General features: G+C 48.9%; 1 protein-coding gene across 1 annotated transcript; it reads left to right on the top strand.

Annotated features, from left to right (window-relative positions):
- The first annotated feature begins 12,670 nt into the window (after window positions 1-12,670).
- Window positions 12,671-62,381, top strand: LOC144143110 (uncharacterized). The gene is made up of 11 exons (XM_077674916.1): window positions 12,671-12,819; window positions 12,884-13,069; window positions 13,135-13,314; window positions 20,804-20,933; window positions 24,123-24,193; window positions 26,705-26,813; window positions 31,620-31,974; window positions 38,730-39,028; window positions 54,268-54,492; window positions 57,377-57,705; window positions 62,196-62,381. Exons 1-11 carry the CDS (start codon window positions 12,671-12,673, stop codon window positions 62,326-62,328), a joined length of 2,166 nt encoding a protein of 721 aa, XP_077531042.1. The 3' UTR covers window positions 62,329-62,381.
- Window positions 62,382-72,089: the final 9,708 nt, after the last annotated feature.

Below are 72,089 nucleotides of genomic sequence, written 5' to 3'. Positions count from 1 at the left end.
AAACACCCACACTGTGCCACCGGGGTGCCAACAGTGCTTACGCAGCTCACTAGAAGGCGTGAAATGGTAAGCTTGATGCCCGATGTTTCGTCGATTTTGTGATCCGACGCCTGTGCCCAGCAATGGCGCCGACACAGCCGACATTCGACCCTTTTTTTCTGTGTGTATTAACATGACGCAACACCCGTACACGTTCTCTGAAGGCACTCGCAGAAAGAAAAGTTTTATTCATTGAAACGTTTTTAATGAGCTTACATTTTACGTTTACAAATAAACCTGATTTGCAAACCTTTCTGATTGCGTAGTTTTTGTTTTATTTTGGTTTTGTTTATTAGTGACGTCACCGGAACTTCCTGCCTTCCGTCCACAGCGAGACGGAATCACGCCGCTCTCAAGCTTGCGTCCAAACCGGCAGTGGCACGGCAAGAACGGTGACGTCACGAGCCCCGTCCTGTCCTGGCGGCTGCCTCTTTGATCGTTTGGCCGAAACCGAAACTGACAGAAATTAACGAGGCTGTAATTAATTATTTACGCTGCGACAGACTGCCTAATGTGCCACTCTATGATTAGTAGGCTGGTAGGCACCGATAAGAGCGAAAAAAAACGTAACAGGAAAATTTCGTGTCAGTAGTCCTGCAAACCGTAAGTACAAATCACTATAACTTTTTAGTACCTTGAGCGTATAATCACGGAAGCAGTGTCAAAGTAATCCTAAAGTATATAGTCATTTTCTGAAGTTACAGCCATTGTTGGCTGCTGAAAATCCTGTTAGCTAAACATTCAAGCGTGGTAAAGGTTAGCCATATGAGCTGTTGCTTCTGAAATTGGCATCACCACACGTTCTTCAGAGATACACCTGAATGTTTGGGCAAGAGGAGAAAACTTCAATAAAGAAACATGGTTTCTGCGCAACACACCGAGTAACCGTTATACCGGCAACTCGTACAACGAAGTTCTACGAATTACCAACATCTGAGGAATAAGTGCGGTACACACGCCTTTGTTCAGTTATCATGCAAGGCAAACTATCACAAAAAATTAAGTTTATGAGCGTGTTGTTCCTCATCTGGTCTGCTAAGTTCGAATGAATGACACCACAGAAGAATTTTAAATACTGCAATGATTCGTTCGGCTGAGGTACCTTTTTTTGCTACCGTTGAGGGCGTCGCGTGCTTTTTTTTCATTCCAGCTTGCGCCCGCCTCGCCTTCGCCGCTTCCTGTTTGCCACCCTTCAGTCAGGCAACAGACGGCATGAATGACCACCCGCATCACCTTCTTCATCACAAAGGAGAGAGGGCGAACGTCAAGAAACCCCGGTCGCCCCACCAGGAAGGTGCTGGAGATTGCAGAAAGGGAAGCGCTAGCTTGGGGCGTACACAGCGTCTGTCTGCAGTAGACCCCTGTGCCGCACAGCGGATGAAACCACGCTCCACGCTGTGAGAGACAAGTCGTAAAGATGCTTACTGTGAAAAGGAAGCCGCAGTGATGTCAGGGGGGTACCGGCGCCATCGAGTATGCCGCCCTGAAATTCCCCGGTGAAAGATCAGCCTGCTGTGAATGAATGTGTTTCCAGTTTTAATTCCTCAGGTGACTTAATTCTGCTTGCGCGCTTTAGAGGTGACAAAAGGCCGATGGCACAACAGCTTGCAGACCACTGGAGTGCTATTGTAGAGACCCGGGTTCAAGTGCCATCGTATCACACGTGTTTTTTTAACAGTCGAGCCATTGAGCAAATCGTTTGTATGTGTAGTGCCCGATTTACAAATAGCAAGAAAAGGCCGAGCGCTCGTGCACCCATGCCCCAAACGCACGTTCGTCACGTCAAGAATACGCACAGAGAGACTCTACGGCAACATTGCCCACAAAAACAAACTCCGGCGTTTCCGGTATCGCGGCAACACAATTGCTCGGAACGAGAAAGACACGTCGTAGCGTACGTGCCTCGTTCGTTCGTCCTCATGTCGTCGCGCGCATGCGCTCTGTGCCGTAGAAAAGCCGCGACTTGAATGTCGACGCTGCTGTAGGTGATTATTGACTCCACATGTCCCGGACGCGGATAGTTCGCACGGCCGCGGGAGACGCCGCGCTTCGAGAGGCTCCGCGTACAAAGCATCCGGTAGAGATGATAATTCTCGCTGTCAGGGGGCCTACAAAAACGTCGACCAAAATGACGAGCTCACTCTGGAGTTGCTCAACATAAGTTCATTGAAATGGCATGCCGCCGACGTCAACCAGGACACCATAACGATAATAAAACTCAGCTTTGTGTACGTCAGTGATCACCAACACCAGCTTCGCCAGTCAAGTCTTGCGGCCGAGTGCAAGCTTCTATGAATTTTTACTGTTTAGAACGGAGGCTTTTTTCTTTAGCGGACAACAAGGCCAAGAACAAGAACAACCAAACCAACTGCAACAACACTTTTTTGCAGAAATGGGAGCTTAAGGCTTTCACCTTAAAATGGTATAATGTTCTGCAGCTAACATTCGTAGCCCAGAAACATATCGATCGACTTGCGTCTGCCCTCTGCGAATAAATTCTCGGACACCCTTTTGCAACTCCCTTTTGCGAAATTGCTGCCTCAATGCACCGAGAACGGCGAAAGTGGCCGCCTGCTTTTATCGCATGGATAAACGTCGGCCTCCTATGCGCTTTCTGTGTGACGCTGCTTCCGGTCACCGTAAGCTTGGCGCCTGAGCAAGCTTGCACCTGATGTACCCACGTGTGGCCGATATCTCTGAAACCAATGGCTTCGCTTAGAGTTTCCAGTCATTGGTCATAGGCCGATACTGCTTGGGTATCTGCCTTCACTCGCCTGCGAACCAAAAAATGACATTTGTATTTCGGTTAGAATAGGAAGTAGGGACATCTTTTTACATTTGTTAAGGAAGATCAAGAACCTGGACCAATTCCCCAATCCAATACATAAAGGGGAAGGAAGAAAAGTGACCCTGTTTCTTACCCCGTGGCCCTTTTTGTACCCATAGGGGTGATAGACTTAAGCACCACGATCCTGTACGGAAGATACTGCTATAAAATAGAAGTAGCGCAGAGCAACTGCTTTTAGGGGCGAAGGATCTTAAGGCCGAGGCTTATCTGGTGTCCGGCGACCGTGCTCACGGCACAGCACAGTGTAAATTGAAACATGTGAGAACAAAAGGTTCACAAAAGGTTAACAAGAACGAAATAAAAGGTTAACAAAAAGATAGGGAGAGAGAGAGAGAGAGAGAGAGAGAGAGAGAGAGAGAGAGAGAGAGAGAGAGAGAGAGAGAGAGAGAGAGAGAGAGAGAGAGAGAGAGAGAGAGAGAGAGAGACGCACAGCACCGTGTAAATCGAAACATCTGTGAACAAAGGTTCACAAAAGGTTAACAAGAAGAAAATAAAAGGTTCAGAAAAGGTTAGAGAGAGAGTGTGTGCGCTCCTGGAGAGCCGTGCTGCGCATGCACGAGGAGCATTGGATTGGATTGGATTAAATTGTATCGCATTGTATCGAATCGGATTGGATTGAATTGAATTCAATTGTATTGAATTGGATTAGAAATCGTTTTAGCAGCAGTAAGCACTCGCACGGGTGATTCACGATAAGAACAATCCCTAGTGCTTCGCCCATTCGCCACGATTCACTTCGCGGAGATGCGTAAATTTTTCTTTCTATAATCTCCTTACGTTCTACCCTACCCTTTCTCCCGACTAATGTTTTGGGTGTGACTGAGCTGATAATACCGCTCTCCAGGGACATTGAGCTAGAAACAAAAAACCCGGCAACACGGTGCACAAAATCCAGAGCATGCCGATTTTAAACAGGTGAGGTAGATCGTGCAATTTCGCGAAAGGCTTTTTTAACCGATACACGTCGTCGCAAGGGCGCACGTCCTTGTCCAGCGAACTCATGAGCTCTTCTTCCAGGGCGAAGCACCCACGTCAGCACACGCGTACCGTGTGCCTGAACGCCAGTTGCATCGCAAACAGGAATGCAGAATTTACCCGGAGAGGCCAGGCACGAACGCGGCGTAGCGAGGCCAGCAGCTCGAGTGTGAGCTGTCCCCGGGTGGAGGGCTCGAAGACGTGCGCTCGTCCTCGGGGAGGCCTAGCTGGCCGCCCCTTAGCCGCCACTCAGGGAGCCATGGCCGCCAAGGCTCTTGTGAGCGTTTGCGTTCTGGAAATCCGTTCCGTGCGGTTCGCTTGCAAGGATCGTGGACTCCGGGACTGAGGCAAGTCCATTACTTCTTGTCACGGGAGGAGAAAACTTAAATCAGTCCCGGCACGTAGTGGTGGTCGTAGAGTTTCATACTAATATCTACTAGGAGGAAATCTGGCGCCACTGTCTAGGGGAGCCGCGCTTCGGCAATCGTTCCGTCATGTACCGGGCAGCCATATTGCACTTGTCATTGGCATCGCTTATGAATAGGCTTAAAAGTTGGCTCTGGTTGCAACAAAGTGACAATATTACTGCAGAAGGTTCATGAAATTTGTTTTGTTATTACATAATTCAACCTCCAAAAATATTAATTTCTCAGTGATTATGTAGAAGCTTCATGCACGATGAACAAGAACAATGTTACCCTTTTTGTTGAGTTTGGCTTCTAGACAAAAAAGAAGCCATATGGCTAGCTAAGCCAAGTAGGCGAGGTTCGTCGTTAGCGGAAATGGCGCCGCCCACGGTGGCCCGCGACTGCAGCAACAGATTTCCCTCTAGTATGTATTAGTATGAAACTCTATGGTAGGGGTGGTGGTACCAGAGAGATGGCTCATACCCAGTCAAAGGGATTGGCAAGGGAATGGGCGGATTACCGAAAGAAATTATTTAGTTTTTGTAGGGAAAGAAAAATAAATAAATATAAGAGTGGATTAGCAGTAGATGACTAGAGAAATAAAAGTAAGGATATTATAGAAAGAAAAAGGTAAAGGTAAAAAGAAATAAATTGAATGAAAATAGTGCGGCAAGAATCACGAGGAGAGAATGTGGTAAAGACGAAGCAGTGATTCAGGCGTGCATAGGCTCCACAAAACGTTTTACTCCTTCGTTCCCACGCATGTGCGGGCAATTAGGCTTGTCTGGCTGCCTGGCCACTGTGGATTAGCCCTTAATGAAGCCGCGGATACATTAACGAAAATGGCATTCTCGTTACCTATTGTGGAGGTGCTTCCCCCGTTTGCTTGCGTGTTGCTAGCCCGTTATCGACAATACCTGCTGGCCCAGGACGTGTCCGATCACGGGCTGCACACCTCTCCGGAACTCGAACACCTCAGGTTTCGGTGGAAAAGAAGCCTCTGCCAAACTCGCTCGTGCGAAGTTTCGCTGACTTCGTTTCGGTGTGGTGTTCCCCCACTCAACAGGTATCTATACCGGGCAGATCTAGCAACCTCACCCTTGTGCCACTTCTGCCATGAAATTGAATCGGATGAGCATTTCATCCTTTTTTGCCGCCGATTCTCGCATCACCGGAGAAGGCTGCTGGAGGCTCCCCTGCGGCGTCTTGGAATGCCACTAACCTTGCCAGTGCTTTTGTCGTTTGGAGGCACACAGCTAGGTCACTGCCATGGGGATGTCTGTCAAGCCATTCATTCCTTCATTTCAGAGACGGCTCGTCTGCCTTGTTGAAATGTTTCTGATCAGGCTCTCTCGCTCCTCTTTCTTGTTCTATTTCTGTCTTCAACCTATATTCTAAATTCTTTCTTCGACTGCACCTTTTTGCCAATCTGGTTTTTTAGTTAAAAAAAAAACACACACACTCTTCTTGGCCAATCCCCCTGAGTGGGTATGCGCCACTTTATGGGCCACCACCACCACCACACGCGACAGCGAAAGCTGGTGAGCATGACTTCGCAATCTCGCGAATGGATTATGCTGCACTTCCATGTGTGCCGAAGGAGCTTGAGCTCCCAGTCTTCGTAAGCAGAATCAGGTATACTTCGAAGCAAGCACAGCCTATGAAAGCGAGCCGATGTAGTGGGCATAATTGTTGTTGTTGTTGGTGTTGTTCCTTCACTATATTGGCGCATACCCAATCAGAGGATCGGCCAAACAATCGTCGCTAATTCGAATGAGATTGCTGCCTGGGTGGATGATTCAAGGAAAGTTAGAAAATTTTGGAAGCTTTTTTCTTCTTGTGTTTGAGGAATCGAGATTGGAAATTAGTCAATATTGAAACAAAATAAATAAATAAAGAAAGAAAGAAAGAAAGAAAGAAAGAAAGAAAGAAGAAGAAGAAGAAGAAGAAGAAGAAGGAGGAGGAGGAGGAGAGGGAGGAGGAGGAGGAGAATAATAATAATAATAATAATAATAATAATATTAAATAAAAAAACGGTGATGGATACGTTTGGAGGGCTCTGGTGAGGTTCCAGAATAAGATATGAATTAGGTTGTGAATCTTTTGGAATTTTCTATGAAGCGCAGAAGAGCAGAACAAACATCCCGGCGGCCATATCCAGTTTCTGAAGCCCCAAATGATAAAAGAGCCGGCACTGATAATGCCAACCCCAGGCGATGAAGCGGCACCTCAAGGAGCTGTCGTCTGAGGCTTGAAAATCGTCGACAGGACAAAAGGAAATGGTCGACAGACTCTTCTTCATTACAGTAACTGCACATGGCAGACTGCGCCAGACGAGACCTGTGGAGGTATCTATTCAACTGGGGCACACGACATCGAAGGCTCGTTACAATAACCTCCAGGTCGCGTGAGGGGCACCAATTCGGTTTCCAGGAGAATTTTTGATGACAAAAATCTTGCAACGAGAATAAGACTGATTCGTGCTGCCCTTGCAGCTTCAACAATCTACGGAATATTACGGCGGCTAATAAAGGCGTAGTCTGAATGACATCGACAACAGGCCCGGAGAGTGCTACCCTTGCCAGAGAATCTGCGGTTTCATTAAAGGTGGTGCCCGCATGCCCAGGGACCCAAAAAAGGTCAACTTCAGTAATATGAGGTGGCAGAAGTGATCGAAACGTCCGTAGAAGAGGTGAGTCTTTCGGAGAAGAAAGGGCTAAGCCTACGGATAGGGAATCTGTAATTATGAGTGGAGACGATACCGATATGTCAAGCTTTCGTAGTGCCAACACAATTGCCAAGAATTCCGCATAGAATATTGGGGTAAAATCCACCAGACGAACCGAAAAGTACCAATTTAGGGAAGGGGAAACTATACCTATTCCGGATTTTTCATCTCGTTGAGAAGCATCTGTGTAAATGATACAGTCAAACCTCGATATATGGAACACGGGTATATCGAATTAATGCCTATATCGAACACTTTCGATATCACGCGGATAATCACATGCATTTTTTAATTTTTATTTCGAACGGGGACGGACATGAAATGGGTATATCGAACTCCGCCACCCCAGACTGCCCAGACCGCTCGCGCTCTGTTGACAGGTGGCGAGCTATCCCGCAGTACCCTCGAGGATAGCGGTGGCGCGATGGGCGTTCCCCACTGCAGCGCATCGGTTGCGCCGAAGCAAAATTAGACGGTGGAAAAGAAGAATGCCAGCTTGAAGAAACCTGGGGCCAGCTGGAGCGCTTTTTTGGTGCTGAGCCACCAAGCATGTGCATTGATGACTTTGTTGGCGGTGACGACAGCACTGGAACGACGGCGGAGTTGACGGATGTGGAGATCCTAGCGGAGGTTACTACTGAGCGCACAAACGAAGGTGCTGCCGAGGTTGTACCCCCAAGCGGGGATAGTGCCCCGCTACCGACTTCGACCGAGGCTTCAGCGGTTTTGGCCCTACCGCACCGCTACTGAAGTGCTTTAGAAGGCACCGACCTGTAGCTTGTGGAACGTTTGGACTACGTTGAGGAAGTCGTGTATAACACGCCAGGCTACCCTGCTGCAGTACTTTAAGCCAAAAGAATAAATATTTTGAAGCACCAAGTGAGTATTTACTGCACAATTCGTTCATTTATTGATTTGTACAAGTTTTTGACGCGTTTTTTACGTGATTTTATATATCGAATTCTGGTTATATCGAACTATTTCGCGGGAACCGCGGTGTTCGATATATCGAGGTTTCACTGTAGTACCTTGCTGAATTGAGGCCAAATGATCTTCTAGGATACCATTGCGCAGTCTGGCAGATAGCATTTTAGCATTTTGGGGAAAGATGTTCCGGAAGTTGACCGTTATCGTATGACACCTATCTAGAGATGGAAGTATGTTATTGAGCGCAACCCCTAATGGAGACACCAAGCTTTGTGCTAAAGTAACTTGCGGTCGATAGGACCTGGGCCACTGGGCCGCCAGAAACACAGCTGGCTCAGCTACAAAGATAAATTGTGCCCTGCTAACCCCCGCGCCATAGGCTCTCAAGAAAGTCTCCACAGTAAGTATTCGAAATCGGTGTATCAGAGGGGGAACTCGGGCTTCCAAATAAAGTAACGCATTAGCTGCAAGTTTAGGTAGCCCTGAACAGCAGCGCAGAGCCTGGCGTTCAAGGAGAATGCTCCTCTTCTTCGTACGCGTGTTCAGGGAGGGGGGGGGGGGGGGGGGGGGAAGGCGAGCGTGCCAGGAGAGTGGCTCATAGCTACTCAAGACAATTGGACCGGAAAAGAACACTCATAGGGAGAAAGAACCTATGATCGAGAATGGAACAAATATATATAATGAATATTTATTTTTGGTGAGAGGTTAGGAAAAAAATATAAAATAAAAAAACTGCCACAATATGATATATGAAACAAGGAACAAGAAAGTGCTAAAATAACTATAAAATCGAAACTAATCAGAAAGGAAAGGACCGCAGAAACGAGAACCGAGAAACTTGTGTAACGAAATATGATACAAGAGAGGGTGGTGTTGCCGTGAAAAAGGGACGCGTCGTGATATCACCGTCTCTCCTCCTCCTCTGATGATGATGATAACCCCTGAATCGTACCTGGTCAAGTCTTTGTTCCAAGCGCAAACTTCCCGGAGTGTTTTTACTTGATTACTCATGGTTTTGAGACTTTTTTAAATGCGAATGCATTTATTAGCCGGGGGCTGTCTTGCTCCGTTGGCCGGCGTGCGCCTGCATTCCTCCAGCGCGAGCGCACTTGAGCGCGCGCCTCGTAGTTCTGCCTTCGTCGTCGTCGTCGTCGTAAATGCGAATGCATTTCTTAGTCGGGGGTTCACACAATGCAACGTGAGCATTAGGCCTCGCCCTGGCGGTGACGTCACTGCAGTTGCTTCCACGTCATCATCATCGGTTGGAGAAGAGAGAGAGAGAGAGAATAACTTTAATGAAAACCAGCGATGTTAGCCGAGCCGTCGGGCTGGCTTGCTACGCTAGATGAGAGAAGAAAAACAAAACGAAAAAAAAGAGAGAGAAAAAAATGTGAAAACGAAATGATGTCATTTGATGCGGCCAAAATTTTCAATCACAAAACTCTGTCCAGTTCTGTGCTCCGAAGAAACTCCAAAAGAGCTTTGATTGCGCGCGCAGCCTGACTGGGACCCGACCATGGACCCAAAACAGCCCTCAGCTCAAGTCCCGCACCAAGCTGCCTGCACAAAGATAATATGAGTTTCTGTCTGTGCACGGTGTACTTTGGACACACGCATATAACATGATGGATGTCTTCTCGTGAGTCACATTTGGAGCAAAGAGGTGAAGATGCCTGCTGGATTTTGTACAGGTAATGTCCCGTGTAGGCCACATTCAAGCGCAGCCTATGCAGAATGGCTTCCTCGTGCTTGCTAAGTCCAGGTGGCATTCTGAAGGTGCACTTGGGATCAATCTCATGAAGAGGTGCGTATTGCTGCCTTGCATCAGTCCAGATAGACATCTGCGCAGTCCATGCGGTTGAAGAAGAAGAAGAAGACAAGTCTGCGAAGCGAAGAACGCGTAATGCCGAACGCGTTACGCGCTCGGGAACATCAAGAAGGAGTCTAGTCGTTTGAAGGCGCTTCGGGTTCTTTGGAACGAGTTTCCCACTACCATTCACGGGAGTTGCATTGATCTGATCTTTACGCGAAACTGTGACGCGCGTATGCTTCTCAAAGACCCCTTGACCGTGCACTTTAGCGATCACAAGGCAGTGATTGTGGCCGTCAGGTACAACGATAACACAAACAGGTGCTGATGAATAAATGATTACGTTCATACTCTCGTCATTAATTACGCCATTACTCGCAACACACTCATCGGTGCACCCAATGCATTCGCATTTCTGCACGATTCCCTTCGGGGAGGCGCGGGGGAATTTTTTTTACGGTTCCGCTCGGCGCGGTATTGTTCGTTATGGTTTGCGCAACGTTTGGTTAGTCTGTATACCAATCTCTTTTCTTTACACAAGTTTCTTTTTTTTTGGCTTATTTGAGTGCACTTTCCTTGTTGGTATCCTTTATAAACTGAGGAACCTCAAATTAATATGCTTGTGTTATGCGTTGCTCAACCCTACTACACGTTTCACTTCCTTTGTATCCTTTATAAATATGTGCAATCTAAAAATATGACGCTTACACCAGAGTTACTTAACCCTTGTTCTTGTTTTAACATTTTGTTCTTATTACTGCTGTACTACCTACCGACTAAGTAATTTTGTATGTATATGAATACACCCTTGTATGCCCGCCTGCCTTGGTCGCAAAAAGAGACTGGCAGTATTTCAAATACCGTAATTACCCGATTCTAACGCGCCCCCGATTCTAACGCGCACCCTATTTTCCAGGAAAAAAAAACCGAAAAAAATTGCACCTCCGATTGTAACGCGCAAAGAACTTTGTGAGCATGAAGTACGAATGCGAGAGAAACGGTCGATTTATTGACCGAAGTAATCTCACTCATCTCACACCTCGTCACTCTCCGAGAGCTCCTTGTCGCCTTGTGCTGACCGCAACATCTCGTCATTGGTGCCGTCAAGCGCGTTCGCGATGCCACACTTCTGAACGAACGTTCAACCATGTTCCATGGGATCGTGGCCTACGCCTCGCACGCCAATCCCGCGAGCTTCTCCAGAGGCGTACGCTTCAGACAACCGCTCGTTGCGAACGCTTGGGAGCCGCTCGTAAGCCGTGGAAGCGGCGCAACTTCGTTGCCGCTGCTGCCATTGCTGTTATCAAGCGCGCAAGTGGAATAATTTTACGATTTGTGTGAACGCCGATAGAAAAGCTTAGGCGCCAAGATCCGAAAAATTGTTGCTAAAAGCTTTGGCGCCATCTTGAGATGGCGATGGCGATGGTGAAACAAAATTCCAGATGTTTCGCCAGCTTCGGTTTCGTATCCGATTCTAACGCGCATGCGATTTTTCGGCCTATTTTTCCGGAAAAAAGGTGTGCGTTAGAATCGGGTAATTACGGTAAATAAATAAATAAATAAATAAATAAATAAATAAATAAATAAATAAATATTCGGTCGTTTCGTGCGCTCGTTTCTGGGATATTCTGTTTTCTTAGAGGCAGAACGCCTGGCACATTGGGTGTGATGCGGTCGAATAATGAAACGCGTTGATACGGAGCGCGCTATCCACAACCGACCTCACGAATTACCCAAACCGGTGTAATTAAAACAATCCCAGAATTTAGCTCAGACCATATTTTGAAGTAAAGAAGTCGCGGGTATTTGCAAATCTCTACAGCAGGGGCTTTAACCCTGACTGTTCTACGGGAAACCGCAACTCTACCTTTATAATACTGAAACTGAAGGGCGTTCTTTTGTTAAAAACAAACAAACCGAAGGAGCATTGTAGTATCAGGGGTTTCGGTTCCGGTTTCTATGTCGGTGGTTCTAGCACCAGGGGGCTAACCCCAGGGTATATATGTGACGTCACTTATATACCCGAGGGTTAACCCCCTGGTGTTCGAACCACCGACATCCAAACCGAAACCGAAGCCCCGGATACTACAAGCATTCCAAGCAAACAGGTACGTACACAACGCTGAATGGCAAAAGGAAGTGGCTAGCCTGTACGTATCTGGGAACGGAATGTCACTTTGTTGCCCATGGAGGTTCATCCTCATCATCGTCCTAATCATCATCACAAATAAAAGTATGGGGAATGTACGTCTGAATATTGCAGGTTTTTTGTAACTGTACCTTAAATCAGGCGTGTGAGCTGTGTCTGTTCCATGAATATGCTCGTTGTCTATTTCCATAGCGGTATGTGTTATTTACCTCTAAAAAATTGCATATTTTCTTCCACAAATTGCTCGCTTCTATATTTACCTGGCTTTTAGTTCTTAACCTCCTGCCCAATGAGATCCCAGTCCGACTTTGTCAACTTCGCCCAGTTTGTAGGCGCTATTGTTATCTTGGCTCCAACCAACCAACCAATGAAGAGAAGGGAATAGACCTCTATGGACCACTCCCTGCGTCGGTATGCGCCGGTAGCATATAGTTACCTTCATTGCTCTTTATCTCTGTGAGGAGACCAGAGATTCCCTGTCCGGTTCATCATTGCTGCTTGTCTCTTTGAGAAGAATAAGAAACTCTATGGCAGAGATCCTGTTTGGTTCACTTGGAACAAACTGCACTGATTCCCGTCTCTCGCTTGTACAACTCAGTTGTGATTAAACCTGATTTCACGCTGATAAAAGAAAACGACGAGGCTCTCACGCCCCGCATGCCACTCACGCGCTCGCCATTCACGCGGTCACCCGGCATCGTCGTCGTCACGAACTGCTGCTCCCCCAAGAGCTATTGCCGCATCCTGCCCCAGCGGTCTCGATTTATCGCTCCAAGTAGCAGCGACTATGGACGCCAAGGACCAGGAGGCAGTCTTGTCTAAGTCAACAACCGACGTGACCGGGGCGCTGTCGTCTGTTACGGGCGAAAAGCGCCACAAGAAGCGCTCCAAGAAGCCTGCAAGAAATCCTGGCGACGCCGCCGGGAAGGAAGACAGGTAAGCTGATTCCTATCAAGCGCAGTGCACCTGCCAATGGCTGCTCTTGCTCCTTCCCCCCTAGCACCCCCCTTGAATTATCCGCGCATGCTGGGACGAAAATGAAGTCACCGGGCAAGGAAGCCGTCGTCTCTCCGTCTAAGACCGAGGTGACCGGCACAATCGTGACGACGGCTAGAGGCGGAAAGAGCCGGAAGAAGCACTCCAAGAAGCTGGCGGACGCTGGAGCTACGGCACCGAAGGATGAGAGGTTAGTTTATCCAAAGGAAGCGGAATACCACCACAAATGATTATCCTTATCCTATCCTTTTCCAGTGCCTTGGAAATGTCGGAAAAAGCTGGGGCGAGAACAAGGACTCCGGACGCGGGAGCAGTCGCCTCGTCGTCTAAGGCCGACGCGTCTTCGGCACTGTCGCCGGTGCCCGCAGAGGAAACGCGTCCCACCAAGACTTCGAAGCACAGCAGGGCGGCAAAAGATGACGCAACGAAGGACAAGTAAGCTAAAGGAAGTGCCTATTGTCGCGGCAACCGTGAGATTTAGAGTCAGGAATTTCTCAAGGCAGTCGCCTCTTTGGCACACCACGCTGCGCGCAGATTCTATGGGATAAATATTCCCTCTAAAGCCGTGTTTGTAGGTATACTTGTAGCGCTGTGGTATAGTACTTGGTGTTAAATGAGTAGGCTCAGTTTTGAATCCGAGAATGCGATGATTTTTTTTAGTTTACACAATTTTTAGATTAGCTTTTAGATTAAGTTTGTTGCAGCTGGACTGGATTTGGTAGGTTATGACGCGTTCGTTGAGGTTACGCTAGGTTCGGTGAGGTTATGTTATGCTAAGTTGCGTTAAGACGTAATGTTGTTCAGCATATTTTAGGCCGGCCAGCTTTTATGGAAACTGCCGGGAGTATTTCCCGGGGGTAATCCTCACAGCTGCCGTGAGGTTAGACGGAACCGCACAAATATGCACTGTGCGAAGTACCGGAACCGTGATTTACCCTCCCCTATTGCTGTCACAATTGTAACATAGAGAGCGGGATTTTTTGCCTTAACAGCGATAGAACTGCTGTGTTGTAGAACAGTTGAGCTTTCCGCGAACATGTTGCCGTGACCGTCATGACAAGGCGTTCGTAGAGGCGTTCGTTTATTCAAGAGAGGTTCACGTTGCTTCGGTGGATTAACCATGTCAAATCTTTCAATGTTTACACCGCTAAACAGTTCGAAAGCTTCGCATTATAAATCTGTCTTAAGTGCCCCTGAAGCTCTGGTAACGTATTGGTTAATGTAGGGGGAGATCTTTGCTGTTTTCATCCACCTTCCCGAGCTTTACGACCTGTCTTGAAGGGTGTTTGATTTTAGCCGCGTGTACATATAATGCTATTGTATCGATTGACTGACTGACTGACTGACTGACTGATTGATTGATTGATTGATTCATTGATTGATTGATTGATTGATTGATTGATTGATTGATTGATTGATTGATTGATTGATTGATTGATTGATTGATTGATTGATTGATTGATTGATTGTAGGGTTCAACGAGCCGACGCAACGCAGGCGATCAGGGGCGGCGTAGTGGAGGGCTAACGGATTAATTTTGACCACCTGGAGATCTTTAACGGGCGCCGAAATCTCGGGCACACGGGAGTTTTTGCTTTTCGCCTTCATCAGAAAAGCGGCCGCCGCGGCCGAGAATCGAACCCGTGACTTTGTGCTCAGCAGCACGACGCCTTAGCCACTGAGCCACGGCGGCAGGTTAAGCCCTATCGATGACACTGTTGCAAAAACAACTGCGGGCGTAGTAGCCGTACCATGCAATAATGCTGTTTGACTACGTTGAGATTACTAAAAAAAAATCCCGCAGTCTTCACCTGAAGTTCACGTTCTCTAATTTGCTCGAGGCATTTGTGGCCAAATCTGGTGTACGCACTCACTTGTCTAAAATACCTGCCGAGCGCCCACAGCTGATACGTATTTTCTGTTCAAGAAATTAGGTTTCACATCATGCTGGTAAACGGCTGCACTCCCACGAACTGCTGCCGCCCACTGGCGAAGTTCCCTCTGTTCTTCCCGTAGTCATTCTGCAAAAGTGTCATTCAGAGGCGGCGGGGCTGCAGGCAAACAATTTAAAATACATGCTAACGCAGAGACGCTAAAGAAGGCGGCCGGTTCATAGGACGTTTAGGGGCGAAACACCTTTGGACCTCGCTTTGTCCGTTGCTTGTCCCCTGGCGTCCGTGTGGACAGGGTTGCGCATGAGCGAGGAGGATTGGATTGGATTGGATTTGGATTGGATTGGATTGGATTAAACTAAATCGTATCGGCTTGGATTGGATTGGAATTGTACATACTGTACACACGCGTTGTCACTCATTTACATGCGCGAGTGGGCAATGCCACGGTTGATTTACAGAAAGAACGATCCCCAGTGCTTCGCCCACTCGTCATGATTCACTTCATGGAGATGCGTGAATTTTTACGCTTTTCCGAGAGCCTTTTTCGCCGGCTACGCAATAAAATGGTCACAGGGTAGATCTTTCGAATTTATATACAGACGCAAAGTGCTTGGTATAAAACTACTATACATAGCCGCGCAAAATCTGCACGCTGGCACTTCGGTATGTGGTTGCAGAAATATTGCCCGAAGAAATTGATTGAATAATTGTAGGGTTTAACGCGCCGACGGCACGCAGGCGATGAGGCGCGCCGTAGTGGAGGGCTCCGGTTTAATTTAGAGTATAGACCACCTGGGGATCTTTAACGTGCGCCGAAGTCTCGCACACAGGGTCGTTTTTACTTTTCGCCTCCATCAGAAAAGCGGCCGCCGCGGCCGGGAATCGAACCCGCGAACTCGTGCTCAGCAGCGCAACGCCTTAGCCTCTGAGGCCCGAAGAAATACCTCAATACTGTGTCTGGACTGTTTCATTGAATATGTGCCGTGGGAAGCTCATAGATTCCCAGGCATCAACGCACAATGTATATACACGACACGTTACATTGTTCGGTATGATTGAATTTTGAAAAGTACTTCGGGCACAACAGCTTTTGAGGAATTCAGTGTCGAAATTCTCATTTGAATGCGTCACGGCGTAACTTTAAGGAACCGCGTTTTAAGGTATAAAAAATAGGGAAGGAATCTGGGGAGCACCCGCTGGGAGAGCGTAAGAGGGTAACCGCAGGGACGGAGGAGGTCGGAGTGGGGCGGGGTCTAGGCAATAGCGAGCCCCAGGAAAGGCAAATACCAACGCCACAGGAGGGTTGGGCGCTGCCTCACGCGCAATATTACCCTCCTTAGGAGGGGAAGGTACAGAGCAGGCACGGACCCAGGATTTTTTTTTTTTTGGGGGGGGGAGGGGGGGCTGCAACCCAAGTTAATTTTTCTATGGAAACCAGGAGGGGGGGGGGGTGCGGCGGGGGTACCGACCGTCACAAGTGCAAACACGATAAACACCCAGCGTTCGCCATAAAGGCGCGTAAACATCCAAAGCGAAATTAAGTTAAGCGCACCCACCTTTCTCATGAAGGCGAGAGCGACAGCGCCCGTCTGTTCAAGATTTCGGGGCACGTTAAAGATCACCAGGTGATCAAATTGATCCAGAGCCCTCCACGACGGCGCGCCTCATCGCGTGAGTAGCGTCGACCCGTTAAACACCGCAATCAATCAATCAATCAATCAATCAATCAATCAATCAATCAATCAATCAATCAATCAATCAATCAATCAATCAATAAATCAATCAATCAATCAATCAATCAATCAAATCAATCAATCAATCAATCAAACCATGAATCAATCAATCTATGAATTGGTCAATCTATCAATCTCAATTGATCAATCGACCAATCTATCAAACAATCAATATATCAATCGGTAAATCAAATTAGGTGTGTATAATAGATACGCCTGTAAGATTCACAATCCCATACTTGGCATACAAGGAATCAGATCGAACAGACTCGCGCCTCAGGAAGAAACGTAGGAACGACCCTGACAAAAAAAAAGTTTACCACAAGCGAAAATGTAAAATAGATATCTATTACCGGTTTGTTGAGTTAATCTTGAAGAGTTAGAGTGAAAAATACATTGGCGAAGCGATCAAAGTTCTTTTGGATCCCTTGTTTACTGTTGTAGCTAGTTCAGTGACAAACCCGACTCATAAAATTATTAAAGAAATTTCTGGCGCCGCCGTTCAACAGCGGTGAGCGCTAGACGCTGCGGGCTTAGACGTACTGCGCCCATGGCGGAAAATTAGAAAAAAATCACATAAATAGAGCAGAAAAGTTGCTACGTCAGGCGACTCGACTAGTAACTTTTGAAGCGTAAGTTAAAAAGATGTAATCACGCTCAACCGGCGACGGCGTTTTCTCTACTATATTTTTAAATAAAAAGAATTCGATCCAATTAAGCCAACTGTACGTCCCTCTGTCGAAACGACAGCGATGGAGAAACGCGAAAGTGACCAAAACCAACAACGCGCTTCGTTGACGTGGCGTGCCTTGACGATCTCCTATTGGTCGAGTCGGGTTCCATTCCCGGCCGCGGCGACCGCTTTTCTGATGGAGGCGAAAAGCAAAAAACGCCCGTGTGCACGAGAATTCGGCGCTCGTTAAAGATCCCCTGGTGGTCAAAATTAATCATCAGCCCTCCTTTACGGCGCGCCTCACAGCCTGCGTTGCGTCGGCTCGTCAAACCAACGCCGCCTGTATAAACAGTGCCTAACGCGTGAGCGAAAACTGGCCAAACAGCCACTCTCCTGTTGCTCTCTCCTACCCTTCCCCGCTCCGTAGCCTTCCAGCGTGCTTTCGTGTCCGCCAGCCAGCGCCGCTTCTCGGAAACTATGCAAAATAGCGGAAAGTTTGTTTAGCGTTCCCGAGGCGGCGCTCCTACGCCTTCTTGTTTTTCACCATGCCTATCTGTCTTCGTCTGTCACTGATAAAACTTCCTTTGTCACGAAGCAAAATCCCTTGCGCTGCAGCAGGCTGATGCCGGCTTTGCGCGCTTATCTACTCGGATCACAGGCCCTAACATTTTTTGAGTGGGGCATCCCACCTCTATCCACTCCGCATTTAGGTATTGTTTTGACCCCACTGTTCGCACTCCGCATCGGTACGCACTTCTAAAATTGAGGACTGTACTGTAGAAGCGCCCGGACAGCGTGGCGGGATCCCAGCTGCTTATTCTTTTGTTTCCTATAATTTTCTGAAGTTTACAAGCACGTGATATTATTGGAAAGTAATCGTAGAAGAGAGCGCCTGAACAAAAAAGGCGCACGCAAGTTTTTCTTCTCTAAATACTCCAGAAAAAAAAATCAGTAAAATAATTGCTGCCCCAACAGAAAATATCGTTTTTCTGTTAGCTCGTACCAACGGATTACGATATTTATAACCCGACAATCAGTGTGTTCTTACTCTATTTCAGTTCGCCTCCGTCTTTATCTTTCGAAAAATGCAGCAAGTATGAAGCGAGCGACACGTTGAACGAGATCCCCAGTGCGCCACAGAACTAGCGCCCCGTCGCGGCTAAGATGTAAGCGAAACGGCCCTTGAAGCCCAACAGGAAAGCTGACAGACACACGTCGTAGAAGTGGGTGCAGCGTTTCGCGACTCGCGAGCAGTGACGTAAGGTGAGATGTCCGCCAGAACGCGCCATATCGTGGATAAGTGCTTGAACTAAGCGTCCCTACCCTTCCCATTGAAAAGCGCGCGACGCGTCAGGCAGTATTAATACAGGCGGCGTTGGTCAAACCCTACAATCAACCAATCCTATTGGTCGAGTGTATGATGTAAGACTGTGCGCTTTTTATGCAAACACCCTCATTTTTATCGGGGCGGTTCACTGCACGGCGACTGTGCTCTCTGGTGCGTTACTGATACCGCATTCCATGGCTTTCCCTAGCGTTTAAGCATCGCCGTCGTTAGACGAAGGCGTGCACTCTCTGTTTAATTTTGCACGTCCACGCCCCTCTCCAAATCCAGACTGCTTCGACCATGTCGGAATGACGGAATCAGATACAAGTCTGCTTCATGACGCGAGGGACCCAAGTTTAATTCCGACCATGGGGAGCGTTCTATAATTTCTTCGCTCGACCAAGCGCCATCATCATCGTCAGAAAAAAGTTGACTTTTTGGGTGGACTGCCAACGACATCAGCGAAATCCTGGAAGCTTGGCTTTCAAATATTTCCCATATAATGATTCAATTTATTTTCTATTTCATTGCCTTCCTGTTTAGCTTTTGCCTCGGTTAGCTCGCTGAGTAGGGTCGCCTACTTTCTCAGCTCTTTGTGACTCTTTATTTCTCGTCGTCTATTTTGCACGAAAAGTGTTGCACAGTTAGGAAAAAAAAAAAAACCTCGACTCCGTGCCCTTCCCCCCTCATGCCCGGTGTCCTCGAGGTCTGTTCATAGGAATGCAGCTCGGGGTCCGTAAATCTGCCGTTGTGCATAGCAGCCATTAACCACAATGGCTGTCAATCAACAATGCCGGTGTAACAGGCATTAGTTGTCCGAAGGAATGCCGCCGGTGTCTCTTGTCGCCATACAACTGCGATGCGCGCCTACACTTTGTCATCCTTCCGTCGTCGGGCTTTGTAACGTTCTTGCACTTCCTTTGTGAGCCATCCTTCGTGTCCGCCGGCTGTGCACAGGGCTTTCACACTCCCACGGTATTTTTTTTAATCGCGTGTAACAGTTGTCAGAGGCGCCGGGGGATGAGGTGAAGTATCCTCTCGCACCACCCCGCTCGTCGCCATCCGGCTCCAAGCATTTGGGTCGCCTTGGCTTGTTCAGCGGACGCTGCACACGTGCGCGAGCCAGATATCGGAAGCCATTCCGTGGGCTTATGGGGCTTTGAACACAACATCGGGTTTCTCAGCTGCAAGCAGACTTCCTACCGACAATTGCGCAAGCAGTATTTTCCACACACAAAAAAAAAACAGTAGAGAATGCTCTGTGAGTGCCGCGCAGGGAAGGAAACTTCCGAGCCACAAACACCGGGCATGGGCGACCCATCCCTCCGTCCTAACACCACGGCGTGTTAGGACGGAGGGATGGGTTCAATATTGAAAGCAAAAAACGTTTTCATCCTCATCAAAGCATACGCAACGCTAGCCTCTGAAACCGCCACCCTGCCGAAACAAACGATAAGTAGCTCCTGTCCGAGAGAACCCAAGCACCGATTTCAGACGAACAGGGTAAAGGGGTTGGAGAGAAAGAGAATGGCTAGTGGCAGGCGGGCAGCAGAGCACGAAGCTAGTGTACAGCGGTACTGGTTTGCGTGCAAACGGAGCAAATAAACTTAGCGTATTTCTTTTTAACCCATTGAATTTAGGTCTAGTGCCAAACTTTCCTTTTCATTTTAAAATTCGCGTAAGTTGGATTTGGCCCACTACGAAAAAAACGCCTCAAATAGCTATCAAGCCCAGGATTTATAGGGAGGCGCTTTAGAATGTGCACGAGGAGAGGAGAGGTGTGGCGCGAAGACAGGGGGAGGGGGGGGGGGGGGGGCTATGGCGCAAAAAATTGCGGGAAGGCTCCGCAACTTTTCCCACTTGACTTTTCAAACTTCGACTCGTCCACATGTCGGCCACCATACTGCGCTCTGCGTAGCCTGTGATGTTTAGTGTTCTTTCGGCTCTGAAAACGTGGTTACAACCAGAGGCTTTCTCGTAAGGGAAAACGTGGCGCCGAGACCATCTAAATCTCACTGTGTTGTGCCCGAGAGAGAGAGAGAACAAAACATTATTTAAAACCGGGATAGCGAGGGGGGGCGGCCGTGGACCAGAGGTCCGCCGTGCCCGAACCACGCGAAACCAGCGACATAACAGAGGGACGCAGACGCAACTCGTACCAACGGCAAATTAGAGCCTCAAATTATTCGATTACGATATTTATAACCGGGCTGTGGTTACTAATGATGATGGTGAAAGCTCAAGCCGAACACGAACTAAAAACACATCGAAACGCGCTGCTTACCCTGTGCTGCAGGCCGACATCGGGTGAGGTTGCGCAGTTGCCTGGCAAGCCCGAGGAAGCGAAGCCGCAAGACAGTGCTGGCCCTGGCGTCGCCAGTCTCCCCGTCCAGCCAGCTCCGACAGCGACAGCAGACCCCGGCCCGGTAAAGCGCCATCCCATTGTTTTAGCCTGTCCAGATAACGCAAGTGCAGTCGACAGGCCGTACCTATTGTCCCAAAACTCGTTTAGTATTGCTAAATGTTTAGACGTCTCATCGAATACAAAAAGGGTACGTGGCCGTCGTCACCTACGCAGGTGACAATACCAATTGTAGCAAAATGGGTTTCAGTGCAAAAAAAAAAAAAAAAACGACGCCCCACTTTCGCGTGAACTCCAAACAAAACCATTCATTAACGCCCTCATTTTATACATCTGTCCCACTTATTAGTTCTACAACCGGCCTTCTTGAAAGACTCCCTGTACCGCGTATTACCTGGCGTGGGAATGTTGTACCATTCAAAGTCCCTTACTTCCCCGTCCCCGGAAGTTCAACATTTGATCTCACACGCCGGAGCTGCCGTGACGGCTCGCGGCTTTCTTGACTGAGAAAAGGCCACGGGCGTTTGTGTTGTTCATTCATTTTAACCACGATGGTCTTTTTTGGGCTTCTTAAACGCAGAAAGTTTGGTCTGTATGTTTGTATGTCTGTGTGCGAATCGATTCAGCCACCCGGCCAAAGTAAGGCAGGACCTGCGCAAGAGTCTTAATTCCCGCAACGAAATATAAACATTTAACTCCGATGTCAATGTTCACACTTGTCAAAACTGTTTAACAAAAACAAGACATTACGCGAATTCAAGGGAGGAAATCAATACGTGGCAAATTTTCAGTGTTCTTTAATTTTAAAAAAATCATGGATGCTTGGCTGTCGCGATAGCAAGTGAAATACTATATCAGCTACAGAAAACTGTCGCCTGCGGTTGCCATCGCTATGATAGGTCCTGGCGGCATTTAAGAAATAAAACTCAAACGCAACGGAAGATTCCACTCGATAAGCCCACATTCCGCTTGGCACGCTAGTGCAGCAGGGCAACGTGGTTATATAAGCGTTGTAGTAGGGTGACTCGATTCACGCTGGCATCGAGGCGCCCGACTTGGAACGGTTGAACGCGGCAAATTTAAATTGGCTTGAGCCTACCTCTGGCGTGGTATGTTGGGTGCACCGAGACGGGAGGGGAACATGAGAAGTGAGCGGGAAAGAGAAGGGTAGCATTTACTTGGCAGCGGCGCCAGTCCACTATCGTCGTTTGTCGACATTTGCAACGAGGGGAGCAGATACGCGGGGAATTTTTTTTACTAGGCTCTAATAAACGTTTTACGCACTCGCTCACCATACAAAATTGGCTACAATACACGATGGGAAGGTGGTTGGAACGCAAAGCCTTAAACGGCACCCACAATTGCCCACGCGACGTCACTTGAATTCACACAGGTGGCTCTACAAAGAGTGAAACTGTTAACTGGAATTCGCCGGGGCGACATCCCGAACGCAGCAGCACCGTAGGCCACGGCCGGGCTAGAGCGACGGACGCCGCCGCTCTAGCCCGGCCATGAGTCGGGAGAAAGATAGCGGATGGCTGCATTCTGGTGGATGTCAAACTTTCCTTCACAAAACGAAGAGGAAAGTCTTTCGAAGGGTGAGACAGCGTAACCGAGGAATCCTGATGTGGTAGGTTGGGGCTACATCATCGTGCGACACAAGCGCTGACATAGAAACAATTCGGAATGTGAGCTTAGGGATTCCCATTTATACCGATTTAAGCTAGTTAGTTTGGTAAGTTTGATAACTGCGAGAATACTGAGACAACCTTTATAATCGCTATTTATGACAACCAGTTGCTACGTTCACTTTTTGTAATACGTGTTAAAACACAACCGAATAGGTATTCACCAATTGAGGAAACGATGTCCCATTCGGGGCAAGCAGTGCGCAAAACGTATAGTTTCTTTAGCGGCCAGATGTCTGTATGTTTTTTAACAGTTTGTTTTCCCGCCCGGCAAACCAATCCTTCACGTACGCTTGCCGCACGACCACTTGATTCTGTTGGGTATGGGTTACCCTGAAGGTGCTGTCGTTCGAACAAGTTAATTAAACCGTGCGAAGCCAGCGTGCAATGGACGCGAAGCTGCGCTAAAACAGGCCCAAAACAACCATCGCTAAAACTGACGAAAAGGCGTACCGCCGACGCCGCCGCCGGCGAGCAGGTACTTTCGCGGGGGGAACGCTGGGTAAATTCACCGCGCCATCTACCCCCCCCCCCCCCCCCGCCGCCTCCTCCGCCACGTTGGGAGTTTGCTGTCCCTCACGCCACGAAAGAACCGTTGGCTGGTAAAGCTAGAAAGCTTTGCTTTAAAACGCAAGGGGTTTCGTGCGAGATTTCAACACGCATCCTGAGAGCTGGACCAAGTGCGTTACCACTGCGTTAACAGGGACTCCCTGCCAGACGTGGAAAGAGAATTACCCCAGTGCGTGGCGCGTGACAGGTGCATATGACGGCACGTGAGCAGAAGATGTGCACGTGGAGGAGAGCTCCGTCTTCCGCCAGGTGACAGCACTGTATGGGAGGGGCCGCAAAATCCTCCTGGATTTTCAGTCCCGTATCGTCCTCGGATTACCGCAAACGCGATCGAGCCCTCGATTTTCCCATGTGTTCTTACACGGCTTCCATTCGGAATGTAGTCACCGGGCTGCCTGCACACTACCGAAGACTCGTAAATCGAAGAGGCCCCAATGTGCACCCGCTCAGTTAATTCCCAACCTTACCACGGGATTCCAATCTCCAGAACAGACTGTTCTTTCTTGGTCTTCAATGGCGTGCCTAAGACTCAAAGGCAATGAGGAAGGGTATTTTTTGGCGCCATCTTGGGATTTCGGTTCACCGGCAAAGTCTACAGTGGAGAATCGCTCACTCAGTGTACTTCTCTTAACGCCACAAAAAGGGAAAGGAACCTCGAATGATTTACTGCTAATCAAGCAAGGCATCGTTTGCAACGAAATAAATGCTTTTAGAGCTACGAAAGGCGTGAACTTGCTGTTAAAACGAAGCATCCACAGCTGCGAAGCCTTTCCATAACGGATCACATGGCGTGACGTCACAGCTTCCACAATTGCGCTCGGTGGCTCGAGGTCAATGCCACGTGATCAATGACCTTACGACACATAGTGTAGTATACAGCTTCCGCTCTGACAGACGCCATAACGGCCATGACACGTGTCCACGGCTAAACAAATAACGCAATAGAACTTCATGACATTTGAGGCTTAGCTTAAGGAGGCTATACCTTTTCCCAGGCACACGCGTATGCCAAGGAGGCCGACAACCTCGCCGATGTGCCCGCCTGTGAGGAGAAAGACTACATCACGTAAGCTGTGCATCTTACCTCACCTGTGCATATGCACTTTTCTCTGTGTGAAAGGCATTAGTAGCGAACCAAGACACCCGAACACACTCTCTTTATAGACAACCCACCAATCATTGTAATGTGGCGTAGCAAAATTATTGCCATTAATGCGGCATTCAGATAAACGACCTTTGCCATCATAAATTCGTTCGGAGCTGGTCACATTGTAGCTGCAGCTCTGCAAGTGCTGCTACTAAACATTTATGCGCAAGTGTACAAGTCCCGGAAAGCTGTAGCAAACATAAATCCTAAAAAAGAGTGCCACACAATACAGCCTTGCAAATAAATGCTCGCAAAACGACGGGCAGCGCCTGGTCGGCACTTTCCAGGCAAGCAGGTCTTTAAGGCGTGAGCCTAAAATATCTATTTCGTGCAACGCGTGAGGAGGAGATCATCGTTTTGCGGTACATCGAATCTTTGTAAAAATATTTCCCCGCATTTCCCCGAGGGGAAGAATGTGAAAGTGCGAATGCATGAGTTGAATTTGCGCGGTTCGGTAATGTTCGCGAAAGAGAGATCACACACACACACACACAACTACAAAGAAAGAAAGATGCATTTATTCACAGACACCTATTTGTGTTGTCGTTGTACTTGATTGCTAGAGCGGATCTCAGCTTTGAAATTTCGTGTCAGTACTCCTTTAAGCGGGTGCATTAGCCCTTCTCACGCCCGATTCCTGGCCAATCCCCCACGTGGGTATGTGCCATGCACAGACACCTATTTGTTTTGTCGTTGTACTTGATTGCTAGAGCGGATCTCAGCTTTCAAATTTCGTGTCAGTACTCGTTTAAGCGGGTGCATCATCCCTTCTCACGCACCGATTCCTGGCCAATCCCCCACGTGGGTATGTGCCATGTCAGAGGCCAGGCAGCGCGCGCCCATCTCCCCCCGTTGCCAAGGAAGACGAGGAGATTCCTGGCCAATCCCCCACGTGGGTATGTGCCATGTCAGAGGCCAGGCAGCGCGCGCCCATCTCCCCCCGTTGCCAAGGAAGACGAGGAGATTCCTGGCCAATCCCCCACGTGGGTATGTGCCATGTCAGAGGCCAGGCAGCGCGCGCCCATCTCCCCCCGTTGCCAAGGAAGACGAGGAGATTCCTGGCCAATCCCCCACGTGGGTATGTGCCATGTCAGAGGCCAGGCAGCGCGCGCCCATCTCCCCCCGTTGCCAAGGAAGACGAGGAGATTCCTGGCCAATCCCCCACGTGGGTATGTGCCATGTCAGCGGCCAGGCAGCGCGCGCCCATCTCCCCCCGTTGCCAAGGAAGACGTTGAGATTCCTGGCCAATCCCCCACGTGGGTATGTGCCATGTCAGAGGCCAGGCAGCGCGCGCCCATCTGCCCCCGTTGCCAAGGAAGACGAGGAGCGTGCGCACTCGCAGCTGTTGCTATGTGGACGGACGGCGGTCACCGGAATTCAGGGTCGCTTATAAAGTGCACTTAAAAGTTGTAGTTGCTTCATCCTGGCATCACGCGGTAGGGAAGGAAACAACAGCGATAAAGGGTAGGCCACTGCCAGAAGTGCACTGCCGCCTTCAGAGGTATACCGACAGGGGCAAATTCAATGCGCATGGCATTGGCGCGCATTTGGTGCGGCCATCGCAGTGTTCTCTCCAGAGGGTTGGTCAAATGGGGACGGGAGCGCCCTCAAAATCCAGTTGAACGCTCAAGCGCCGTTAAACGGTGGTGCAACTAGTCCTCAGCCTTTGCATTGTTGAAAAAGCATCCGTAATATTTTTGTTTCCCGGGGTAAATGTGAAACAGGAATTTATCCTCAAATTCTGTTGCCAATGCAAACTTCCAGCTTTACCGGAAGGTTTGTGTGTTATCCTTTAGCCACTCAGGATAGGTTGGGTCCAAACTCTCATGCGGACATGAATTTCATCATCATCATCATCATCATCACAATCATCATCGTCATCATCATCATCATAATCACCATCGTCATCATCATCATCACACCCACCCCACCATCATCATCATCAGGAGCAGCAGCAGCCCACTGCAGGGCAAAGGCCTCTCCCATAGATCTCCAATTATTCCTGTGGTGTGCTAACTGCCACGATTTTATTCCCGCACACTTCTCGATCCCATCTGCCAATCTAAATTTCTGCCGCCCCTGCCACGCTTGCCTTCTCTGGGGATCCACTCTCTTACCCTTAATGACAGACGTCATATTGACACGTCAAATTCAGGCTAAGTTTTTTTGGGACCCCGAAATATTTTGCAGAGAACGGCCTGTAAAAACTAATTTTACGAGACAGCGCCGGAGTGCAAAACCGCCACCATAGAACCAGGGGTAAGATGACAGTCTGTGGAACGTACGAAAATCCTTTCAACTGCATGTTGAAATCGCCCCCTTGTTAGCTCACCTTCATTCATCTAATAGACAGTCCCATACTAGTTCCCTTCTATACATGAATGATTAGAATGAATGGTCGCATGAATAACTTTGCTATTTCGACCGCAGGACCATCCTGCCGATGATCGGGGCCGTGGTCATGGTCATTGCACTCTTGGTGGCCGTCGTCGTGGGCTTGCTTGTCATTAAGCGCCCAGATCGTGCCGACCCTGCCATGGTGAGAAAGCAGCGCCTTCAGAACGGCGCACCCAAGTACACTTTTTTGCATAAAGAGTTTCTATGGAAACGCTGTAAGCTGACGGAATACTCAAGGAACAAACATCGTGGCGTTATATAGGTTGGGAGTAAAGTATGTTGGGTTACACCATCATTATCTTGTCGGCTGAGTTATCATTGCATCGAGACCGTCGTCATACTTATGTTTGCTATTTACATCAGCTACTGGACAAAGCCTCTTCATAAGAACTTCAACCACCCCCAACATGCGTTACACGAATCAATTTCTTGCTCTTGGACATGCTCTTGTTATCGTCTTCTCGCCCCGCAGATTACTGCCGCCGTCCTGCTAGAGACAAACATTTTGACTCGGCCACTGTTCCGGTCTGTTTCTGATTACTGGGGCGGAAATGTCACCTGGCGGCTAAGCCAACTTTATTGCGATTGCTCACCAGAAACTGTGCTCTTGCAGACGCTAACCAATTCTAATCTCTATGAATTCATGGGCAAATAAGGTAAGGAAGGTGGTTACATAAACGGTCGTCAACTAGCCTCAACAACTCTGTCATTGTTCCGACTTTCTTTTTGAGTCATGACTCGTTAGTTTACACTGAAGATGCAAACATTACGGGTTTTCCTTTTGCTGTCAAAACGTGGGCTACAACTCAACAAAAAAGGGAAAGTCGCGTTTACACAGCGGAGCTGTTGTCGGTTGGGTCCTTTCATGCGTCTGCTGAAGGTCCTGCGTCACGCAGAGTTAGGAGTAGGTTCCCAGACCCACCGATAGAGGGCACCGTGGTCTGAAAGAAGCAGGTTTCCCTCTCTTCCGCCACGGAAGACAGCTTCCCAGCGCAGGCGTTTAGCGTCCCATTCTTTTGCGCGGACCGTAAAAACATCGGGGCGACGGCGCTTCCGTTCTTGAGCTCGCACCCGTTGACGTTCGAGTAGACACAAGACAAGCACAGCCACAATGTTGCCGCATGTTTCGCAATTGGTGTGAGTGGGTTAATTTCTTGTCCGCTGGGATCAAGATCATTATCTGAATCCGAAGCTATAGAAATTACCATTCACGGCAAAAAAGTGTTCCTGAGCCATTCTGGCCATTCCACTCCGTAAAGGTGGAAAAGTTTAGCTGTCAATTTCTTCTCTTGGCAACACTGGAAACGGCCACGCACATGGCCGAAACGCCAGGGACATGGCGCTGCTTGTGCCGCTGCACCCGCACGCCGAAGAAAAAAAAAAAAAAACACCGGCGTGCGTCGTCTGCTCCGTCTCAACCCCATTCCAAAGGTGGTGTCAACAGAGATGTTTTTAATCGCACTCACAATGGACTCGAGGCGTCACTTTGCGTTCGCTGGAGTAGAGTTTGGAACGTACAACAGACATCATGTGCTTAGCACGAACAAGCACCGCCATCCCGCGGAGCCCGACGTAACCAATGACAGCGCACTCACATGGTTGCCTGCATGCCTGCCTCGCCAGGGAATATAAGCCTATGTGATGGCGCACTAACATGGTTGCGTGCATGCGTTCCTCGCCAGTGAATACAAGCCTACACGCACCCTCCCCCTTACGACGATACACGAGACCCGCAATTCAATTTGGAGAACAGCAACGTGCCAAGACGACGAGATCCCTCGCCCTGAGAAGTACGAGGACACTGCAGACACGCCAGCGCTTGGAAAACGAACAAGGAGCACGCAGAGCGAAAATAGAGCGCTGCCCCGAAGAGCCGAATAAAACTACAGAAATGCTGGCGCTGGAAGCGGGGGCATAGAGGGGACATTGCAAACGTTGATTGTGATGAGTACTGTAGTTGGTGGTCCCAGTTATGTTTTAGCGGCGTGCGACTTTACGGGTAAGCGCGTGCTAGTAGCCCATACGCGGGGACGTCAGTTTTCAAACTCCTCACGCTGTGGCCGGCCTCGCACTTCAATGACACGTGGGTCCTCAGCAGTTTGTACGCACACGTGAAAAATTCACGCTCACGTGAAAAACCCCAGCCATATAGAGCTTCGTGTATATTGTGGAATCATGTGTCTGTGAATTTTATTCAGCATCGCTAGTCCCCGTTTATAGAATATATCGACTTTTCTTACAGTTCTTAAGCGTCTCGAGTAGTTCCCAGTTTCTCCTTTCTGACTTCTGGCACTCAAGCGTCGTGAAGGCTCCACCCAGACATGGTGCAAAATATTTCGAGAACCGTGTCCTCTTTTCTCCGTCCATGTGTCAATGCAACTGCGATCACGACCGTGACAAACATTTTGTGATAGTGTTATGTCACTTTCAGGTTTTAAAAAAAAAGCATTCTAGCTCTACCAGCCAACGGTACTTTTGTGGCTTGCGGAACAACAAACTCTTAAAGCGTCGGAAGCGGCGGCTGTGGTAGGGGTGTAGAGGCGGAGGGTTTCACTCATGGAGCACACTAGAGATGGCGCCCCGAATTTCCCAGCGTTTGCCGCGCGAGAGTGCCTGCTCGTCCGCGGCGGCGTCCGCGGTACGACTTTGTCGTCTGCTTCAGCGGCGGTTTCTCTGGCCCTGTTTCAGTGCAGCTTCGCGTCCATTACTCGGTGCCTCCGCTCGGCTTAACTTGTTCGACAGCACCTCCAGGGTAACGCGCAACCGACTGAATTTGGTGGTCGTACGGCAAACGTACGTTAAGGATTGGTTTCTAGGGCGGGAATACAAAATGTACAAATCTCATACAGACATCTGGCCGCTAGAGAAACGCTATCTTTTGCGCACTGCTTACCAAGAATGGGACTCCGTTTTCTAAATTGGGGATTACCAATTCCGTTGTGTTTTAAGAGGTATTACAAAAGGCCAAATAAACAGCAGGCTCTGATAAATAAGAATTATAAAAGTTCTCTTAGCTTTCCCGCTATTCTCAAATTTACTAAGCAACTGCGGTTGTGTCGCGGTTGTGTCGCGCGGTCGTGCAGCCCCAAACTAGCATATCAGGATGGCTAGGTTCCGCTGTCCCACCCTTTGAAAGACGCTCCTCTCCATTTTCTCACCCGACTCACGGCTCGGCTACGGCGGCGGCATCCGCCGCTCTAGCCAGGCCGTGGCCGAAGCTGGTGCTGCGTTCGGGACGCCGTCCCCGCGAATTCCGTGTAACGGCTGGCAGAATCTCTGATTTCACTCTTTGTAAAGCCACGTGTGTGAATTCAAGTGATGTCACGTGGGCAATTGTTTGCTTTCCAACACTTTCACAGCGTCGATTGGACCCCATTTCTTTCTTCCGACAATCCATGCTCGTCCACACCGTATTCATTCTCATATTTGAAGGTTTAGTTTGTGAGGCTGTTTCTTTTACTTGTGTGGTAACAGAACGGCCTATCCGATGACCCTGGCAGGGTAAATCAATCTTTGAATGATCGATGAAACGTTGAAGCTCCTAAAGGACCGTGAAACGGAGATGCTTTGACAAGACCGGCAGAAATTGGGGTCCATCGGAACGAAAATTACATATATATAAGTCATGTAGTGGCACTCATAAATTCGGCAAGGTTAATCCGGGTTCCCACAAGAGAGACTATCAATGATGGGACACAAGGAGCGGTCACGGCGTTGATCATCAGCTGTGTTTAGCAAACATCGGTGTTATTGGAGCCGACGTCGGTTTAATCAGCTGGGTAACGGGGATGGCAGCCACCATCTCCCTGCAATCGTCCAGATTCGTAGGCAACTCTGAACGTGTATCCCTGTAGGTTGAGAGCCCAGCGTCCAAAACGTTGCTGGGGTCATTGAAGGACGTAAGCAACACAATTTATTTACAATCGGGACCTTCGGGTTATAAAAATTAAAACCTCTTACACCAATGGGAAAACATGCGGAAACAGTGACGCTGTGGTGCTCTTGTGTCGGGCCGAACGTCTACGTTTACTCGCCCGAAAATGGCAGCGCCATCACCGTGCAAATTGAGCGGTTGGCGCGAAGGAATCGGCAGGTAAACGACAGCGGCGGGAGGCCCCCTCCTCCTTCTTACCCTAGCGGAAGGGAGAGGAACTTTCCCCGTGTGAGATCACCGCGCCCTCCATCGGTGGGTCTGGGAAAACGCTTCTGTGATGCCGCTCCCATTCCTGCGTGACGCAAGACTTACAGCATACTTATGAAAAGCCTCGACCCACAACTCCGCTGTTCAGGAGTCTATCATGGGGTACGTGGAACAGCGCTCTGAATCCCTCTTCGTGATCTTCTATGGCTTAGTGCGGAGCTGCTGCCTCGCTAACTCGCTAACTGCCACGCGCTTCACACTTGAAGGACCCCTAGCGGCGAGTGTGCCTAATGGTACTACATTCACGACGCACTACACAAGCCACTGCCGCTGTATGGTGCAATCAGTGTTGGAAACGTTTAAATCATTGATGAGATTCCGTCGGGCGGGCAGCACACTAAAAGTGAGGCACACTCTGGGAAATTCTCCCTGCCTATAACTGACAACGTTATGCCCCCGCAAAAAACGAGACAAAACACCCTGTGAAGGGTGTATTGTATTTTTATAGCCCTCCTCCTTACCCGCACTACACGACGTACGTCGGGTTAGAAAGATTGTTGTAATCGACAGATGCAATATCTATTCCGGGTTAGAAAGAGCGTTACAAGCGACAAAACGCCCTCTAACGAGTTGCTTTCTTGTAGTGTTGCTAGGTTAAAGGGCGTTAATGGAAACGTAAAAGACCCCTTAATGGTGTAGACCAATGCATAGTGTATGTTCCCGCATGTATACCTGACTGTCGCGCATGTCGAGAACAAAGCCTTGCGTAAAGCAGCAGCAAATGCTTCCTGGTGGTCCCTGTTTCAGGTGTCCACCACATCGGGCAAGTTCGTCGGCAAGAAGGTCACGGTGGATGGCCTGGATGTGCACTGCTGGCTGGGCATACCCTACGCCGAAAGCACGGCGGGCACGAACCGCTTCCGCAAGCCCCGACCGCGTACCGTCAAGCGGCGCACCGTCGCCCATGATCCCCGAGCTCCGTGCCCTCAGTGGGTGAACGGCACAGTGGTGGGCAACGAAGACTGCCTCCACATGAACGTGTGGGCACCGGTAGAGAAGTCGGCATCCGGGCTTAAGAGAACCCTAGTGTTGGCGTCCGCCTCCTACTGGTTCCAGAGGGGCTCCAACAACGACCCCGACTGGGCCGAGCTGGCAGCGAAAGGTAACGCCACCCAAAGCTAAAGGTTCCGCAGTCGAAACTGATGGCATGAAAACTTTCTGTAGTTTTGTCGTGTTTTCGCTTGTCGTACTGTCGTCTAGTCATAATCTTGTCGCGTCGGGATACTGATGTTTTGTCGCGTGTCGTATTCCTCTCCTCATTTCGATGTTCCGTCGTGCCGAATTCCTGTCTTGCCGTGATCCCAATGTCCCATTAGAAGATGCACATGATTTGAATGTTATCGCCCATTTCGAAGAGTAGCGTAAATGGCAGTTCTGTTGCGACTACAGAAATCTTTGCCGTTGAGAAAATTGGCTGTCATTACGACAGAAATTTGTGTGGTATCAAGAGATGGCTTTCTTGTTACAAAATGACTTCTGTTGTCGCAACAAAGTTTTTTGTCGCACGACAGGAATTCTTGTTGCGTTTTTTGCGGTATTCCGGTTATGATTTCTGACTGGCTCTTGATCGAGACCTCACAACAAATTCTGGCCTAGCTCGTTCATGTTGGCGCAACTCGTTGGAAATGGAACGACGAATTTTTCACATTGGTGCCGATACTGGAAAGATCTGAAAACAGTGATCTATCAAATTGACAAGACGTTGTTGGAAGTGACGTCACAAACAGAAATAACAGTGATAAGCTGGAATCTTTCTTGTACAGCTGACGTAAAAGATGCAGTTACGGCATGGATACGAAATTCGCCAGAGGAAGGAAGCTTTCCATGGCTGAATAGGGTTGCAGAGCTCTAGCAGCACGTACAGATGTGTGTTCAGAGGGGCATAGGAGCAGCGGATATGGAAAACTACCGGCGTGAAGGGACGTTCCCTTTTCGAAAATTTTATTAATTTACGCTCACTCAACATTACTTGGTTCCCATTTATATTTTTGCATGAACTTTCAGATTCTATTTTTGCATGAAACGACCACACTCACATATACTTGCCACCAGTACCACCCGCAAGCCAGTCAACCGCACCACACCTTTCGGCATACCACAATCGCATGGCAATCAAGAAACAAAGTTGATGAATAGGTTGATAAAACGGGTGAACATAACAGTATATAGGCAGCATAGATGAGATTTAGTGTAGATATTAAACAAAGCGTATAAAATAAACACGTGGTGGTCTTTATACCAACGATTAAAACCGCAGCCAGAAAGTCATACATTAATGTAAAATTGTAACACGCGCGGGAAAACGAGTTTGGTGAACAGAGTAGACGGTGCGTTGCCATAAGTTTCTACGCTGTATCTGTTCTCCGGTGCCTAGTGTTTTGTTCACCTCGTGTTATGCGCTTATTTTGTTTTTAAAGGGATACTTTTTACCTCTACCCCCCAAGGGTTCTGTCGCGACCGTTTGTGTCAAGAGAAAACTCCCGCAAACAAATAAAAGAATTTACTGGCACCGCAAGGAATGGAACCTGGAACGAATAGAGAAATGGAGCGAGAACCCGTTGTCTTACCGATTAAGCAGCGAGCCCAATCGGAAGCAAGGGAGACGGACGGTGCACTCAGCAAGCACATCTGCGGGTTTTCCCCCTGCGTTCTCACTGAATGCCAAGTCATAGCGTCACGCAGCCTCTCGCGACGCTGTGCGCTCCGCCCACGGCACGTGTAGCGGCCGTGTGGGTGCCTTGCGCATGCGGTAGGAGTTATAAGCTGACACCAACGCATGTCACCGAACTTTTCCGTCTCTGCTGTTGATTTTGTCGCCTTCGTTGGCAACGGCAGAGACGGAGCAGTGCGATCGTAGGACAGCGGGTTTTAGCTTCGTTTATTTTACAAAAAAAGAGTTCCCTCTCAAGTGCTCCACCAGTACAACTCAGCCAACCACCGTTCCTAACTCATGAATTGATTTAGCCTTAGCAAAGAATATCTCTTAGGAAAAAATATATCAAATATAAAGGGTAGTGTTAAGTACATTTCAGTTGCCTCTGGTTTCGCTCTTTGTAGAGCCACGTGTGTAAATTGAAGTGACATCGCTTAGGTAATTGTTGTGGGTGTCGTTTAAAGCTTCGCTTTCCAACTACCTTCACAGGGTGGCTTAGCGCGTATATTTTTTCTTTGATATGTGATTTTGGTTACGCCGAAAGTGATGGTGCATTGGCTTGCGGGTTATACTTGGCGTAAGTATGGGTTTGTGCTCGTCCTGTGGCCCTCTGGTTTCGTTCTTGTTTTTCGCGTAGTGTTGTTCCTTCATTGCTCTCACTATTTGCTTGCTTCCCAACGAAGTTATTTCGAGATGTGCGAGATCTGTTTGATTTTCAATATGAGTTCATTCTTGCACACTGCTCGTATATTCACAATAATTTCTTTGGACTGGGATTCCTCTTAACCTATAGCATATTTGAGCAGAGATGCGCCATTGCACTTCGTTTGAAATACCAGGCCATTGCGCTGTGGTATTTCTTGTTTAGAAAGTACGAGATAGAGACAGGAAACAGTCTTTAGTGGTACTCGTGAGGTAAGCCCGGCAAATGCGCCTAGCTTGCTACAGCAGGCACTATCCGTCATACATAAATTGTTCGCGGGCACCTTAAAAAAGTTTTAAAGACACGCTCTGCTACATCAGGCCGGCGTGCAAGCCTATGGAAGTCGCCTGGTAAAGGAACCCGGAGGAAACCGGTGATAATGAACCTCTTTATACTCTTACGAGAAACGTGCTCTGCAGATCTGGGCAAAACCTTTCTCCTAACACCGAGGCGCAGAAACACGACCTTCCGGCGGTGATACTGACTTGCGTGGCAAGTCGCTGTTTTAATAACTATATGAAGAAGAAATTAACATTCGGGGGTTAAAAGGGGTTTTACGGCGAAGCTGTTAGACTCTCGTTGGTCGGAAAAGTTCGTGTCGTAAACCAAAAACCCAGGGAGGACCCAGCAGCTCTTGCCCAAGACGCCGACCGCATGTGTGGATGCTTAGTATTGGCCGCCAGAAGGCCGAGTGCAAGCGACAATCCCCCCGACACAAGGAGGAACGTTTCATACCCTCGCCCATCAGCACGCGTAGTTGTTTGCAACAGCTGCGCTAAACATCCACTTTCACACGGAGAGATGGCGACCATTTTCTTTGATTGGTTAGATTTCTGAATAATTGAACGTAGCGCGAACGGACGTAACTTGTCTGGAGAAGGAAGACCCCGGTGGCCCCAGGCGCATTCGGAGAAGCATGGAGGAAATGACGTAGTTTTTTTACGCTCATCGGAGGCCACTGGAAATCATACCCTAGCAACCGCAGCAAATACCGGCCCTTCAAGGTCCTACGGCACTGCGCGCCACAGCCGGTAGCCAATCATCGGCAGGCGGAGACGAAACAAACTTCCAAAACAGCGCAAATGACGAGGACCAAGTAAGAAGGCCCAGACAAGCGCTGTGCCTTCTGTCTTGTCTGCACAGCGCTTGTCTGTGCCTTCTTTCTTAGTCCTCCTCATTTGCGCTGTTTTGGAACTTCAGAATGAACCAACTGGCCCCACTCGAGACGAAACAAGCGACAGGGTAGCGAACGAAGGCGTAGGAGATGGAGTGTGCACAAAAAATAAAAAAAGGGGCAAGCTCCTAAAATGGCGGAGTGAATTCTCGAATTTCAAGGCCTTTCCAAAGCGTTTTTTTTCCTCCCTAGTAGCTTTCCGATCCGGGCGGCCACGGCTACCAAATCACCATCCCAACCTCTCCAAGCCACGACAGACAATGCTATGGCGACTGCAGACAAACACTCTCATGTGTCCATTCAGACTCCACACGTTTTATCCAACGAAGTTCACCAACCCTCAGTGCAAGTTCTGCGGCGGCGACGGAATCGTGGAGCACGCGGTCTGCCCTTGCAGCCGCACCGCGGGCCTCCCGCCCGCCCCTTTTCCGGTTCCTGTGATCGGCATTCATCCTGCCTTGCTTTTAGAACACGCACTGCAACAAACCACCACAAACAGCAGCATCCACTTTCCATCCCGTCGTACTCCTAGGCCTTGGCGGCCTAATCTGGACTGCCCCTCCCTCGAGGACCAGCTCCTACTGATCGGCAGGGCAGAGGCCGCGTCCATGACGCTCGGATTCCCCTTAGCCGAAGTCCGGACCTTCTATCCCCATTCCTTTCCTATTCTACAGGCCAATAAATTGCTTTCCACCACCACCTTTATAGTAAAACCGATCCGGCATTCAAGGAGGTCGCCCTTTTAAATGCAGAGCATTTCTTTAACTCACGATGTCACCCGGCGTTGTCGGCGTTGGCATGCCTCGGCGTCCGCAACAGCCGTTCCAGGTGCGCCCTCTCCCCCACTCCTCCTCGACTGCTCTCCGCTGCTCCTCGCGTGTTCTCTTGTGCTCGTCGGCGGTCGCAGTTGATAAGCGATGGAAGCAAGACCTCGACGCAATCCAACATCAGCGCTGAAGCACCAGTTCAAGACGTCGTACCATCGTCTTCGTCGACGGCGGCAGAAGACAAGGCGGCGAGGCGGCGGGCTGCCGACGCCGAGCGCAAACGTCGCAAGCGCGCTGCCGACGCCGAACTTCGTGCACGCGAAACCGCGGCCAGGCGTCAACCTCGACAAGCGGATCCCGAGCAGCGTGCACGAGAAGCAGCGGCCAGGCGTCAGCGTCGAGAAGCGGACCCTTCGAGTCGAGAGCAAGACACAGCTTCGAAACGTCAGCGTCGGGCCACGGACCCGGCCCGTGAGGCCGGGTCCGTGTTACGGCCGGGTTACGGCAACGAGAGGCGGCGGCGAGCAAGCGTCGTCGTCTGGAGGCCGCCGCCGTCCCGGAACCCGCCGTCGTGGAAGCCGTCGGGCAACGTCAACGGGACTTTGGGGGTGCCGACGCGCGCTTCAACCCCACTATGCTCTGCATTTACACGTGTCCCTCGCTCGGGGGCATGCGACGGAGGATTTTTTTCTTGTATTTTGCACGGACGTGCCGCACCCTCTGCCTCCGCTCGCTCCTCTATCGTCTGTTTTGTCTCCGCCTGCCGATCACGCTCTTACAAGGTCGGCCGAGCAGCGATATACGGTCTAGGCGGGACGGCCTTCGGCGCTGTTGCTAGGACGCGTTTGCCAGTGACCTCCAGAGAGCGTTGAAAAACCACGTGATTTCTTCCATGCTTCCCCCTACGCATCTGTTACCGTAGGGGCCTCTCTTAAAGTAGCACTGACACAAAAATTTTGTGTTCCATTTTTATTGCTTTTATCGATGTTAATAGTCTGGTGAACCCAACACAGCACTTTATATACTTCAACGCGCGACGATTAACTACATTGAACGGCCTGAAAATCGTTTGCTTCAATTTCCCGCGCTCTCAGCCCGAAAGGCGCATATGGCTGAATCCCGGCATGGCCTCACCGCTTTGTGCGGACGTCAAAACACTGCGGAGTCCTGTGGGAGCGTTGTTTCGACCGCAACGCCGCCGAACTGAACGGCTGAGCTGTTGAAGGTGGTAGCTTACCATTGCGGTGGAAATTCGGTTACCTCTTTCACTAAATGTCCTGATGGCGACTTCTGTTGCTAGTCAGGGCTGCAATATCGCTTCCTTTCCTGTGTGTGGAACTTCATTTTTCCCGACAGTGCCTTTCCGGGCAGTGGTTATGCCTGTAGCTGTGGCTACGAGCACACGTCGGTCAGTGCGTCGGCGCCCAGTCGCCGCCTGCGGGGCCGTTCCAGGCCACGCATGTGAATTGACGTCACGAGTTTTGGGCGCTCGCTGTCCGCGTCACTTCTTTTGGCTACCGCGGTATGATGTCACGCTGATGTCCATTTGCTGAGCGCCGCTCCGCGTGCTGTTTCATCGGCGCGATAAATGAGATTCAATTAAAGTATGTTCTTCGTGTTGCAGGCCGCTCATATTTCCGCTTGCGTATTCTGTTGAGTAAAGGAAGATAACTGTGCAATAATGTTAACGCCGAAAATTGCTGTCAGTACCCCTTTACGTTTTCTTTCCTGCATGGCGCTGTCCGAAGCGATTGCCAGCGAGCAGTAGAGAGGCGAAAAATTCAATTGCATTGAATTGATGTTGAGAGGAGTCGTAGGGGGGAAGAGCTTAATGGGTTGGAGATAGAGGAGGAGGAATTACGGGGCGGGGACGGCAGAAGATCTCCTGACGACGTTTGCCCAAAGAAGACAGATACGCTGCAAATTGCTTTACGATTCCCTCATTCGCACATTCCCACGAACGATCACTTTGCTTAGATATTTTTTCTCAACGCATCACTTATAATATAAATTCAACGCGTTTTGCTTCACGCCAGAATCTGCCATTTCCACGTATTCACACTAACTACGGCAAACATACGATTCAATTCCCCGCCGTTTCACTTTGGAATTCACTAACCCCTGATATTAAATCTTCTAATTCCCTTCTGGTTTTTAAATCTAAACTAAAAACTTTCTTGTTGGGCCCTCCTGTTTGATTGAATTGTAACTGTAGTATGATGTATTTTTGTTGTGGCATTCATATCTCCATTTTCGAATAGATTGGAGTTGTTGTTTTTTAGTGTTCCGGATTCTTAGTGTTATATTTTTCTCTTTGGTTTTTGCATTGATCGTTCTCAGTTTTATACTGAGTCTTTATTTTCTGACATTGTATTCTAGTGTTACTTCATGTTATTCATTCTTTTTTTTTTTTTAATTTTACAATCATCATGGGAGGCCCCGCCTGCGGTTGATACCTTGGGACCTCCTAGCGCCTCTGTACCCATTCACATTTCATGTTCACGCTTGGTCAATGAAATGAAATTTAATTCAATTCAAAAATCAATTCAACTCAAAACAGCCGGTGTGGTCGTGATGTCCCCCAACGTGCGACTGGGCGTCCTGGGTTTCCTGCATCCGAGGGAGGTCAAGTCGGACAAGGACTTTGAGATGGACGTCGCCAAGGAAGACGCGAAGGCGGCCGTGAAGTGGGCGGTCGACAATGCGGCCGCCTTCAGTGCCCGTCCGGACGGGGTCGTCGTCGTGGGCCACGGATCGGGGGCCTACATGCTGGCCCACGCGGTTGAGAGCCTCAGCATCAGCTGCAGCCGGGCCATCTTGGAGGGCCCCTTGCCTGAATCCGGGTTGCCTCTGAACACGGTGAGCTCAGGCTTTCGGAAAATCCTACACCCAACGCCCCCCCCTCCACTACCCCCACCCGCCCACCTTTTCGGGGCATGCACTTTCAACCGTTACAGCCTTGATTTTTTTATTTAAAGCAAAACAGTGTTTTCTGTGTGTTTTTTTTTTGTAATTGTAGGGTGAAATAGGCCCACAAACAAGAAAAATAGAGCTGGAAGTAGAGTACTAACAGATTTATTAATGCGACAAGTAATTAGGACATCTGGCAATCAAAATTATGTTCAGCAGAGACATTACTTATGGAAATTTTCCCAAACGCTATGATTACATGAACATAAAAACAAAAAAACTAGATTCGTACTGCACATATTTATAGGTTTACAAGCTTGGGAATATAGCTAAAACCGCAATTTTTTTCAACGTCAATTTCCCAATTTCGACTTCCCCGTAGCATTTTAATCTTTGTAACGCGCAGCTCAACAAAAATAAACAGTAGTGATTCCTATCGCAATGGGCATTATTGAAGGACGATTCCCCCCCCCCCCCCCCCCAAAAACTAGCAGTTTTGGCTTTGTTCTGTATGAGCTAGAGAAATGTTTGTCATGGCGGCGTCAATTGACACCACCAAGGCCGAAATGGTTAAAGAAGTGAAGTTACTTTGGCGAATTTCCTGTGTTTCGTATTTTCCGGCAGTATTCCCTATCTACCCGCCCATTCGAAATCTGTGTTGCACTGCCTGCCTCAATGCAGGACTCTGCAGAAATGTTGAACCTAAACAGGACGTGAGTGGTAATGCTCTTGCTTTACCTTGATTGACTGTAGGGTTTCACGCGCAGACGCAACGCAGGCAATGAGGCGCGCCGTAGTTGAGCGCTACGGATTAATTTTGTCCACCTGGGGATCTTTATCGTGCGCCGAAATCTCGTACACACGGGCGTTTGCGATTTTTGCCTCCGTCAGAAAAGCGGCCGCCGCGGCCGGGAATCGAACCCGCGACCTTCTTGCTGCACCTCCCCACTTCTTTCTGTTCGGCCATGCATTTATTTGCTCTCACATTGTCTGTTTTCCAGAATGTTGTGAGGGGTACATCGATCATGTTAATTTGCCGAATCGATGGCTGCACTTACAATACAACAGCGGAGGTGTGTAAGCTTTAGGTTCCGCCGTGGAGCGATACCGGAAACCTATCATCATCTACGAAGTGGAGAGCGTGAAAATTTCATGGCCTCATGTTCGTGACCGAAAGTGGTTTGTTGGAGGCACGAAACAGTAGAAGCAAAATTCCTAGTGCTTCATAAACTTGCTTATTCAGCTTTGCACTAAGTCTTGTGAAGGGAACATTAAAAGCTCGGCTTTGCTTGCGCCAGTCGCGCACCATTGAGCCAAGAACGTTGTGCTCATGATGCTGCTGGGTTTCTCATACTATAGAGAAGTAAAATTACCTTGAGCTTGATGGGCTCTTCATAGTGGTACCTCTACGGAGCCGTAACTACACTGTTCCGATTGCAGTAGGAGAAATATGCGGAACAGGTGGCTAAGGTAAGATTATTGAGAGTTGGCTCCACCAACATTTGCTCAGGTGGTAGGGTATTGGGAATACTATGCGTCCTAGTCATTGCTGCTGGCCTCATTGTAGCTAAGTTTCGTTTTGAGCCCGATTGTAACGGGCACGGAACCTGGAATGCTATTTTGGGTGCGCGTTAGAATCGAACAAATACGGTATACCGCTTTTGATGAAAAATGCGTAATGAGGATCATATAGCAAAGTTAAATGTGCTTTCATTTCTGGGAGCGTCTACGCAGCAACTCATCTAGACTGTCACGGAATTTCGCAGATACACGAGAGTACAGTTTGACGGATTGATCTGTAGAGTCCTGACTGAAAATACGGACTTTAGACACCACGTCACTCCACCAAGGCACTAGCGCCGTAATGTACATTAATGGCGCTATGATTCGATGATATCAAAATGTGTAGTGTATTTATACCTTCCCTAAAGGGGCACTGACCCAAAAGTTTTGCGTCATGTTTTTTATTTTTGTTGCGGTAAGTAGCTGAGGACCTATTAATCGGTTCGTAATGAACGAGGGTTTTAATGCAACCAGTCGCAGTTTCGGGTTCAGCGGGTGCCACGAAAGGCTGGATTTGGTGTAAACAAATCTGCCCACGTGACTGTCCAATGGATATCACAGAGAAAAGCTACTGCAGATTCCCCTTCGGTGACAGTTTCTGCTAATGCCCCCTACGTACTGATCTCGTAAGCCACTTAATTAAAGCGACCGCGGACCTGATGCAGGCGCCGCGAGTGCAAATTGCTGCCGCGTCTAGAGGACGACGCGCGACTCTTGAGACAGTGGGTGGGAAGACGTGCGCTGAGAGCATCTGGCCGGCTGCCTACAGATGTGTTGGGCTTGACACTTGGCGGATATTCGAGTGCCGGCTCTCGTTAAGTGGTGCAGCGGACAATTTTTAAGTGAAGAGCTTTTAAGGGGCTCCGCTTGTCGTCGTAGCGCGCTGTAACGGTCGATCTCAAACGACGGCAGGAATAAGGCGGTCCCGTGATATCACGGACCCAAGTAGAGCGCGTTATTCAGTCGTAGGGCATCCCGCAGAGGCTTCGGGAACCAATCGTTCGGAAACCAATAAGTAGTCATAACCGTTCGAAACTCGTGAAACGTTGGCGCTTGCATACATCTCCCCGTTGTTAAGCACACACACTGAAAACTGCAGGTACATTGTATGCAAAATATCTGTAATTAACCGGGAGCACCCGCATTCACTTAGTTCGGAATGCTCGTTTGGTTGGGTTTTGCGATAGTGAGCGAAAAAAAATTCCCCCGCATTTCCCCGAGGGGGAGGATGTGAAAGTGCGAATGCACGGTTGTCGGCCTGCTTGCGGCGCTTGCGCTCGGCCCCCGCAGCCCACCGCCTTGCCGCCTTCTCTTCCATCTCTTCCATCGGGTTTGTAGTATCACGTGTACACCACGCAGTTATCAAGCCGCTATAACGCCGCTGAGTCGCCAACGCACGCCGCTGACGACGTAGTTTGAATGCGTTAAAGTTATAAGGCGCGTTACTAACACTGATATCAGCGTGAACCACGCCAGCACTACGTGACTTTGCTGGCACTGCCTACGAATGGTTTCCACTCCTCTGGCGAAACACGCTGAATCTTGTCTTGGCTTGTTCAGTTCCCGAACGCGATTATTTGTCTGTGTGAGCAAAGGATGTTACACTGTTCTCTGAAACCTCTGTAACCACTTTATCTGGCCTGTATGTATATCTTTAAATAAAGTTACTGTTACAAAAAAAAAAACAATCGCGTCCGTGGCTTAGTCGGTAGAGCGGCGCGCTGCGGCCGGAAAGTCCTCGGATCGAAACCTGGCGCCGGATGCTGTTTTTTGTTTTATATATAGTGTAGTGGCCTGGCTGGCGCGCCGAGAGAGGGTTTTGCTAGCTGGAGAGTAGTAAAGGGGCTTTAGGAGAGTAGGCGAGGGGGAAGAGGAGGCGCTATGCGAGCACCCTCACGCGTCGGAAATCCGGCGCCGTTGCTAGGCACGCTAGCTAGCTCCGTTGCTAGGCTGCGGACGGAGGACGGCGGTGGAAGCAGGAGTAGGCCCGACTAAGAAGTGCTTCGCACTTAAAAAAGTGGCAGTGGAACGCTGGCCCGTGTGGGAGGAAAAGCAAGCACGAAAAGAACAGAGCTCGCGCTGGCGCTGTTTCAGGTAGGGGGCGCGCGGGCACTATGGAGGCTAAGGTCCCTGAAAGAACTAAGGTAGCGCCAACTGCTCCCTCCTTCTCCGCTGCCCTCCTCTTTTTTCTCTCCCCTCACCCGCGGCGCCGCCGTCCCTTTAACTCCGCGGCGGGGCCGCCATATTTGTTGGCCACTTGAGAGCAGACGCCCTCGCTACGCTTCAGGGCGCTCGCTGCAGTTTGCTCTTGTTTTCGCGCCGAAATCGCTCTTTGGTAGCATTTATAGGATTTCTAGAGCCCCGTTTTACCAACAGGCACTGAGTGATAGTGTTTTGTTTTATATTTTTGTCTACAAGGGGATATTTGCGGGGCGGATGCCGCTGGCGCACACGCACAGCGCGGTTTTTGTTTACGTGTGCGGCATTCTGTAACACCTCAGGATAGCTCGTGAATGCGAAAGGATCGAGCGTGGACATTTCAAACTGCTCTGTTACGGTAGTTCCGTTCTTGCATTCGCGTGACTGTGGTCGTGCAATCACTGCACAGAGCTCTTGCGCACGGTTCGCGGCAGTATACAGTGCGCTTCATTCGCAAATGCCGTAGTTCGAGCGCTGCGCTGGCGTCCTTGCACTCGCCTTTCTTGCGATAATTGTGTATCCTCAGCGGCGTTCACTCTGCGCCCGCTTTTACTAACGACCTACAGCCTACCTTAATTACGCGCAGTTTAGAGTGCTTTGCCGTTTTTGTAGAAATGTTTCCTTCACCTTCATGTCGTTATAGGCTGCTGTGAGTAGACTAAAAACATACACATGCTGTTGTGCGTGTGTGCACGTACAGCGACGTGAAAAGCCCCTGCTTCCCCGACTTCGCAGCCGGATACACTAAACTAAACTCGCGGCCGTACGTTCATGTGCGAACCTAGTGAAAAACGCAGACTTGTAATTCTGGGAATACGCGCCAGAGAAGACTGCGATCAATCGATCGGGTAAACTGAAATTACAGTCCCTCTAGGTACAAATTATGTAACTAGTTACTGCAGTTAATTAATCATGCAATACGTTTTTTCACCGGGCGCGGTCGTTTACAGCCGTTATTAATGGAGGCGCCTGGACAGAATTGTTTTGTGCTGGGATATATTCTGGCAGATTTGTACATTGCAGTAACACAGGGATACACCCGAAAGAAATTCGTAAGAGTACCAATGTCACGATGATTATCAAGAGAAAACAATAAATCACAAAAATGAATTGGTGCCAGCGAATAGATATTTTATTGGAACAAACGTCCGTAATGACGTCGTGCAGGTGGCTTGTGCTGCTGACGTGGCTTCACGTGAGAAAAAAATGTTGGGAGTGGCATTTGGGTTTAGTTTTTTTAACGCCAAGCTTCTCCAATATCCGTTGCTCAAATTGATCCGTGAAATAATCCTATTGAGAAGGGAAAAGAAATGTCGCCACCGAGTTTGAGATGCGCCACAAACACTCCGCAAATATAGGCAATAATGCATTGCAGAAGGGAGTTAGTGACTGTTCTACCGCAGCATGGTCAAATTCGTGTTCGCGCATCTGCTCAGTGCCGCGTCCGCTCAACTCGCTACACTAAACCCGTTTAGCAAGCGCTTTGCTGGACAAAAATACGTCTGCTGAAAATAATATAGTCGCCCAGTGTGTTTTGGTTCAAATCGCAATGACTGGATACGCTGCGCCATTGACTACTAAGATGAAGTAAGCGCGCACACTGCAAATGTACGGCATCACGTGCAAACGTAAGTCGTAATTAACGTTCCTCTGTGCATACACGGAAGAAAGGGCGTACAGCCGTTACGGTGCGAATATGCATTTGAAGTGCTCATTCAAACGTGCGCGAATTTAATAAAGCGATAACAGAAATTGCGCATCAAACGTACGTCAACGGCGCGGTCACTATATTAGCTGACCTTAAATTGTTTTACCTAGCCACAATTCTTTTTTTCTCGCAACAGCCTCAATTTGCGCCGCACCGACCAAGCCCATATTACGCAGCAAATCACTCCGATGTCATAATAACGGGATTATAATACCACCCGGGTAGCTAACACACAAAACATGACTTCACGCCAAAAAGAGCGTACACGCACTCGGAACGCACACGATACATGGTCAGACGCAAGCTGCCGTCGGCCAAAACAAGCATGAATTCAGGTGAACAATTCTCGCGTCACGAAACCCTTACGACAACTGACTGAACATGCTACGCCGCTGATATTGATGCTGGAAGTTAAGCGCGCACATGACAAATACACGGCCTCTTATCCAAACCAAAGCTCACGACGGGACGAACTCGGCGCTGCGCGCAATGCCTACTCAGAACAAAGCGTGGACGACGGTCGCGAAGGGAATACGCATTTCTTCGTAAGTGACCGCTCAAGCTCGCGCAGAATTTAACAGAGCAAGAACAAGCATTCAGAAACTTACCTCGCAAAAGAGTGATGGTAGCGTCGGCCTGAAGTATGCCCGTTCAAATCTATGCAACCAAACTTTTCTCCTTTCTGCGTCGCGTTTCCCGGACGGAATAACGAAGTCTTGTGCCCTGCCTGACGATATTCGCGCTGCCTAAGGCACAACACATCGACACCGAGAAGCAACCTAAAACGACACCGGTGCGACATTTTTTCGAAGCGAGCAGCTAATTCCGGTACTGAAGCACGGTGGCGACGGTGGCTCGGAAGCCAGCAATGGCGTCGCAGCGGCGGCGTTGCGCAATGTCCCAGCCGGCGAGGCATCGGCGAGGCGACCCGGCGGCGGAGCAAAAAAAACAAAACCACGTGACTTTTCCCTTGGCCAATGGCGCGCGGCGTTCGCCGGCGAAAAAGAAAATGGCAAAAAACGAAGTAAGAGAGGAGCGCGGGCGAGGGCGAAAGGCGGCGAGATCTAACGATGGCGCTACCTTAGTAATTTTAGGGACCTTAATGGAGGCGGCAAATTTGAATTGCTTTGGGTGGTAGCAGTGACCGGATAACGGCGCTACAGAAAAATATGGCGAATCAATTTCTCCGCACTTCCATCAGCTTTCAGGTTCAGTGGAACAGCTTTAGTTTTTAAATTCAATTCGCCGCCGTCGCATCATTAACTCGTTTCTCGTTTGTGCTGCCTTATTTGAACCTTGAGGCCCATTTCGTGGAGCGGTAACAAAGTATCGCTTGAGCTACTTGCCCCGGCCTGTACCACTTCGCTGCCGTGGCTGCCGCCTGCGCAGCGACCGTGCGGCTCGCTCAGTGCGCGGCGCGTTGTTGCGTCCTGTGTAATAAAAAAATAAATAAAAATAAGTGCCTCATATCGCTGTATAACTTAGCTCGCGGCCAGCTGCCCGATTAGCCAACGAAATCCTGGCGCCTCGGCCGCAAACGGACGGGTCGTTCGTTGCCTGAAAGCAAAAGTTCCGCCCTGCGATCGGAGCGGTGAGCTGGCGAGAAACGCCAGAATAGCGCAAGCGGCCAGCACAAACTCGTGACGTTTGTGGATGTTGTTTATTTACACAATATCTAGGGAATTTAGATTCCGCGAGATCCCCCTCTGGCTGCTCGGTTCGTTTCGCACACTTTAATATTGATTTTAAACATGTTCTAGGCCGTCTTTGCCGCTGACATTTTGCAGGTGATGTATGTGTGTTCGCACCAATCTATTTCCGAAATTATCTTGCCTTCAAAATTTTGGTCAGTACACCTTTAATCTGAGGAAGTTTTGGCTGTGAACGAGCGGCTGTTGTGGCCATATGAATGATAGCAGTGGCGGCCAAAATGTGTCATAACAATATATATTAGAGAGAAATCTCTCGCAGCAATCGCATGCTCTCGTGGTCGCCGCATAGCAGCGATAAGCGTGCATTTCCTGCTTGGCTGGGCTTTCCAGACGGCTTCTTATAGCTGACAAAGCCACAATCGGCAAAAAGCATTTTTTTGTGTCCTTTATTCATGACACTTCCAAGAATCTCAGAAAAGAATCTTTTGCAGCTGCACTTTAAAAATAGCTTTTTAAAATAATCTTCTAAAAATAATATTGCGGTTTTTCAGGCCGCATACAACTCCTAGGCTTGTTGATGGGCAACTCCAAGTGACGGTAACCAGTTTTTTGGGGTACATGACGGCAATCTCGGTGTAGCATTCGTCGCCTAGACACTACCGTCATCTTTGCCTGAGCTAGATATTAGTTTGAAACTATACGGTGGAGTCGGTGTTCGGTGGCTTTGCCGGAGAATAGCATTTTGAACTGAAAGTTGGGGTGTTTGGTTACGCCGTTAGGTCGCTCTAGGGGGAAGCCATTCTGGTGCATGTGCTGGCTTAACGAGGAGTAGCGGCCATGGCGGGGCGGGCGCACGTAAGCATCACTGTACATGAGCCCGTCTGCGGGAGTTCTCACACCACATAAAACGTACTTATGAGTATCAAACTACGTTATCCTTTTACTGCTAGAGCTCTTCGCCGCCTTTATCTCAAAAAATATCTAGGTAATTAAAGAACGATTATATACCCTTTGAGGAAAAGATAACATGTGTGAAGCCAGCATCCGCGAATCGCCCCAAGTTATTTAGAGCAAAACAAAATCACTGCTCAATTTTATGCCGGAAAATAGGAAGCCACATTAGACCAAACGTTTTCTCCTCACTTCTGTCGACTTTTGCTCGGTACAGTTCCACGCCGAAACAGGAAGCCAGGTTTCCTTTCAAGAACTGGTCAACTGCAGTCAAACCCGGTTATAGCGAACACCATTATGTGCCATGATTAGTTCGATATATCCTATAGTTCGATGAAGCCGAACCCGCCTATAACGAGTTTATTGTTACGAGTTCGAAATACGCGGGAATCCCCACCGCCATCCCCGCATGCAGAAACGAACAAAATAAAGTATGTCATTACCATGCTCAAAACAATCGATTTTTTGCAAATAATGAAGCTACTTTCCTTCTGCCTAGTTCCAAAAAAAAGCGGTGATTTTGTTTTCCTTTTTGTTTTGGCCGCGTCAACTAGCCCTGTATTCTTTACACAAGACATTGTTTGCACCCGTTAGAGTCCGTGTCCTTCAATATCGAAGAAATATTGCCGGAGGACATGGACTGCCGAAAGCACTTCATTAAGCCTCGTACGGCTCTCACTCGCGACATCCTCTCCCTCCTCGGTGCTTTTCGTCAGCATTACGACGTACGGTGCTGCTGACGGTGCTGCTGCCGTCACTGTGAGCGCCTCCGAGGCGCTCACAGTGACGGAAACGTCGTCGTCGACACTCAGGAAATCTTCGAAGGACACTCCTTTCGGGAAAGCGTCGGGAAGGTTGGCGAGCTGCCGTCTTGGTCCGGACTCACTGACTGGGCCGGTTCCGTTGCGAGTTCCGCGCATCAGAAACAGTTACGGAAAGTGTCGGACGTCATGTCTCTCCACACGAGGCACAGTGTCTCAGTCGCGCGGCCTTTGCTCAGTGGTCGCGGCCAATCGACATCTCAATCGCCGCTCCGACACCATGCGTTTTGGCAGCCATTCTAGGCACGCCGATTTCGATATACCAGATGTGAACTTCGTTATAAGGAATATTTTTCGCGTGTACTTCCGTAACTGATTTATTTTTGTTCGATATATAGCATAATTCGATCTAACCGGGTTTGTTATAGTCGGGTTTGACTGTATTTTACCTCGCCTAACTACAGCCTGCGCCACATAAAGACGGTGAGAAAGGGGGTTCCTGTCAAGAACTGGTCAACTATTTTACCTTACCCAACTACTGCCGTCATGCCTGCGCGACATAATGTGCCGAACCAAACTGTGAACCAGAAAAAAATGCCCAAAATAAAATGATTATAAAAATAAAATGAGGACAAGACACGCTGCTGAACCCGGATGTTTTCGCTGTAACTACATCACTACACGCTTTTAAACAGAAGAGCTGTTCAAGCTCTTGGTAAAGCCTCCATACCCAAACAAAATACCAACGAAATGCCGAGCGCATGGGACCGGACATCGCGTGAGTAGCTGCCGAAAAAAACTAGCGAGAAAATGCTGCGAGAAGGATGAAGCCGGCACTGGCGCACTACGACATGTTACCCCGACGAAGAACAAGATGAACAGAATAGCGCGCACCCCGAGGGCTCATGCTAATATGACCGCCTATTAAATTATCCCTTCATGTTCCATGGTTCGTGTCTTCCACCCGGCCTCCACGTAACACGTTTCGTCAGTACATGGTGATGTATCTGGGAAGAGGGAGGGCCCCGAATTCTCTGCTTTACAATAAGACAGGCAAGGAGTTGTTTACACATGTATACCTGATTAAGGCTCGGAAGAGCACGTCTCTCAACCCGACCCCTTTCACGATGACCAGCGGCGACATTTAGACTACAGTGGAGGGAACAAAGACCAGCTCAAACGCATGTAAAAGGTAAAGGGTCTCTACAAAATAATGCACGACTGCCTGGAGCCCACCACGTTCGATAACGTTGGACAGTTCTGGTGCCGCTTTGACGCGCGCAACTACGGCCACTGCTTGGAGGTTCCCAGAGCAGGAGGGGCCAGTGTTCCTTCCATCTTGCATGAGGGGCCCCCCTATCAGAAGTGGGTCAACCCATTCAACCCCAGGAATGCCTCCGTGCCTGACCCCAGCATGAAAATTCAAATCATTCCTGATCGCTATGCCTGTGCCATGTATACCTCGTCGACTAAGTGAACAAGGCTGTGGCCCAGATCTTGGAGGAATGCGGTGACATGGGTTACCCTGAAGTGCTGAAGGCGCTCGCGTTGAATATGCTCCGGGTGGTCGAGATGTCGGCCGAAGAAGCCGAGGGGTCTCTTCTCTGCCAGGACGTGTGTAAGAAGAGTCGTGGAGTCATTTGCATTTCAACAGGATTCCCCGATGAGCGATGAGCAAGGGGATCAAAAAACTTTCTCCTAGGTGAGGCCGCCAGCTCAGCTGTTTCTGCCGCTTTGCATCATTGGTGCAAGCTGCGCCAATTTCTTTAAAGCGGAGCTTTATATCCCTTACTGAAGGCGACCGTCCCGTCGTCAGAACGAACGCGCTGCAGTAAAGCCAGCTTTGCACAGTGAGTTTCAAACAACGATGATGATGACAAGGGAAGGCCAATGGAGCACCACAAGGAAAACATTTCCCGTGTATCATCTTGCTTCGCTGCAAGTGTCATCGCAAGACAACACTCTTGCGCCGCAAAAAAAAAAAAAAGAATTCTCTCCTCCGCCGACGTGTCACGCTTTCGTCTTCGCGTCTCACTCCTCCCACGGTAAACGGAGGAGGTACGACCCAATGGATTCAAGTTACTGCATTCCACTCGCGCGCCATATACGGGAACCTTTCGGCAGCACGGGAACTGTCGGAAAGCCGCCACATCGATGCACTCAATCACGGGCGATATAGCATTTTTATCCCTGCGTCAAAACATTGTTCTCAAAGCTTTTTTTTTTTTAATTTTCTACCACTAAAACCAAGTATTCCTACATATTAGGAACACTGCAGATTCCAGTTATGCAGTGGCGTTTTTATCTTCAATATGCCTAATATTTTCCCTTTGATAAGTATGAAGGGTGTTTCTACTGTCAGTGTTTTGTAAAACGTTTGCCTATGTAAAGCTCTTATTCAAGTGCATTTTTAACTTTTCGGCCGCAAGGCTCAATTGAGGGACAGACAGACAGAGAAACATACCGAAAAATTCCCGTTTTAGGTAGCCTGAGAAAGGTTATCACTTTAAAGCGCTTCCCGTGGTCATAATCGAACCTGGGTCTGACGTGTATCCGACTGGGCCATTCCGGAATAGTCGAAGCAGCTTGACGTTTCAACTACCTTTTCTTTATAAAAGGTGCTTTGATTAGTATCTTATTTCGTACAACTCGGAACTGCTCCAGAGAAGTTGCGCATTATTTGGAAGCCCAGAATTTCTTCTGCAAGAGAAGTTTTGCAGTGCCCAGAAACTGCACAAAAACTTCTCTGGACAAGCAAATACAAAAAACACCTTATGTTACTTGCATATAGGCTCCGGAACGATCGCCGGGTGGCGCTGCACTCTCCCCGGAGGGGGAGTACGCCGGGGCGGCGGCCTATTCGGCACGTGCGTTTTTCGCTGCGCGCGTGCTGCATTTCTCGCGCTAGGAAGAGGGGTGGGTAAAATTTTCTTTCGACTTATGAAAGCATACACATTAGCACGTGTCCAGCAAGTTCGGTTTACACGTAGAGTAGCTACTGGGTCCATTTTTGCCGGTGCTTGTCTTGTCGTCTGCCAGAGACGCGTCGTCTGCTACGTGCCAGTCTAACGGCCGAGCGCCCCGGTGGTTTCACGGGATAAAGAGTGCTCTTGTAGGCGACCATTGGTTGGTCTTACCACCTCAGTCATCGCGAAACGACTGCGCCTGGTGAACGGCTTTTCAGCGCCCTAAGCAGACGCCCTCGGCCCGCTCCTCCGCGTCTGGCAAGTGCACGCGCAGCTCGCGCTGTCTCCCGCACCGCCTGAGGCATCCAGCCTCCTACTCACGAATGCGACAAAGAGACCGCCGGCTGCGCGAGCCACTTAAGCCAGCACGTACAAAGAGCGGCGGGAACACTCCTCACTAGCCCGAAACGAAAAGATGAAACTGAAAGCGAAAAAAAAACCCCATATTGTTGCATGGTTGACGACAGTAACAAGGCGAAAGAAGAGGATCCATTCGTTAAATTCTGCAAATTCCCCGCGAAAGCGCACCAAAAGGATAGACGGTAAGCATGGATCACTGCAGTTCGAAAGGTGAAAAAAGTTGACACATTTTTGTTTGTATCTGTGTGCTTTCAGATTACATTACCCGGCTTTGAAAATGCGAAATAGTGTTCTAACGAGTCCTCCCCTCTACACTTTTTTTAATGCATGCTGCCAATAATTGTTTTCCGCTATAATAAATGAACTTCGGAGTTGTTTAGCTGGTGCCGTTCGATATCGTCCATATATAACACAGTAGGTTGACATTTTGCATGGATGAAAAAAAAATTGTTTCTAGCGATTTACCTGGCTGTAGTAGCTCTGGTCCATCTTGTCATTGTGGCTTGTGTTCTGGACGGGATTGCTGCGTTGTTCGCTTTTTTCCCACATTTAGAAATACTGGTAATTAAAAGAGGTATACACCAAATTCTGTATATTATAGTAATTAAAAGTTATACGTCACAAGCTGTTCTGTTGTTTCCGCGAGCTGTCACGCTAACCCATACTTGTACTCCAAGCGGGTGACAAACATTGCGAACAAAAATTTCGTCAAGGACAAGTAAAATGGAAATGCGGCGCTGTCAGCGCACCCCTTAATTAGCGTGTGCCTTTCTAATGCGATGCAGCTGATTGTTTCAAGAGTAAGAAATAACCTATTAACCATAATCAATCATGTTTATCTTACATTTCTTGCAAGCGTCAGTGTTTCTGCAGTCCAGAAAGTCCGGATGTCAGAAGCGCGAGCACGCGAAGGGAGTAACAAACAAGAGAAAAGTACGCTGTGACCAGCTGAACAGCTGTCGCCTTGCAGAAGAAAAGAGCAACCGATGACCGCTGAACAACGCGTTTCCCCCCTTAAAATCGTCGGGGCAGTCTGCCGGTCGAGCGGCGGGAAGCAGGCGGCGCGTCTGTAGCAGACGACAAGGCAAACGTCGACAAAAATGAATTCAGTAACTACTCTACGTTTAAACCGAACTTGCTGGACACGTGCTAATGTGTATGCTTTCATAAGTCGAAAGGAAATTTTACCCAGCCCTCTTCCTAGCGCGAGAAATGCAGCACGCGCGCAGCGAAAAAAGCACGTGCCGAATAGGCCGCCACCCCGGCGTACTCCCCCTCCGGGGAGAGGGCAGCGCTTCCCTCGCCCGGCAAACTTTAGCTTCGCCTCCCTATAGGACATTTGCATATAAGACATGCAAATTACTTGCATATAAGACATTTATTCGCCCTATTTTGGAATATGCGTCTGCCTATGGAGCCCTCCTCAGCAGTCACTGAGTGATAAACTAGAAAAAATTCAGACTAGCAGTGCGCTTCATTTGCTCACGGTACAGCAGGACAGAATCCGTCACAAATTTGTTAACATCATGTAAACTAGAACTCCTGCAAGTGCGCTGTGAAAAGCAAAGGTTGAAACTCCTGTTTGAAATTATGAAAGGCGAAGTGAAAATAAAGACGCATACATACAACCCGCACCCAAACGGGGAGCTCGGTTGAACCATAGTAACCCAATAAGGCCTTTTCGGGTTCGTCTAGACGGGTTTAAAAATTCTTGTTTTTCCTTATACCATAGAAGTGTGGAATAGACTTCCAGAGTATGCTGTTGCTAGTTCCAATGTCAAAGCGTTTTAGTGTTCGCTAGAATTGTTTTGCCGGCAACATGAATCCTAATGTATGTTTTGCCATTGTGTATTGTTTTCTTGTTTTTACTACTCCCTGTAATGACTCTCAGGTGAGGGTTACAGTATCAATAAATAAATAAAAACAAATAATAAACCTCGTGTTCCTCTTCGCGCGAAATTGCAAGGATTTCTTTGTCGGGAGCATTAAAAGTTACTGGAAGCATCCTGTAGCCATGATCGCTCCCTTTTCATTTCTTTGCAGTTAATAGACCGCCGTTGAAGCCACTGCTGACCGACGAAATGGCCATTTGTGTTCTGCCACACATTTATCATCATCACCAGCCTATCTACGCCCATTGCAGGGCAAAGTCTTCTCCCATTAACCTCCAATTATACCGGTCCTGTGCTAACTGCAACCAATTTATCCCCGCAAACTACTGAATCTCATCTGCCCACCTAACTTTCTGCCGCCCCCTGCCACGCTTGCCTTCTCTAGGGATCCACTCTGTTATTCTTAATGACCAACGGTCATCTTTCCATCGTATTAAATGCCCTGCCCACGTCCATTTCTTCTTCTTAATTTCTACTAATATGTCCTCAACACGCGTTTGTTCCCTGCCCCAATCCGCTCTATTCTTGCCGCTTAATGTTACACCGATCATCTTCCGTTTCATTGCTCGCTGAGTCGTCCTCAATTTAGTTGAACCCTCTTAGTGAACCTCCAAGTTTCTGCCCCGTAGTTCAGTACCGGTAGGATGCAGCTGTCATACACTTTCTTCTTCAGGGACAATGGTAGGCTGCCAATCATTGTCTGAGAATGCCTGCCCAGTGAATAACACCCCATTCTTATACTTCTAATTGGGTCTGCCTCATGGTTGGAATCCAGGGTCACAACTTGGCCTAAGTTGTGACCACGGTTAGCCTATATTCACTTACCACTTCCACTGCCTCGCCACCTATCTCAGACTGCTGTGCTGTCGCGTAGTTATTGAACATGACTTTACATTTCTGGATTATAATTCTCAGCCCCACGGTTTTGCTCTGTGGTCCAGTGCGGTAAGCATGCTGTGCAATTCGTCCGCCGGGTTTCTTGCATGGCAACGTTAACAGCAAATCTGAGGTTACTGAAAGTATTCTGCATTAGCCCTTACTCCTACCTGTTCTCAATCCATGGTTTGGGAAGTTTTTATATAGGGCCTCAAGGTATAATGCAATTATGTCTCCATGATGCACCATTGGCTACGCAGGACGTGTTGGAACCCTCAAAGGACCTGGCCACTTCTATGAACTGCATCGACTCGGAAACGAATTCTACTTCTCTGCCTTGCTTAGTGAACGCTGCTGTGGAGGCGCTGGTGGCAAGTGCGGCAAAGCTGGAGTTTCGCTTTACACCAAGCTTGAGCACACTAGATCTGCTCAAGAAAAAGCTGCCTGGAATACAGGAGGTGATTGCTGGCGTCGACATCAACCAGGTAAGGGAAGCGAAGTACATTCACACAACTATAGAAACCAGCCCTGAAACCAAAACAAAAGTTTGGTTCTTAAAAATACTCTTTTGTCCCGAAAAAATTGCAACTGGTTTATCGCAAGCTTTAAAGAAATGTGCATATTTAGGCGGACAGAGAGGTCAGTGTATAACCTGGGTTTTGAGCAAAACAGATAAAACAGCTGTGCCCCGTCATATTCTGGCGAAGTATGTATGATGTCACGGAATCTTGTTTGCGCGACTGCCGGGTAGCAATTAAATGGATCGGAAAACAGCATGACCGTGCTATTGTATTGGTCCATCTCGATATGTTTGACTGTGTTACTTTATTGCTAACGTGCAGGGAACCGACTGTTAGCTACGTTTTAAAGTTCCTCGTAATGCGCCAATGTAGCCGGATATTTGCAAGTTTTTCTATATTTCTTGCATTCACTCGGCAAATAAATGTCCTCAGCGGTTAAATTGACGTGTCTGACATCCGCAAGGGTAGTTTCTTTAAACTGAACCAGGTTGTATTTTGTTTTCACGACCTCTTTTTTGCACCAGTAGTATTAAACTCCAGTGTTGTGACCAGTCGAAGAACCACCGTTTTTATTGTACCCCAGTTATTACCCCCACTGCTGGCGAGTAGTAAACGCGTCTTATACATCAGAAATGCTGCACTTTGTTTTGCAACGTTGGTGCTAAAGTACTGCTCTGAATAAAACCTTTCGCACCACTGTGGGAGCATTTAAATAATGAAAAAAAAATCGGCTACAGTGACGAGGTGCTTCTTTAGGACTCACTCTGAAAACTCGAAGAATGCATGCTCGCTTTGAGCGCAATGCCCTTTATCCCACATCGATTTATTATATCCCCCAGTCGACTCATCTCTAACAATAAACTGAATTACTAAACGTAACCAAAGCACCACCTCTACACTTTTTTCCGTTTCCTCCACTACGGTTGTGCAGTAACCCGACTTGTAACGTAAAATGATCCAATAGCGATGTATTTGGCTGTAGCCGAGTTTCGCTCGATATAGCAACCGGATACGTAACGCTGCAGTAAAACTCACCCCCCTCTTTCGCCCCGAACATATTGATAATATAAGCGCACTACTAAGTGTTGTACTATTTAAGTGTCCATGCCTTCAACCCCGTGGCTTTTGCTGGCAAGGTTAAGCCAGAATTTCCACCATTACTCTATCAGATGCCTTGAGTCGGCAGTTTCAGGGTCATGTACTCATGAATGACTCATGTACTCATGAAAGCCGCATGAATGACTAGCTGTCACGCAGGCAAACGACACGACGCAGATGAGTCATACCACCTCTTTAGTAATGCGCTGGGAACGGTAGGTCTGTCCCAGAATGCGAACATGTGAGCGACAATCTCAGCGCAAGATGTTCGCAGCGACAACACTAGCACGAGCCGGAAAGAAGGGCGGAAAATAGACCGTGAACAGAACCATCCTTCAACAACGCATGTAGCTTTTTGCTACTGGGGAGCAGGGCGTAGTCTGGAGCTGCTTGCGGTTCCAGCCTCCAGGACACTGCCCAAAGCTTGCTAGCCCCCAATTTAAACCGGATCCATGCTTCCGACGTCACATCAAGGATACAGGGTGACATCAAGGGAGGGCCTAACTAATGGAGAAGCTGGAGGAAGGAGGACGTTGCGCTATGGAAATTGTGAAGCAGGAGTGCGCCAATTCTGCACCCCGAACTCATGCACCGAACATTAGAGCGCCGACGAACTAAACGGGTAAAGGAAGATCAGGTGGTGTAGATGGCCATGAAAGAGAAAGACAAAGTGGAAGAGCAGGTGTCTTAACCGAGCCCCAGACACAAGCCTCCCGCCCCCGTCCATGTGGAGCAGCCGCTGTCGCGGACGTTCCAACCCCACATTTCAGGACGCTTAAAGCAGGGGCTCACTACGGGGCTCACCTACGGGGCAGAAACTCGGAGGCTCACTAAGAGGGTTCAACTTAAATTGAGAACGACTCAGCGAGCAATGGAGCGGAAGATGATAGGTGTAACATTAAGGGACAAGAAGACAGTGGAGTGGGTCAGGTTACAAACGCGTGTTAAGGACATAGTAGAAATTAGGAATGAATGGTTGTGGGCAGGGCATGTAATGCGAAGGCAAGATAACCGCTGGTCATTAGGGGTAACAGAGTGGATCCCCAGAGAAGGCAAGCGTGACAGGGGGTGGCAGAAAGTGAGATGGGCGCATGATATCAAGAAGTTTGCGGGGATAAATTGGTCGCAGTTAGCACAGGACCGGGATATTTGCAAATTAATGAGAGAGGCCTTTGGCATGCAGAGCACGTCGATTGGCTGGTGATGATGATGACGACGACGATGATGATGATGATGAAAGCAGGCGCTGCAGCTTCTAGAGTAGCGAATAAACACCGTCACCTGATCCAATGGATCCAGCGCTCACGATAGTCGTAGTAATAATAGTTAACGTTATCAACAGGGCTGTTACTGTACTACGAGCATTAGGTATGTTGAAACCTTCAAATAGAGCAACGCCGAAAATGGGGATCTTAAAAGGAACGCCGAAAAGTTCCTGTGGTTTTTTCATTCGTTTGCGTCCCGTTTTGATTGATGCGGTTTTCGAAGGTCTCGACATGAGAATTCACTAACTAACCCAACCCGCGATTCTGCTGCAGCATTAGGTGAAGTGGGCCTCCTCGGCTGAATCCTTCCGCGTGGTAAGTCTGGCGCGTTTTTAAGTGAGACCAGCTTTAGAGCCCCTTACAACCTGCATTCTCATTCCGAGTTGCCACGATGGTATCCACACGCGTAGGTGCATTACAGGCGTTGGAGGGGGCAGCAAGGGGCCTCTGTGTACGCAAAGGTGTGGATTGCACGACCCACGCAGGTGAGGGAATTCTTCGACGAGTACGTGAGGCCCCTGGCGGCGGCGACTGGACACGCGTCAACGCTCGCCGAACTTGCGGACTTCACGCTCGCGTACTTCCTGAGGAACGGCAGCTTCGCGTACAAAGCAGCACGTAATATGGTCGCCAATCTGACCATGGACGAACACCTCATGAATACCCTGGCGCTACTTATGGGCGGCTGCCGCACGCGCACACTGGCCCAAAATGCGACGGTGAAGGGCTTCCACTACATCACTGACGGCGCAGGAAAACAGCTCTTCGAGCCCATCCTCGACATGGCCGCCGTTGCCAACTTTGTTAAAGGCGGGTAAGCAGACTTTTCGCGTGCCACGCGCTCTGGATTCTAGCTGCGAAAAACTTGAGCTGGACGTCATGTGCTGTGGGTGGTAAGAACAAATGTATTGTCAGGTAGACAAAAGGCACTGATGGAGGGGTCAAAACAGCTCATACATCGCAAGCCGTTGCCACCTTTTCTTCCCACTTCAAGACTGGTAGCAGCTCAGTTGCGCATGGCATCTTCCAAGTGCTCAAACCTTTACGCCGATGTATTCTCATTTCACAAACGTGAAGGTGTAAATGAATGTTCCATGCTTTCAAACTCCTTGGGTTGGCACGAGACGCATCTCCAATGGGAATGAAACCAAGGCATTGTTTTGTAAGTAATAGGAATAGGAGTAGGAATGAAAGCAAAGTTTTGTAAGCGAAGGAAGGGCATCTTTGAAAAACGGGTTGTTTTCTTGGGTGAGTGTGAAGAAAATTTCTGGGTGCCTTTTCTTCCTATTGCCGATTTTCCCCATTGCTTGTTCGTATAGATTCCAGAGCGAAAAGATTTTAAAATACAAGTTAAACAATCAATAATTATTCAAAGGTAATACAAGTTGTTCTGCTGCCCTACAAGGTGTACCAAAGGCAATATAATCAAACGCAGTAATATTTAATATTTTTCAACAAGTCTGTTTTTGGAGGGAAAACAAGACGAAAAGGCAATCACTTGGTTTTTAATTATTGTGCGCTGAGTTCACAGGCGAATAGTTTATGCGATTTTGGAATTATTTCACCCATCAAATAAGCACAAAACCAACAGGTCAATTTCTCTAGACGTTCATTTTTTTGCATCTCCTTTCGCAGAACCAAACCTGTGATCAGTGCATATGATGGCTGTTAAAATCGTTACTTTTTTAGGGAGCGTAGAGCGGACAAGTCTGCACGCTGGAATGTCACTGCAATGCATTTACACGCTCATATTTCGTGCTTTGTGCTCCAATGCAAACCATTTATTCAGCGCGTTTTAACGGGACAGCTGTTCAAGCTTTTAGTTCCGCCGTGCCGCCTTAGCAGAAAAACAGACACGATACCGAGCGCACGTGAGCGTGCGTCTCGTGAGGAGCATCCAGAGTCGGCCTGGCTTGCGCATTGGCTTGGGCCACGGAGGAGCTCGCAAGAAAAAAATTAGTATGAGGAAGTGCGAAGCACGGGGTGATGCTATGAGGGGGAGTTTGTTGAAGTTTGGTGGCATTTTGCCCGTTAGTTACATTAACACCCCCTCGTGATCACGTTCGGCTTAACACGCCTCGTTTGTCCCTCTGCGGAAATCTTGGTGAATTAACGTGTATGTTCGAGAGGAGGAGCCCACCGCACCGCAGCGCACCGCAGCTGCGAAGCGCCGGCCGGAGTGAAGGGAGAGGAGGCGCAGTCACGTGAGAGAATGCAGAACTAGCGGGTTTGCAGTATCACGTGTACACCACGCAGTTATCAAGCCGCTATAACGCCGCTGAGTCGCCAACGCACGCCGCTGACGACGTAGTTTGAATGCGTTAAAGATATAAGGCGCGTTACTAACACTGATATCAACGTCGCGTCCGTGGCTTAAGCGCTGGACACATGTACGACTAGTGCACGCGATTCGCATGCGACTGATCGTTACGACTGTCACCACGACTAGTCGTACGCGTGAATTTGAGACACATGACCCGATGCGCGCATGCGATGCGTCGTCGGCGTCGCTCGGCCCACCGTTTTTGCTCCATGGTTAACTACGACTATCGCTGAGCTGAATTTGTAGATTCCGCGCGTTCAATCGCAAAAAAAAAAAAATGGATAAAGCAGGCAATCGTGAAGCGTTTCCTGCCTTCGGAAACAGTTCGCGCACACGCCGGCCGCGCCTGCCAGCTCGGACACTCAGCGGCTCGAACCGGCGCAGACCACGGTAGCAACCGCTTGTCGCTGCTCTTCTGAATCAATCTGATCGTTAAAATGAAGTTCTACATGCGAGAAAGTAGGTGTTCGTGTGGTGAAAAATTGTGCTAGGGATTGTTATCAGGGCTTATTTTAAAAGCGGCGATCAGATGTCTGCCGCGATGCAAGCCACGCTGACCGGCCGCCGCGGCGCGCGGCGGGCGGTGCGCCGACCGGTCGAGAGATGGCAATACCTGCGCGGAAGCATCGAAACAGGCTACGCAGATGTTCAACTACGACGATCGCTGAGCTGAATTTGTAGATTCCGCGCGTTTGTTCGCACGAAATTGAAAAAGCAGGCAATCGCGAAGCGTTTTCTGCCTTCGGAAACAGTCCGCGCACACGTAGGTCGCGCCTGCCAGCTCGGCACACTCAGCGGCTCGAACCGGCGCAGACCACGGTAGCAACCGCGCTTGTCGCTGCTCTTCGGAATCAATCTGATCGCTAAAAAAAAGTAGCTTATGCGAGAAAAGGGATGATAGTGTGGTGAAAAGTTGTGTTACGGATTGTCATTCGCAGTTACACAGATAGCGGCGATCAAATATCCGCCAGGATGCTAAGCCTAAAGTTTCCAACACCCGAGCCGACCAAAGCAACGCACGCCGGTTGCGGTGGGTTGGGGCTCAGCGGGCTCTCATTGGCTGTGGCCTTACGACGATTGCAACGATGGCACGACTGCATCTGGCTTGCCAGACACACGTCGTGAGCCTCCTTCGACCAGCGATCGACGCCAAAACAGGTCCGAACGATCAGTCGTAACGACCAGTCGCATGCGAACCGCGTGTATCAATCGTACATACGTCTAGCGCTTTAGTCGGTAGAGCGTCGCGCTGCGGCCGCAAAGTCCGCAGATCGAAACCTGGCGCCGGATGCTGTTTTTTTTTTATATAGTGTAGTGGCCTGGCTGGCGCGCCGAGAGAGGGTGTTGCGAGCTGGAGAGTAGTAAAGGGGCTTTAGGAGAGTAGGCGAGGGGGGAGAGGAGGCGCTATGCGAGCGCCCTCACGCGTCGGAAATCTCCCCCCGTTGCTAAGGAAGACGTGGAGCGCGCGCACCCGCAGCTGTTGCTATGCGGACTACGGCGGCGGACGATTCAGGCTCGCTTAAGAAGTGCATTCGCACTTATTCCTGGCCAATCTCCCACGTGGGTATGTGCCATGTCAGCGGCCAGGCAGCGCACTTATTCCTGGCCAATCTCCCACGTGGGTATGTGCCATGTCAGCGGCCAGGCAGCGCGCGCCCATCTCCCCCCGTTGCTAAGGAAGACGAAAAGCGCGCGCACCCGCAGCTGTTGCTATGCGGACGGCGGAAGGTTCGGGGTCGCTTATAAAGTGCATTCGCACTTAATATCAGAAAATACCGACGCACGTGATCGTGCGCCTCGTGAGGAGCAGCTGGCGTCGGCCTGCCCGACTTTCGCGAGCACTCTTCCCAGCTTTCGTTGCGTGATCTTTCGCGCGCGCTTCCAATGGCCAGTTCACGTGGGTTTCCGACTGAAGTTGGGGCACAGATGACGAGCTCGTGCTACAGAGGAGGAGTTCCCGAAGCAATTAGCCGCGGGTTCTCGCGCGTGCTAACGCGGTCCACTTTGGGAAAGGTGTAAAAGGCTACGGGCGAAACGATGTGGGCCTGCCAGTCATGGAGAAGTTTCAGCGGCAAGTTCGGCAATCCATGTGAGGTAGAACAGCCGGGTCTCCGACAAAGAGAGAGGGGTGCCAGCTCTGCTTTTTCTCCAGGACGCACGAGTTGTGCAAGCTCCGCCAATGTTTTAAGGAATGTGATAAGAAAGAAAAAGTACAGCATGAACTTTTCATTTTGGTTTTCAAAATTTAGGTTTGGAAGAGACTCGCGTTTCTGTGACGAAAGTTTTCCCGTTGCGGCGACAGATGTTTTTGCCTAGGCGCTGATTGCATAACTAATTCCTAGGCCCTGCTTCATCTCTGCTCAAGGCTTTTAGACATAGGGTGCGGAAAAAATAAGCCGTCCCAAACTGAATGACAATAGGTATAGCCTACCATTACTATTGTTGCATCGTCTCTGTCAAGTAGCACGTAAAGTAACTGCACCTTCCCCTTAAAAGACGTTGACGTGGAGAGTCGCACGCATTCTCTGTTTCTTAAATGTACCTTCAGGCGTAGGCCAATCGGTTCTGCAAACATGCCATTCACTGAACTGTTGCCTGGTGGCTTTACTTGAACGGACGCCACAATGGGGGCGTCTAAGCCCACGTAGACACACTGCGTGCTGTAAAGCTAAAAACAAAGCCACATCTTGGTCAGGTCCTCCTTTGAAGCCAAATGTATCGGTAACCACCGCCCTGCTCACACGTCGCGCAGGTCGTCCAGAGCTGACCTTGGGCGGCGGATATTATCGTGCGCTTCTGGTTCGCACACTGTCAGCGGTAACCGTATTGTGTAACTTTTTCATTGGTTCATTGGCGTTAAATAACTGCATTTGACGTCTTGCGTTCGTCGACAAACTACTCAGTCCCTCAGCGCAAACGCTCTCCCGGCACAAAAGCTTCCCCGGGTGGTTTTTCACGTCAGTTTAATTCCTTCGTTGCAGGAGCGTGCCCAGTATGAAAAGTGGAGACCCGTGGGAACCCTGGAGATCGAGAAACGCCACGCGCATACAACTCGTGAACGACACGATGGCCCCTACGGAAGACGACATTGCCAAGACGTGCAAGTTTCTTTAAATAAAGAGCGCCAGCCACCAGCGCTGCCGCGAGCAAGAAACCTTGCTGAGCTCGGCCTGCGAGCGGGCGGTCAATTAAGTAGTTTGTGTTTTCCCTGTAATTATATTGGCGCTGATGCGCCGTGGAGGGCCTGCACCCGGAAAACAACAAAAGGTGTGCGGTATTTTATAGAATAGTAAGGTGGCTGAAGGGCGAATAGGAGGCACGAGCAAACACAAGCATCAATTTCGTTGCCCGAAAATTATCCGGCGTACCTGCTGGACCATGAACTAACAGAGTTTCTGGCCCCCAAAACTTTTCCCATTTGTATAGCAGGGCACAAACGGTGTTACGCAACGGGGTGACACACATAAATAAAAAAAAAGCAATGGATAGTTTTTATAGAAGGGGTAACAGGATAATCAGTTTTACATCAATATACCGCAACGACCGCGACAAAGATATGAAACAGTTGAAGAGTAAGCACATTGAAAAGCGCTTATACAAACGTGGTGTCTAAAGTACCGTCCGACAGCACTCTAGATCAGCGCTGCAGGCATGGCTAGAAGGCGTCCCGACGACATTCGAATATTTAGGCTAGGCTATCACCTGCGAAAGCGTGTGTTGTTGTGGTGTAGGGGTATACAAACGTGGTGTCTAGAGTGCCGTCGCACGGCACCCCAGCTCAGTGCTACAAGCATGGCTAGAATGCCGTGCGACGAAATTCAAATATTTAGGTTAGGCCACCGGCCAAACGTGTGTGGGAAATGGGGAATGATACTGTTTGAATCTGCCTGAGAAGGACTGCATGCCAGAGACTGGGCGATGGATGCGGTGGTGGGATACAGACGGCAATTCGACATTGAGAATCGCGCCTATAGCACCCTCTCTTACGTGGCCTCCCCGGAAGACACCTGTAAAGGCGTGACACACAGGATCCCGCCCGAGGATACACGGCATGTTAATTGCAAACATCCTGATTCCAGCGATTCAACCTGGAAATACACGCCAGGCGTATGGAGATGACAAACACCGCTCTCTTCGCATTTGACGGACTCAAAGTTGCCCTTCTTATATACTACGGAGAAGCGAAATTTCGCTGCTACGTACATAAGCAAAAATCTGAAGCATGCCTGGCCTGCCGAGTAGCAGGGACGTTTGTCCAAATAAGACACCCATCCGCTGCCAAGGATGTGGGCAGCACACATCCTGAGACAACTCACATTCGTGCGCGCCTAAATGATTGCTCTGCAAGGGAGACCACCCTTTGGGAAACAAAAGCTGCACGTGATGCTACAAGCCACCGTATTTTTTAAGCGAGCCAACCGACAGCCAGATAGCAAGGAAAGACGGTGCCCGGCATCAGTAAGCGCCCTGTAAGAAGACAACGCCGCCAGGCTTCCGGAAGCAGAGGGCCGCTGCTGATCCACCTGCTAGCACAGGGGAGCAACCAGGCGGTAACCATGCACCCTGCGTGCTGACCCAAGCACCCCTCCCAAATGATCAACAACCCAACACCTACAAAAAAATTAAGAACAAAATTAGCAGTGGCTTAGCTCGGCTGTGCCAGGATATACGTAGCGTGAGCTAAGGTTCGGCTGGTTAGGCTTAGCTTTCCTGGTTGTTCAGGAGTAGCGCGGTTCTCATGCTTACTGCTGCTGCAATGACACACACATAGTATACGCATTATGCGGCAGATGTCTATTTATTAAGCGGCTCCGGCGGAGCGCCACCAATCGCCCCAGAGATAAGCTGGTTCCACAGGCGCACGCCCGTGTTGCTGCGACGCACAAGCCATCGGTTCCACACCCGACTACCCCTCGCATGATCATCACGGGGACCGGGCCGCCACGTGCGGAATGGAGGTCGGCGAAGAGGCTGGGCGCGTGGGGTGTGTTAGAGACGCCGGGCAGCGAGCAACGTTTTGTGCGCTGGCTCTCCACGGCTCTCCAGGAGCCGTGGAGAGCCGGCTACAACAATATTGGGCGTCAGGAATTGCCCTACTCGCTCGGCGGTGCGTGCCCCGTCGCGTGGCTCGACCTCTCACTCCCTCAAACGCCGTTGTAGGTTTCACTGCGGCAGCGTTTCCTGCACATGCATATTTTATACATTGCCTGCTTTTCTGAGAGCCTAGCTCGCGCTAATGAAGAACTTCGCCAGCATCCGGTAGACGCGTACGCTGTAGGGGCGCGTTGGCGAGCAAATACGGCACTTTTACGACTCGTGAATTTGTTGGCGAGACACGAGTACGGCATGCAATCACGACGCCCGCCTTCGGGCGGCGAGGCGGACGATCGCGATTGCCGTTGCCGCTACCAGCAGCTGTGAGAGGCACTGCAAAGAAATAACAGAGTATCGATTAGGGTTGGGGTTCGGTTTCACGACGTTTGCGAGGCGCCAGCCGCCTACAGCTAGAATTGGGGTCACACACATAGAAGTGCAGTATGCAACTTCTGACTTCTTTTCAAGGACTCACAACAGCACGTCGTATTCGAAAGTTGAACCGTTATAAAAGGCATCGCCAGTTCAGGCGGAAACGAGCGCAAGCTCGGCTGCAGTACGCGTTCTACCCTGAAGAAGGCACGTGACTCGCGCACGATTCGCAGGCGAGCGGCACGTGCCGGAGATGATAAGCAGTTTAACGAATCGCAAGCCGCACTTTTTTGAGTGACAATAGCATGCCTTTGTATTTCGATATCCTTCGCGCTAATGGGGTTTTCAAGGTTTGACCTGCCAGCATCCCCCCAATGTTCAACACCATCTTCATTAAAAAGTACCACGGGCAACGAGGTATGCAACAAGGTCGTTGTTATGCTATACATAAAATTATTACCTTGTCGTTCGAAGCCGTATAGAAAGAAGCATATTGGTACCTGGTGAAAAGAAGATACAGCATATTACTGCCAACATAAACAGAAAAATTAACTATACACTTCGGCCGCATACAAGCGCTTTTCTGGACGGTTGCAGTCCGCAGAGATTGTAGTAAAGGTAAGCCTAACTGATTAAGTGCGTTACGGTCATAGGTATCGATGGTGATTCAAGGTGTAGCACTCCGGGCTCCCGCGCGAGAAGGACCCCTCGTGATGCACTTGCCCAGTGGCCTGCATCTGTAAAGGAAGTTCACCGTACGTACAAGCAAAGGTGAATGACCGCGCCGCCCGAAACTTCGTACCATAGGACTAGCTCACTTAACCCCTGGGGCAAACCGATAAATCAAGACGCGTTGAGGGGGAGCGTTCAGAGACGAGCCTGCTTAGTCGAACAGGAAAGGAACTGGCTATTGTTTCCGGAGGTCGTGACGAACACCGCCATACGCCGGACGTAGTTGTGGCACTGAAAAGACGAGCCTCATTGACGAGCTCGAAGAAAGGGAAGGATGTTATATGCGGGTAAGGGCCCCACCGTGTTGAATGAGCGAGTAAACAGATTTGAAGGACGGAGGTCGGGTCGTAAAGGAGACTTTTCGAGACTTTTCGAAAGGAGACATGGAGACTTTTCGAGGCAACAATTGTTCAGATGGAATTATAGTTTTTAGGATGGCTTTATTAGAGACGCTTATGAAATGAATCAACGAATAAGTTTTGAACAAAGAGGATGCCAAAGGCCTTAGGGGCATATAAAAGGAATTTGAAAAGGCGCCACAAATGAGTTTATTAGTGGCATAAACTGTTTAAGTGTTCTCCAAATGGCCGGTGCCTCCTGAAGTCCAGATGGCATCACACGACATTTCGCCTGTGCTTGTGAGCGTAAAGGAATCCGAGTTGTTTTGGGAAAGCACTTTATGGTTGTTGGGTTCGCAACAAAATACAACTGTGTTTTTTGTGAGACGAACGGTGAAGTTGGTTCAGCCATTATACATATTTCTAGAAACTGTTTGTAAAAAAAAGTCTGTGATCGTTTCTAACATACCCGGGTAATTTCGAACTCACTATCATCTTTTAGCACTAAAGCTTGACTTTGGGCTAGTTGGGTACACGGGACACCTCAGGAAACAGCGCGAGAAACTCCGACAGAGAGACGGGGACAAACAGACACGAGCGCTGTGTCTGTTCGCGTTTCTGTGCCCTCTCTCTGGCCGAGTTTTTCGCGCTCTTTCCTCAGGTGTCATCATCTTTTAGAGCCACCGTAAAAGGCCTGGTGGGAAGTTGGCCATAAAAAAAATAAGGTTAAAAAACTTGGGTATATTGTCGCTGCTACACTGTCGACCCCGCAGTGTCGAAGAATTTTTTTGCGTCGAAACACGCCTCACGTGCACTCTGAAAAAAAAAACTGATTCGTTTCTTGCTCTTTGCTAATCAGGGAACAATAAAAACATCCGCTTTGGGGCCCTATTTCACATCTGGAGCTTTTATTAAACCGATCAAATGACACTTTTCTCTCCCACCCGGCACTGTGGCTCAGTGGCTAAGGCGTTGTGCTGCGGAGCACGAGGACGCGGGCTGGATTCCCGGCCGCGGGGTCGCTTTCCTGATAGAGGCGAAAATCGAAAACGCCCATGTGTACGAAATTTAGGTGGTTTAAAGATCCCCAGGTGGTCAAAATCAATCTGGAGCACTCCACTACGGCGCGCCTCATCGCCTGAGTTGCGCGTCAAACCCTGCAATCCTCTCCAGCTTCATTACTTTTCCCTCTTTTCAGCTTGTAGATCACTTCACTGTCACCCGCCGCGGTGGCTCAGTGGCTAAGGTGTTGTGGTACTGAGACTAAGGATGCGGGTTTGATCACGCAACTGAGGCGCTTTTTCAGATAGACTCAAAAAGCGAAAACTCCCCGGTGGCGAGATTTCGCCGCCCGTTAAAGATGCCCTGGTGGTCCAAATTATTCCGGAGGCCTCATGGACTGATACCCCAGGTGCAACCCCAGCGCGCTAAACCCTAAAACTCAACCTAATCATTCCACTGTCGCGCTACGAGTGTTTAGTCTGCCGCTTAGAGTAGTAGGTTGAGCAACTGCCGTAGACAAGCAATGGCCGCGGGTTCGAATTGCAATCCAGGACAGATCTAATTTAAACTGCGCAGTAATCTGAGGCAGCTGTTTAGCCTTTTTTGTTGCCTCATGGCTGCATTGAAGGCATATTTCCACTTCTAATTCGCAATGGAAAGTCAGCGCCGATAGCATTCACGCATGGTACGACAAAACATTTTCAAACGTATAAAGTTTATTTTACCAGATGTCATTCTTTTTATACATTTTTTCAGGAAATGGCCTCACGAGATGCAGCAAAATAAAAAAAAATTACGCTGCCTCATAAGATGATGCTAAACGTTTTGCAGAAAATGAAAAAAATAAAATAAAAAAAGGCCTATTTGTTAAATGATGAATTGCGACCGAAACCCACAGGTAAAAGATTTGCGTTTTTTTATGAACCAATCATTCTGTTTCTTGGCACTGCGCTGCTACCAATTTCAGTTAACTCTGCGTCATGACGTGTTGTGTTAGCATATTGTTGAGGAATACAACCATTCAAACTAGAACGAAAAAGGTTGTTCAATGCCAATATATGACAAAGTGTCGACTGCAGCATGCGGTATTGTTTATTAGAACGAATCAAGAAAATAATCGGGTGGCTTTACGAACGATCACCTTTATAAATAATTTTCCAAAATCCCTGTAAAATGATTTAATGGGAGACGCTTTCGTGCAATCAGTGGTTCCCCTATGTGCGTTTGTCGCTATGATAAAGTTTACTTTCTGCGATTGCAGCACAACTGTTCTGTGGATGAGAGCAGGTGCAGAGGTGTGGTCGCCAGTTCCTTTTTACATTAATGTATACGGCAAGAGTACAAAATGGAGGAAAAATGTACTTCAATCGCCGTATGATATAAGCCATGCATAGAGCGGTCATCTATTTGTAATTGTGTTGCCAGCCATTAAACGTTTTCGTGCGAGGCGTATACTGGAAGAATATGCGGATTCGCCTTCTAAAAACACCCTCACTTTTCACAGTGCTTTACCTTCTTAGCATTGCGTTTGAGGAATCGACCACGATTTTTTTTCCAATGTGGAAAAAAGGTGAACGTGTGCGCTTGATCCAGAAATATTAAAATTAAAAATACTTATGTTCTCTACGGCCGCCCACAACAGCATTTTCCGCTCCAATAAACGTTTCTCTCTTCCCCTCCTCCTTCTACTCCTCCGTCTCCTCCTCCCCGGATTTTCATAGCATCCTTTTCTTCTTTAGGCGTGAAATATTCGGGTCAGTGGCAGGCAAGAGGCAGCCAACATAATTGCAATCACCGCAGCCTACCAAACGGCTCATTCTTAATCACAACGTCGTGAGCGGCTCGTTCGCTATGTCTCTTTGAGCAGCCACAGTTATTATGCGCAAATGTTAAACATAGAAGGCCGGCCTTCCCCTTCGGTCGGTTGACCTAATTGAATCGAAAACCGGCGAAACTTTGTGCACTTGCGAAAATCAATTTCTACAGGCGTACGGCTCTCAAGAGATGTGTGACTCCATCCATTATTGCCCAAAAGGAAGGAGTCACGAGCCGACAAGGAGTGTGTAGAAAAAGACGTCTCAAGCACAAATCACCCTTGTGTAATTAGCAGAACTTTGTACAGTATCCTTGACCAGCCGAACCTTCGATGGGACACTTCGCGAAATAGATCTGAAGCAATACCGGTTGCTATTATGTTTGAGGGAGATACTGTATCGTGATCCAGATGGAATGGATATGGTCGCACACCTGCTTTCTGAGGAACCAAGTACTCCTTCTTCTTTTTTTTCTCCGGAGAAATAATGTTATTACTAATGTCAAGTTGAAAAAAGGGTCAATTCCGATTGATACAATGTGCGACGATCTCGAAGGCGGATGGGAGGGTGCATTGAGAAGTAAGGTAAATAATTACACAGAACCCATGAAGCATTCATGCCTAAATGGTGGCCAAAAGACTAGATTACGGTTTTGAAAATCCGGCAGGCTGGTAGGTTGAGGTGCCAATTGGTTTGCCGAAGCACAATTACCATCTTCTGGAGCGGACAGACTTTTGGGTTAACGCTACTGCAGCTCCACCGTTGTACTGTTCTTTCCCGAGCCCTGTGGACACGCGCGTTTGTTTTCGGGAATACCTTCTAGGGCAAAAATTGAATGAGCCAACTTGACGCCTTACTCAAAACGCGCACCGACATCGTCTGGGGCTTCCCGTCCACGCCATGAACGGCAAAATTTTAAAACTAGCCATGAAATTTTTTAACGTACTTTAAAAAAAGTACGTTAAAGAAGTGGGAAACGTCCATATGAGCACAAAATACCAACAAAATTGGGAAAAGCCTATTGCAAGTTGTGATAGTCATTGAGATTGCAATGTTCGCCCGCGGAAAGCAGCCTGCAGGTGTAGCGCTGTCAGCCTGGCAGATGTTTCGTAAACCGAACCGGCACGTGACTGTAGTATCGGTAATAATGTCCAAAAATGTAAAACGTATGGAGCTTAAGCTTGTTTGAAAGACGAGCTCACGACCTAAATGAAAGTCATCTGATAAGTCTGGCTAGCACAGCGGTTCTCTCAGGACTGCCCTCTCCGATGTCAGCCGTAGAAACGTTAGGAAGAGCGGTAAGGGATCCTGTCTGCACGGCCGGACGTTGGCAAACGGGAGTGAAATTCGGTGGTAAGGGTCGAAGTTCATTAAGACGCAAGAAAAATACCGGCGTGCAGATAGACGGGGAGGTTTCGGACGGTAAATAACTCTAAATGACCTCTCCGTGTTGTTTCACCATTCTTCTTTCGTCCAACGCTGGGCCAACTTGGCGGCCGCCTCTACTTTCCTTTCCTTTAACCTTCCAATGGTCTGTATAATAGGTGTGAGCGAAGAAATAATGAGTCGTGTTGTACCGCCTCCGTAGGTGCTGTCCGATCAATAAAGGGCGGCGATCGCCACTTGCACAACCAATCAGGGAACTCTGTGGGTGTTTCTGTATTGGCGATTAAATGAAGGCGCGCAAAGTGAATCCCGTGCCAATCGTTTGGCTCTCTTCGGGTCTTGTATTCCAAGTTGTGTTGTAAGTTGGCAACAATTCGCGAGGAAGTCTCAGAAATGTCTATTGCTCGTTTTTTGGCACGGTATCGCACGACACACGAATCGTAACACATTTGTCATTATCGTCTGCTTCTTCTCCGGTGGTAAATAAAGTGAAAACGTCGAGCTGGTCCTTGTTTGTGTATGACGCAACTTGAGTGTTTTGATGTAGCCTCACGCTGGCGGCTGAGTCTTACGATTGCTTCGAACGACTAGCTGAATGCATATAAACGTCAGGTCAAGCTCGTTCAGTCATTGAGGTAATGTAGTAAAACACCATTTCGTGTTAAATGTGTAATTTTGTGTAACTTATTTTTGCACCCGTTGAACGTATAGCGTATTCTCAATAGTCCCACTTAACTGGATAATATCAGCATAAGGAATCCCGTTCTCAGGGCTGGTCGTTGCTTATGAGCAAAGGCATTGTGCAAAAAAAAAAAAACTTGCAAGGTAAAGATTGAGTTGTGATTGCAAATTCATGCATTGGGGACCCGCAGCCGTGTATTATTACAAAATGAAATCAATAAAAAAATTACCGTTGCAGCCCATCGAAAATTTCTTGTTTGAAAGTAAGCCACTGGAAAGTTCAAAGTTTGGAGCTTGGACATTTCGTGGGTTCAACATGGGCTATTTTTATTTAGGAGTGCGACAAGCAACCATTCGACCGCCGCGACCGCCAGTGATCGGTTTCACAACCTCAGCGTTTTGAAAAATTTGCCAATTTGGGGGATACGCCAACAGTATACAGTTTACTTGCAAACTTACAGGGCAATCAGTTACACTGTCTTCTTTGCTCTACATTTTGTACTAGGCCAATTTCAAGACGGACATTTGGGAAGAATTTTTTTCTATTCGTGGGAAAATTTTATGTCATTACTAAACACGTGCACCAGGGTTGGGCCGACTGCGATACGGAGTTGCCTACACGTGTGTCTTAGCAGCCCGCAGGAAAAAGCTCCTGAAAATCTCGTGCTTTGTCCTCCGCAGTGTTCAGACCAACAACGGATTTGCAAATGTGTTCTGGGTCAATATTGAACCCTTGCTTTGCCCATAATGATCTCGATCGTGTGGCAGTTTCGATGTTCTTAGTACAGAAGGGAATATTTCCCTCTAGAACTGATTCCAAAGTAGTAAGAGACAAAACCTTTTCTTAATGCCTGTGTTACCCTTGCCGGTAACCCAGTGACGTCGCATTTGGTTCGTATTTATCCCCAGAACTTGTGAAGAAGAAAAAATGACCTTTATTCTTTCGGTCTCGCAACCGTGCTGAGTATCATTCGGTTTTTCAGGCAGCTGAGAGTAATAAAAACAACTCATTGCCACAAAAGCATCAGCACCCGACCGGCGTGCACCCCCAGACCTTTTGTGCTTTCAAAATTTCTAAACACGACATTTATTTCACACGCAGGAGCCTCTGTACAGCCTTTACCATCAACATTATGCCTCCAACGAACTCTTGAAAGTGCTGTTGCCGGAAATAGTTCAGCATCAATATCAAGTTAACAAAAGATGACTTTTACTGAATTCTGGGGGCTCTCTTGTTCAGGCAAGCGCATGCGCACCGCCATCAAAAAATCGCCCTAGCAATACGGGAACTGCTCTCCACTTGTTACTAATGCTCCCAAGACGTGGAGACTGATGCCAAATTAACTGAGGTCACGACCTGGCGAACGGTAGCCGAGGACCCTACAATTACGGCAATCGATATCCCGTACAAAGTTGAGCAAGCGCATTCAGCGGGCCCACCCCTCGCCCTATTTGG

Source organism: Haemaphysalis longicornis, unplaced genomic scaffold (genome assembly GCF_048455015.1).
Source record: "Haemaphysalis longicornis isolate Haplotype H1 unplaced genomic scaffold, Haemaphysalis longicornis Haplotype H1 scaffold_6, whole genome shotgun sequence".
In the NCBI taxonomy this organism is placed as follows: Eukaryota; Metazoa; Arthropoda; class Arachnida; order Ixodida; family Ixodidae; genus Haemaphysalis; species Haemaphysalis longicornis.
Note: the sequence above shows the minus strand (reverse complement) of the source record. Positions and strands in the feature narration are given on the sequence as shown.

What these genes read in the sequence shown, in the direction of transcription:
- LOC144143110 (XM_077674916.1), top strand. Translation starts at nt 12,671, where the DNA reads ATGGACGCCAAGGACCAGGAGGCAGTCTTGTCTAAGTCAACAACCGAC. An exon ending in ACGGCACCGAAGGATGAGAG is followed by an intron (nt 13,070 to 13,134) that starts GTTAGTTTATCC and finishes ATCCTTTTCCAG; the next exon opens with TGCCTTGGAAATGTCGGAAA. An exon ending in GATGACGCAACGAAGGACAA is followed by an intron (nt 13,315 to 20,803) that starts GTAAGCTAAAGG and finishes CCTGTGCTGCAG; the next exon opens with GCCGACATCGGGTGAGGTTG.